We start from the raw sequence: 72,089 nt of genomic DNA, 5'->3' as shown, positions 1-72,089 counted from the left end.
GATTTCTTTCTTGGATAACCTTTTCTGATATCTTGAATGGCTTTTGCTTTAGGAGCAATTTGTCAGTCAGAGAGAATCACAACTGGTAAATGCCTTTTGCATAATGTCCACACTTCATAGTCCTTGTTCGGTACTACAGAGAATCCATGATTAACCTTGAGGTTATCTTTGCTTGCTTTATCCAAATAGGCTGACAAGAGTTGTCACAGCCCAAAATCTAACTAGTCGTGATGACATCTAACCCAACCCGCTAGGTAAATCAATTACCAACTATCCAATTCCAATAAAATTAATAAGGCAATTAATTAAAAGAAAATAGATAAAACCAATACATTTCCCCAAGAACTGGTAGTACAAATCATGAGCTTCTAAGAATAGAATTTACAAAACTGGTATGAAATAATACATCATCTGTTCGAAATATACATGAACATATTGTTATAAATATAAGGTTACCATGAACAAGAGGCAGCTACAACCGGAACGCAGGTACATCTTCAAATTCGGCAACCATCGAGCACAACAACAACAGCAGCCAACATCTGCACGCAATGTGCATAAGTGTAGTATAAGTACAACCGACCCCATGTACTGAGTAAGTAACAAACCTAATCTTAGGTTGAAAGCAGTGACAAGCTTTTACCAAGGTCGGGTTCAAATCAATAGTCCACAACAGTCCATAACAACGTAAAGCAAATAATACAAGTAGTAATTCAGAGATAAAATGTTCAGCCAAATCATGATTTCAAAATAATAGTTCTTCGTTTCAAGTACATCAGTGAAAACCCAAATCGTTTGCCGAAGTTGACAAAAATATGAATAAGTTTGAAAGCAATAATTTTCCCAAAATCCTTTCAATAATAAATGAGATGTTTCATTTTCTTTCCAGATAACTCGTGTAAAACAAATGCATCACTATGCCCATCTGTCAACATGTGTGCGAAATCATGAATGATGTGATACTGTACAGCATGAGAAAAAAAGGCATCTCTATGCATGTATGTCATGTGTGCATGTCAATGCAATGTATCTCAGAGATGAACTCATATACTCACACTCTCAGAGCACTCAATCTCACTACTTCTCACTTTCCACTCATCATGCTCAACCACTCGGTACTGTATATGGCCCATACGGCCCAAGGAAATCCATCCCAGAACATATACAACACTAACTATAAGTCACCCAGTACCAGGGAAAAAGGGCAATCCAACCCTGTGGAGAAATCCATCTCCAGGTAGTAAGTACTTCGGACAAATCCATGTCCAGGGAAATCCATCCCTCAATAGCATCATCCACGCTCACTGGGGTGTACAGACTCCGGAAGGGCTCCTTTATCCCAAGCATTATAACCTGCACGGACAACGCACGTGCTGCATGGACAACTCACGTGATATAATATCAATATCTGAATCTGCACGGACAACTCATGTGCTATAATAAAGCCTATAAGGCCTGTTGTAGGCGGGCAGCCCTAATCCACATAATAATCCTCACAATCAGGCCCTTGGCCTCACTCAGTTATCAATCTCTCCAGTGTCTCTCTCATGGTCTCACAATGTCATAAAAATAGCCCAAAATGATGATATGATTTATAAATAAATAATAACAGAGACTGAGATATGATATGTAATGACATGAATATGATTGAGTATGAATTTTTAATTTAAAATAAATAATTCACAGCAATATGACCTTTGTGGGTCCCAAAAATACTGGCACATAGCCTCAACATAATTTTTAATATGACTCTCAACTCAATTCCTTTAACACATAAACCTGCATGGAAAATGCCAAGATTATTTAACTATAAAATTCCACAGAAACAATTATGTCACAATTTCTATAGTGCACGCCCACATGCTCGTCACCTACCAACTATTCACATAATACATATATTCAGGGTTCATACCCTCAGCTCCAAGATTATAATAGTTACGTACCTCGGACAAGACGAATCCAATGTCGAGCAAGACAAACAATGCTCTAGAAATTCCATTTTGTGCCTATCAACTTTTGAACGGCTCGAATCTAGTCACAATAAATTTGATTCAGTCCACACAATTTATAGGAATTAATTACATATCAAAATACTAATATTTTCCACAAAATCCGAAATTACGCCCCAAAAATACTCGTGGGGCCCACATCTTGGAATCCGACGAAAAACACAAAATACTACAACCCATCCAATTACAAGTTCAACCATACTAATTTCACTCAAATCCGACTCTGAATCGATATTCAAACTCGAAAAATTCGTTTTGTGACATTATAGAAATTTCCTTCTATTTCTCTTGAAGATTCGATAATCTTACACCAAAAAATGAACATTCATTCCTGAAATATAATCACAAGGGAGTCAAGAACACTTACCCCAAGTTGTGTGGAAAAGTTCCTCACCAAAATCGCCCAAACCGAGCTCCAAAATTCGAAAATGGGTGAAAATGTCGAACCCTCGAACTTAAAGGATTCTATCCAGCACTTTCGCAGATGCAGACAAGAGGTCGCACCTGCGACCCTAGCTTCTGCGAGAATAACATTTCACAGCAACACCCGCACCTGCGAATACCAAATTCCGCTTCTGCGATGAGTTTCGCATTTGCGCTTCCAAATCTCGCATCTGCGCGCACGCGGGTGCGCTACAAAATCCGCTCCTGCGGTCTTCCTCACCCTGCCTCTTTTCGCTTATGCGACTCAACTAATGCTTCAGCGGCCATCGCACCTGCGAGCCCATTTTCGCATGTGTGAAGACACCAGCAACAGAAAAATTCCAGCCTTAGCCAAAACTTCTAAAATGCTCTGAACCTCGTCCGAAACTCACCCGAGTCCCTCGGGACCTCGTCCCGATATACCAACAAGTCCCATAACATAACATGGACCTACTCGAGGCCTCAAATCACCTAAAACAACCTCAAAACAATGAATCGCACCTCAAATCAAAATCAATGAACTTTGAACTTTCAAATTCTATATCTTGTGCCGAAACTCATCAAATCAATCCGGAATGACTTCAAATTTTGCACACAAGTCACATTTCACATTACGGACCGATTCCAATTTCTTGAATCAAATTCCGACCCCGATATCAAAAAGTCAACCTCCCAGTCAAACTTCCCAAAAATTCAACTTTTGGCATTTCAAATCTAATCCCACTACGCACCTCTAAATAATTTTCCGGGAACGCTTCTGAGTCCAAAATCACCATACGGAGCTATTGGAATCATCAAAATTCCATTCCGAGGTCGTTTACACATAAGTCGACATCCGGTTACTATTTAACTTAAGCTTTAAACCTTGGAACTAAGTGTTCCAATTCATTCCAAAACCTCACCAGACCCAAACCAATTACCCCGGCAATTCACACAGCAACTGTAAAGTACAATTTGAGCAGTAAATGGGGAAACATAGTTGTAATACTCAAAACGACCAGCCGGGTCGTTACAAGAGCCTTTTTGGGGGGAGGGGGAAGCCTTTGCATGAATCCTCAAGGCATGTAGACTGTAACAACTGAGTGTGCTGGCCAAATTAACTTCGTGCAACTGAAACGCTGGTAGCAAATTTTGAAATATTTTCTTTCTTGTTTTGATAAGGACTGACTCAGAGTGAAGGACACAATGATGCAAAGAAACAATATTAACAAGAAATGCCCTTGTCGAGAAGAACAAAATGAAGAGTTTTTTTTCTTTTTTCTTTTTATTTTGCGATAACTAGCCTTAATGAACATGACATGCATTTTGGACTTAATGGCCGATCTATCAAACTAATCCAATCTTTCCTTTTACCATTCTTATGACCTTTGAAGTCGGGCTTGTTTGTGCCAATTCTTTGCATCAGCTTCATGACTCACTTTCGACTAGTGGTACCTCGAGGGGTTTTTACCAAAAAGTCTCTCTCATTTATTTATCTCTACTTACCGTTGCCTTAAAGTGACCGTGAGGGTTTTAACCAGTAAGACTCTCATTTTTCTTTCTTTTTTTTTCCCTTTTTTGGCTTTCTTTTGTGAGCAACTTGACAGTGTTCTATGTCGTATGACAATTGTTGCTCATTGCATGCGTCTCTTGGCATTCTTGAAGGCATATCGGGAGGTCTTTATTTGAAAGGTTTTTGGATAGGGTTGGAAAGAAGGGTCGACATGAAGGCTCAAAGTAGACTCAAAATGAGGGGTTGTAGACTTACAACTCTTGGAATTGACTCTTTCAAAAGCGAAATAAAATATTTTTCCCAGTTTCAAATACTGAGGATTTTTTATTTTTATTTTTGAATTCTTATTTGGTTAGACCGAACCGTGTAAGGCTGCCTACATATCCTTTTTTAAAGGAATCAGGTCAAACGTATATCAAACATCTGATCTAACTATATTTTTTTTCAAATTTCTTTCTTTTTGTTTGTGTTTTTTTTCCTTTTGTTTTCAAACAAATTGCCCCAACTTCTATTTTCTGGGGCATAGACCTTTGACTGTTCTTTCTTTTTTTATTTATTTATTATTATTTGAACTTTCTAAGAGTTTTTCCAGTTTGTACTCTTGGGGCATGGACCTTTTTTTTTTATTTCATTTTTTTTGTACTTTTGACTCTAAACTTGATTCCAAAAGAGGGTGGTCAAAGGAAATAACACAAGCTAGAAAAAGATAACAAAGGGTATAAAGTGTTTGGATAGCACAAAAAGGGCCTCCCAGCCTCGAGAACGCCAATCATAGTATCCTTTCGTGATCACGGCATTGATGAGCATGTCTGTTTTATTGGTGTGTCGTGGTCGAAGACACTTTCCATCCATTAATCTCAAACTTTCCACCAAACTTCAATAGGTTCTTCCTCAAATTCGATCTTCACAATGATTTGAAGGTGAATTGTACTCGAGCTTAATTCCAAAGTGTTTCGACTCTTTATTCATCCTCAAAAATATTTTTTTTCTTAGTTATCCAATTCAAGATTAAATTAATTTTCTAAGATCTGGCCAAACATTCTGTATGCATGTCATGTCACTAGAACTAGCGGTGCAAGAACTAAGCATAGAATGACTCAAAAGGACAAATTGTATTTCATTGAGTAAAGGATGGAAGGGTTTAACAATAAGACAAATGACCTAAAATCCGAATTACAACCCTAAAATAACCTGGATAATGAAAATAGCAACAAAACAGACAGACAAGACTCACACAAATAGAATAGAGGGATAGAAGGGTTTGACTCGATAAAACATAAAAATCTGGATCACACCCCTGAAATAACCCAGATAATAGAAAAATATCAAAACAAGCTACCAAGATTCCTTCCTAGTTAGGAGGGAATGACTTTTCAATTGCTAAGCTTGACATTTAGCCATAAAATTGCTCATCAGAGTCACCAGGGCCTTCTCCTATGTCAATATCATTAACTTCAATCAGCAAGTTCACGCGATGATACTCATACTCCCTGTCACGACGCGTGTATCATCTTGTGCAGGTAAAGGATTCTGCGCGATATTCTGGGTGTCACTGTCTTGGATCACAATCAGTTTTTCCTGGATATCCTTTCTATTTCTCTTTTCAAATCTCGACAACTTTCAACATTGTGCCCCTGGGCATTGGAATGGTATTCACACATTTTAGAAGGGTCAAAGATTCTTGCACGTGGGTCCACATAATTTGGAGGAATAGGTGCAATCATGCCATAATGCTTTAATTTCTCAAACAGGCTTGCATAGGACTCTCCTATTGGTGCAAAATTATCTTTCAGCCTTTGTTCCCCTCTATACCCCTGGCTTGGATAAGGGTTATAGGGCACTTGAAAATTTTGTGGAGGTTGGTGGAGATTTTGCGGTGCTGGTGCTCACCTTCTGGGATGTCTTGGTGGATGGACAACATACTGACTGGAGCAATAGAGTATTGTGGGTTCCGAGGTGGGTAGTAGTGCTCAGGGAAATCGTCGAAAACCAGACAAGGTTGGTCATACCTTCGAGATGTTCTCCTAGGACCTCTTCTCGACCCTGATGACATCATGGTTTCTTCATCATTCTCATTCGTGTTACTAAAATTAACATATTCAATCTGGAAGCCTAAGTTGCGGGTTTGAGAACTGCTTGACTTATAATTCTGCCTGTCTTAAGGCCGTTCTTAATCATTTCCCCAATTTTGATTGCTTCAGAGAAGGATTTTCCCACTGTGGACATCATGTTTTGAAAATAATCTGGCTCTTGAGTATGAAGGAAGACAATATTAGCCCATGGTCATCCATGGGTAGCTTAACTCTAGCTGCTTGCTCTCTCCATTTAATGGCATATTCCCGAAAACTTTCAGTTGGTTTCTTCTTCAGGATGGAAAGGGAATTGCGATCTAGGTGATGTTGATGTTGTATTGGAACCGTTTGACAAAGGCCTGGGCCATGTCATCACAGACATACCAGCGAGATGTGTCTTGATCCATAAACCATTCGGAGGCTACTCCCATACGGATTTCCCCAAAATAAGTCATCAGTAATTCTTTCTTTCCTCCTGCACCTCTTAGTTGATTGCAATACCTTTTCAGGTGGGCTATGGGGTCTCCATGTCCATCACACTTTTCAAATTTGGGAGTCTTGAAACCAAGTGGAAAACGAACATCAGGGAACATACATAGTTCCTTGAAGGTAATACTCTTCTGACCTGCCAACCCTTGCATATTTTTCAACTATTGTTCTAAGCTTTTCATTTTTTGGGTCAGTTCTTCCTGTACCATCTTTCGGGCAGGCTTCTCAATCTTTACAGGAAGATCAAATAGATACGAGTGGTATTCAGGAGATTAGTATTGTTCTTGTTGGGTAGCAAATTGTGACTCATGAGTTTTCCTCTGCACCACAGTCGGCTGTGGGAAGGTGAAGACGGGCATAACATTAGTAGATGTGTGATTGGTTGTCAATGGCACACTTTGGGAGCGCGCAACACAAGTTCCAACGGTAGTCATACAATTGGGATAAAGACTGAACCCAGGTGGATAAGATTGATCAGGCAATGAGACCAGAATATTAGTAGTCGAAATGGATGTGAACTATGGGAAACCATGAATAGAAAAAGGCGGTCCTTGGCCATTGGCCCATGCTTGACACATTTCAGTCATTTGCTGCTTCAGTGCGCTATTTTCCTCAATCACAGTAGACTCTTGTTGAACCCTCTAACCCTGAGCTTCTTGAGCACTCGTAACAATTTCGATGTCAGTTGTCATATTTCCTTGGATCTTGTATTGTCAGCTTACCATAAACCGACCACCTCAACCTTTCTTTACAATTCAAAACAAGAGACACGTTAGAATGGACTCAGTCGGTCCGTATTATTATCACCATCATTTTATATTTTATTTTTAACACTTTTTTTAAAATGGTCGATCGAGCCTGATGTGGGCTGCCTACGTATCGTGTGGGAACATGAATCAGATCTTGCGTAGTTTGGAAAGATCAGAAACAAAGGAAATAAACTAACTTTTTTTTTTTGGATTTTGAATTTTTTTTTTTAATTTCCGAAAGAAAGACTTATAAAGAAGAAAGAAAATATTTTTGGATTTCGATTTATTTTTTTTTAAGAATTATTGAAAAGAAAGACTTCTAAAGAAGAAAGAAAATATTTTTCTTTTTTTTAATTTCTACTCTTTTTTCTGAAATTTCGAATAAAAAAACTTCAAAAGAAGAAAGGAAATATTTTTGGATTTTTGGATTTTTATTTTTAGTTTATGAAAGAAATACATCTAAAGAAAAAAGAAAATATTTTTTAATCTTGAATTTTCTTTTCAATTTTCGAAAGAAGAATGAAAATATTTTTGGATTTTGAGAAGAAATTAATAAAAAATATTTTTGTATTTTTTTTAAAATTGGGGCCTAAAAGAAAGACTTTCTAAAGAAGGAAGTAAAGGAAACTATTTTTGATTTTTTTTTAAAATTGTGAGCCAGAACCGATGAGGTTTGCCTACGTATCTTACATCCGGTGAGAATCAGACCCGCGTAGTTCTGTCAGTTTTGACGGAACATGGGAAAATGACGTTTTGAAAACATTGACATATTTCCTTTCTCTCTTTTTTTTCAAAATTTCGGCAAAATTTCGAAATTTTTCAAATACCTACCTCTCACTCTTGGTTTTTTTTTAATTTTATTTTCTTTCCCTATTCTAGAAGCCAGTCAACATGCAAGTCGAAACAAACAAATGCGCAAGTAGCACGTAAGATGCATCAGGATGGTCTTTTAATTTGGGTGCACCTGTCGTAGACGGACCCAACCACGGTGTTGAGTCCCCAAAATCAAATGCACGTGATGCAAACAAACGTTCCTACTAGGGATCCGACATTAGGCTATGTTATTCTAGGTTTAAACTTGGGGGTGTGTTCTAGGCATGGCTTACCCAAGCGGACAACTCGAGCCGAGGTGGGCGCAATGTACCGGGAACACGGAAGTCTACCTGGCCTAGTTGCTGATCCAGCCTCGTTCTATTTGGTACGACCTCTAACAGAAAAGTGGGCCACGCGTACGTGTGCACCATATTTTTAGAAGACTCAGATTGGAGGCGTAAGACGACAGTTTTAATATAGTTCAAATAATATCAAAGCGGTAAATGAGCATCAATTAGCACATTAGACCCACAAATACAGTAATATCAACAATCAAGAAACCCAAGTATAGATCACATTAATAAGCTCGAATTCTTAACCCTGAACCAGAGATTCTGGGTTCTTTTCCCCAGCAGAGTCGCCAGAGCTGTCACACCTCTTTTTTTCGGAGGGGATAGGGAGTTTTTCCAATTAAAGTGACGTTAATCGAAATGGGATTATTTATTCAATTTCAAAGTCGCCACTTGGAATAATTTTATGGTGTCCCAAGTCACCGGCTTATTTTAAATCCCAAATCGAGGAAGTTTGACTCTGTTTTAAAATTCGCAAAACCATAAGACCGGATAAGAAATTCTGTTAATCCGGGAGAAGGTGTAAGGCATTCCCAGATTCCGTGGTTTTAGCACGGTCGTTTTACAATCCACACTTGGCTTAGTAATTGATTATTACGTATTTTAAAAGTTATGTGCATTTACCTTTTTACCGTTTTTAATTGCTTGATTATCCGTGATTATGGAAGTATCTTGAAATGAGTCACGCGCACGTGTACTCTTTTTGTTTGGTGTGTCCAAAATCATGTCACGCATATGTGTACACAATTAATAACACTTTATTATTATTAAGATTATTTTGCCAAAGTCGCGCGAACGTGTATCTTGCTTAATTTTGGGAATCGTAATTATGTCACACGAACGTGTACACAATCACGATAATTTAATCAATACGTGCCTAAAGCACACTAACGTATTTATGAGTTATTTTCCTAAAGATAAAATATTATGTGAAGGTGTTGATAGTTATGAAAATCGATTGTGGATAAAGAGGAAGATTAGCCATTAGATTTATTTGCAAGTTCAATTATCTGACTAAGCTAGAAGGATTCGGATGATCCATTAATTTATAAAAAATAAAATGGGCCGGCTTTACTCATTTCTTCACAACCCAACTATTGAACCCAAAAGCATGAAAATCATCTGACGGCCAACACTATTCATTCGTGCCCATTTAATTCCCATTGAGGCGTTGACCTTAGCCCAATGCTTAGGTCCAAATTTTCTTATCCGATTTGAAATTCTTATCCAACAGTGCGACCCAATTATTTTCCTAATCTTCAACTAAACCCAGAACACAAGATCAATTAATAAATAGATTTATTATTTTACCAACAATTCAACCACCACAGAAACTAATTGAAACCGGTAATTGAGAAGGATTAAACATGAAAGAAAATATAAATATCATCTAAGCAAGTGGACAGATTGTTTCAAACACATAGCAACAGGATATTCATTCAACAATTTTGTAAACACAAACTAAAGCATTACTAAAAGAACTGAAAAAGAAGATGAACCTCAAGTGATGATTTCTTTCTCTTTTTGTAGCTCGATCAAGCAGACAACATTGGTTCCAAAGTTTTCAAAAGAGAAACCAATGAAGAACCTTAGACCGAAGCTCGATAGCGACCTCGACTTTGACTCCAAAACCTTGACATGACTCGGCAACTTTAAATGGGTTTGGTGTCGATTTTTATGGTGAAGGACACAAGGATTGAAGTGATAATTTTAAAGGAAGGAGGAGATCACAAACAGGACTGTCTAGGGACTGGTTTTACTCCAGTTTTCATGGAGAGAAGTTGCTGGAATTTTGTTGGAGAAGAAGTCTTGTGCAGCTTTTTCTTCCCTTAAGCTCCTATGGTTCTCCCTGAGATAAAGCTTATATGTAGGGTGTGAAAGTTAATATGTACCATTGGATTGTTAAGGATGGAAGGTTAAGATTAAAAGGGTCTGGTGGGTTGGGTTGATAGGTCTTGGGTTGTCCGAAATTTGGGCCTCAATTTGGGCTAAAAAGATCAAAACTTGGACAATTTTTGGACTATGACTCAAGAATTCTAAAAATAATAAAATACTACTACTATTAATTCATGCTAATTAAATAAAATTATTCTAATTGCAAAAATACTAAAATTATACATTGAGGTAAAAATAAGACTATTTTTGTGTTTTTCTTTCTTTTTTTTCATAGAAATTATGTTAAGACAAAGATAGAGATAAATATGTTAAACCATAATAGATTTGAAATAATACTAATGACTTTAAGAAAAAATAAAAATGCATAATAGGATGAAGCTATTTTTGTAGTTTTCAATTTTTATGCTTTAAAAACTAGAATTAAAATTAATAATAGAATGAAATCCTATAGATATAAACTCAAAGAAATATTCTAAAAATACCAAAACTACTAAAGATAATTCTAACGTGCGGGTCAAAAATTACGTGCTTACATCCCACACTTTCATAGTATGGATAAGCAGCTTGATACCCCGATAGTTATTGTAATTTTGGCTATCAACCTTGTTCTTGTATACAGGAACTATCGTGCTCCACCTCCACTCTTCGGGCATCTTTTTCGTTCTAAAAATAATATTAAATAATCTAGTAAGCCACTCCAAGCCTGCCTTGCCCGCACTCTTCCAAAACTCCACCGCGATTTCAGACCCGGTCACTTTGCCTCTACTCATCTTACGCATAGCCCCCTCAACTTTATCAACTCTAATTCGCCTATAATACCTAAAGTCACAATAACTCCCAGAGAGTTCCAAATCACCCAGAACAATGCTCCTGTCCCCCTCCTCGTTCAAGAGACTATGGAAGTAGGTCTGCCATCTCCGAAGGATAAGCCCCTCATCTAACAAAACTCTATCTTCTTCATTCTTGATGCACTTCACTTGGTCCAAGTCACGCGCCTTTCTTTCTCGTGCCTTGGCTAACCTGAACAACCTTTTATCCCCACCTCGGCCCTCGCGTTCCTCATATAAATGACTAAAAGTTGTAGTCTTGGCCGCCGTAACTGCTAGCTTTGCCTCCTTCTTGGCCAACTTATAATGCTCCATATTCTCCCTCTTCTCCTCCTCTTCTACACTTTTCACTAGCTTCAAATATACTGCTTTCTTGGTTTTCACTTTTCCTTGCACCTCTTTATTCCACCACCAGTCTCCCTTGTGACCACCAGAGTAACACTTTGAGACTCCTAAAACCTCGCTCGCAGCTTCCCTAATGTACTGGGCAGTCGTGATCCACATAGCGCTTGTGTTCCCACTACTCCTAAAAGCCTCTATAGTCACCAGCTTGACCCCCAACTCCTGCGCTTTAGCTTCCGTCAAGGCTCCCCACTTGATCATATATTGGCTATACATCGCCCTCTTCCTCCTCTTCCTCATGATCTCAAGGTCCATGACCAGGAGCCTGTGAAGGGTCGAGAGGTTCTCACTCGGGATGACCTTGCAATCCGTGCAAAGACATCTATCAAACTTCATGCTGAGTAAATAATCAATTCGAGTCTCGGCCACCGAACTCCAAAAGGTGACCAAGTGCTCCCTCTTTTTCGGAAAACTCGAGTTTGCTATCACCAAATCCAATGCTCTAGAAATGTCCAGAAGAGACGTTCCTCCTCTGTTTCTATCTCCAAAATCAAAGCCACCATGTACATCACCATGCCCCCCCCCCCCCCCAGACGTCGCTTCAATGTGTCCGTTGAAATACCCTCCTATGAAAAGCTTCTCGTCATGCAGGATACCACGCACCATCTCATCCAAATTCTCCCAGAAACGCTTCTTGACTTCCTCATCCAAGCTTGCTTGGGGTGCGTACGCACTGATTATGTTCAGAGTAAAACCTCCAACAACTAGCTTAATAATCATCAGCCTGTCATTCACCCTCCTAACCTCCACCATCAGTTCCCGGAGATCCTTATCAACCAAGATACCTACCCCGTTCCTGCCCCCCACCCTCCTAGAATACCAAAGTTTGAAACTGCCCACATCCCGCGGCCTTATATCCTACCCACCTAGTCTCCTGTACACAAGCTATATTGATTCATTCATTATATTTACTTAAATGTCATTTATTGTTATTCATTGATATTGAATGCTGCACTATTGCCTTTGATTTCTTTGGATATTTATTGCATGTTACCGCTATTGTCCGACTATATCTATATAGTGTTTGTTGTTTTTTCAAGAACTCCATCTTAGGGATATTATTGTTAGCTAAGATTAACCCTCTTTTATATAAATTAAATTATTTGAACAAAAATCTATATTTTAGATCAAACAAATAGTTATATGTATATATATAAATTATTCGAACGGATATTATAAATTTTGAAACTAAGAAGATAGAAGTTATGACTATTATATTTTTAAAATTTAAATTAAAGGTTTAATTAGTTTTATTTTCAAAGATTAAGCAATTACTTCAAAACTAATGGCCGTCGAACACGAATTATATTAGGTTTTGTGAATTGATATATCAGTCATATGTTTGACCACTTAAATGTATATTATGAAGAGTGATTTCCAACGAAAGGCATGACAATTATTATTGAGTGTGCAAACACGAAATGAAACGACATTAAGGCTACTTTAACACAAAGATCGAAAGGTGACATGACACTTGAAGATATTTAAACATCAAAAGAAAATGACACCATGACTACTTCAGCATAAAATAAAAACGTTAGCAATTCTTGAGAATACAACTTAATACATTCTCAACATATGTGGAGAATTTATATTCTCCCCAATAATTGTCAAGAACTAAAATTGGATGGCTAACAAATTTGGCATTCGTTGAGCGAATTCTTATATCGTCACAACACTATTAACCATAAAGCATATGTTACATGCAAATGAGACACCGAACATTCTCATACCATCATGCAACATTTATCTAAAACATAGATAACTATTACAAGAGCCCAAAGGCATCAAATATCCCAAAAATTATATACATCTTGATGGGAACAAACTCTTTACAAATAAAGGGTGAAATTCAAAAGAAAGAAAACAAAAAGTGAAAAAGGCAAAAACTTAGACAAATGATAATTTTGCAATGTCTATAAAGAAAAAGAAAAAGATAATGTGCAGCTTACTAGACGAGAGAATTCATCTATGAATTTCAATATTATGAATCTATGACATACATGATTACATCAACAAGGCATTTTGAAATCTATAAATAAGTTTTTGCCCTCATTTGTAAATTATTTCATCATAATTTCATCTTTTTTCACTTCAACAATAAAATTATTCTCTATGTGATCGTGAAATAGGAAAATATTGTGGAACCACGTAAATATTCTCATGTGAAGTATATTAATTTAATTAGCATGGCTTCCCAACAACTAGTATCAGAGCCCAAACAATGTAATTTTGGTAGACAAAGGATATTGTTGCAGTGTACTATTTAGAAGAAAAGTGCAAAACTAATGTTAATCAATACTAACACTATCAAAATAAGGGAAAGTATTGTTTAATAGTGAAAATATTATTTATTAATAGTAAAAGTATTATTCACCAATAGTGAGTGTTGATTATCTTATATGGTTGGGATATTGTTCATACATACAGTATTATTCATGGTTACTATTCACATAAGAGAATTCATTTTATGAAATGACGTCAAAAGAAGGAAAGTTTAAAATTGACAAGTTCAATGACAAATATTTTGGATTCTAGAACATGTAGATAGAGGACTACATGTATTAGAAAAAGTTGCATAGATAAAGGACTACATGTACTAGAAAAAATTGCACAGAGCCCTAACTGGGGTAAAATCTGAGAATATGACCAAAGAGGATTGATGTCTATTAGATGGTTAATCTCTTGGTGTGATTCGGTTGATGCTGACACGAAATGCAACATACAACATTATTAACGAGAAGACCATCATGGACCTGATTATGGAATTATCAAATATGTGTGAAAAGCCATATGCTTTAAATAAAGTCTAATAATGCGCCAATTGTTCAACTTGAAGATGACAGAATATGGACATTATACAAAACATATTAATGGATTTAATGTGATTTTAACACAGTTGAATTCTATTGACATAATATTCAATGATGAATTCATGTCGCTTATTCTACTACCCTACCGGAGAGTTGGTCTTCAACAATAATTGCTGCAATTCATCAAGAAATACCAAACTCAAAGTGCTCTGTGACAACATCAGAGCAATATGTCTTGGTCAAAATCCTATCTTCCACAACAGGATGCAACACGTTGCAATAGACTTCCATTTAGTTCAAGATCAAGTTGAAAGAAATCAAGTTTTTGCAAACCAATCCACAATCAATCAGGTTGCAGATGCCTTCACAAAGTCACTTCCAAAAAGGTTGTGTACCGTCTTTGTTTTCAAGATTGGTCTCAAGCCAATCGAGCCGATCTTGCAAAGGGCATATGGTAGTTTAAGGACAACCAAGATATGATAATTAAGGTTTAAATTTGAAATAACCGTGTATACAGTATATCTCTTCTGCTTTCATGTACTCATACTCCTAACTCTCAAGAGTAACTCTTGTATTATAAATTCAACTCTTATGCAATCTCTTAAGCAGCTATAAGTGTGAAATTAACAAACACTTCATTGAACTTTTAAACTTCAGGACACGGACGCCTTTCAGATGCATGGTAATGGGATATTTAGGTGGATCGTTTGCTGATCAAAGTTTCCAAGTATTTCTCCACATAGTCCAGCCCACAAGTTGTCTTCACAACAGGCAATATGGCAGGAACGTCTAGATAGAATTCTGAATCGGACTCGTCAAGCTTGCCCCAACTTTTCAGCTGTTTTCTGGCTTCTCTAATGGCTGCTCTTGTTGCGCAATGGACTGTAGCTGCTAGAAGTAATGGTGGTTCACCAGAAGCTGAAAAAAGTGATCATGTTAGGTTCAACAATCCATATAATTGGAACTGTTTCATGCCATGCTATCAAGAAATTCTTCAAGTTGATTAAGTTTCTTAAAATCCAGGAAATTTTCTAGTGTCTCAAGTCCTTATGAAATTTCTTCTAACTCTAATCATCAGCATTTACATACTCATCCACCTAATATTTAGAAATTATATGTTGGCTGTTGCAATGTTGATTTGGACCAAAATCCACAAAATAGTTGATACTGCACTTTTTTATACTTGAAATATTTCTCCATAAGGTACTTTCTCTGCTAAAACAAGTGGAGAATGAGTTGAAGAAATCTCTCTCAAGAATTGTACCTTTAGATGAGAGGATACGATTTTTGTGATCTCCGCTGTTTAGCACACGAACGTTGAGACTTTCTGGTATGGTGTCAATTGTTGGGATATGGTATGTCCATGTGCTATTTGAAACCATCAATCCATCTTCATTTGTAAGATATTCTTCAAGCATAAAATATCCAATTCCTTTTACAAAAGCCCCTTCAACCTGCAAAAATAAAAAAAATAAGAGAGAGAAGAAAGTAGTATTTGTGTTACATTAGAATGTTAATTCTACGCACATAGTCTGGCAAGAAGGAATAAGACCATACATATTATTTCATTATTAGCAAATATACTTAAGTTCAGTATTTGCAAAAACGGTTTGGCCATCAGTACTGGTGAAACATTGAATTTTTTGTTTGAGAAATGTTTCAAATGAAATTAGTGGTTTTCACTCTCAAAAACTTTGTCCACGTGACATTCATGCCCAAGCACAACTTTCCAAGTACTCTTTTGCAACTGCAACATTCAAAAAGTACCTGTTTTTTTCAACTTAAACCAAATTAGGGGTGGCAATTTAAGCTCAAACTCATTCAACCCGCCCAAGGTTGGGCCCCTCATTGACCTGCCCGTTGTTGAACTCAACCCACTTGATCCAGCCCATCTTAGCCATCTAAAGTTGGGCTGATTTTTAGCCCAAATTGATCCATGAGCAACTTTGCTAAAATATCTTTACAATAATTATTTTTTGTTTAATATGTTATATGTGACCATAACAAATGAAAAAAAGTATTATTTTGGTAATTAAACAATTCATAAGAAAGCAACACACATTAATTAAAGCTTGGTGGGCTATGACCCAAATTTTAGTCCATCTCAGCCCAAGTAACTTTTGGGCGGGTTAATATTGACAGTCCATTTTGACCCGCCCAAAATCAGGCCAACCCGCCCATTTGACACCCCTGAACCAAATATTATCCTAAGAATATGAAATCTAGAGAAAAACAGCTAAAAGCATATAACATCACCCTTCATTCATTACAAATGCTAATATCTAGAGAAAAAGTAGAATAATCTTGCAAGAGATGAACCTGTCCCAAGTCAATAGCTGGATTCAAGCTCTGACCACAGTCATATATAATATCTGACTGCAATATTCTATGTTGTCCTGTCAAAACATCTATCTCAACCTGCAAGAAATCAGCACCTTTATTGTTAGTTTGCCATAAGTAAGTGCTACAGCTGGTTACTTGGTTGCTAAAAGCTCCAAGAGGTGAAATGTCCTGCCATTCTTTTAAACTCATGAATATTGAGAACAAATGTAATCCTTGAAGCAGACCTGAAGCAGTGAATCATGCCAACACATTGATAAGAAAAATAAGTAAAGAAACAAGCTTTACCTCGCTAACAGCAGCACCATAGTTTAAATATTGCCCAGAACTTGATCCTGGAACAAAATATTCATTTGCTTGTAGATTTATTGGTTGAGCTTCTGCCTGCAAAGAAGGACACCCGCCAAAAGGGGGTTTTAAGAATTTGAACCATTAAAATATTCGACATTTGCAAGATGATGTATAACAAATAGTTCCCAAGCTACTCATTGAGTAATTCCCTTTAACCAATTCATCATGGTTTTCAAAAGTAGCATACAACAGACAAATATTCCAAGAGTGACAGACAGGACCAGAATTGAGCTGGTCTATTCCAGAAATTATTACTGTTTAAAGTTTTCATCATCTTTAGAACCTGGAATTTTAATTAGAAAGAGAAGAAAAACCTGGCGAATCAGTGTGGTCCAATCAACAGAACCATTTTGTTCTTGCAGCTTTTTCTTTAGAGGGGTCAGTCTTTCAACCAGGATATTACAGCAAAGTCTAGCCGCTTCACAGCTTGATTCAGATTTAGTGCTTTCAGCAGTATACCCTGTTTGCACTAACCTTAAGGTGTTTATTTCTATGATTCGTACCTTCTCCACAAGTTCTTCGCTCCAACTGCTCTCAAGTAGACCAAGAGAATAGGCAATCACCTGTTTAACCTTTGTCCATAGCCCTTGGCCGATTTCAACTCCTCCAACTTCACAAACTATTGATCCATCCCGCAGAATGCTTACTTTTGCTGGGGTTTCATGTTGCCGAACTTCATGCACAATTGGCAATCGAGAAATACCTCTTTTCTTCCACGTGTTTTTCTGGTTAAATTCATCTATCATCTTTCTTCTATCGACATATCTTGAGGACGTGGCCACTTGATCCATGATACTAGGCAAGGTATATTCTCCTGATTCGCCTGCACTATCCTCATAGAATAATTTAAGGCTTTCATAAGTATGAATATTTTTGCTACTGACAGAGCCCACCTCCATTTCCAGTACACTTGCTACATGTTCCATTATAGCGTCTGCAATATATGATCCTTGGACATCACCAAGTGCCCGCATAGATGATTTGCTGGTAAGGTTCGTCTTGCAATTCTTTATGTCAAATGAAAAGGCACCCCAATTGTATTTCTTAAGTGCTGCAATTATATGTGATGCTATGATAGGGGTTATATCTTCTGAAATCCCTCCATTTACCAAGATATCAGCATGTAAGGCTGTGACCTTCCCATTTGACTTGAATCCAATACTGTATGTCACTTTCAGGGGGTGTCTTCCTCCTGTTATTACCATGTCGGTATTTCTGTTGACGTATATCTTGACAGGGCGTCGTAACTTGTATGCTGCAAGTGCACAGGCTGCGGAAACCTAAAGTATCACACAAAATGCAAAATATAATCAGAACATTGTAGTAGCAAGAAAAAGCAAGAAGGGCACTCTTTCAATCTGCTATTACAATTCTAAGGCTAATCAATGGCATTTCATTAAACATGTGTGACGGAAAAACATATTAAAAATTAATAATTATAATCGGCATTAAGAGAAGTAAAAAGGAAATAGTCAGAAAAGGAAGATGAACAACTTTGGTGAAGCAATTCTATGAAAGATGGAAACGGAATAATGAAAAAGCAAATTGGGAGTGAACTTTCTTAGAACAATGAACTCATGACCCCTTTTAGTAATACTTGGCAAAAATGGGTCTCTGGTTCTGAGTAAATTACTTCCTCGTTCGTTCTACAAATCACTGCTACGTTTTATGACATTCCATTCAAAAGAATAACATATCTGTGGGAATAATATCAAACAATTTTTTATAAAAAACTTGTCGTTACCTGCAATTAAAAATAGTCTTTTCCCTATAGAACTCTCTTTATCCTTTTAGCAAAGAATTAAGGAACACAATACTACTTAAGGAAAAACCATTGCTAATGTTTCAAGACTTATTTAGGCATAGAACCAAGCTTCAGTTCTTTTTCGTTTATTAACAGATACTCACTGGCATTGATCTTATTGCCTTGCCGCCGAAGCCACCTCCTGCCCTTCTTGTTTTCACGCTGATGTTATGCTCAGGAACACCAAGACAACGAGCAATCACACTATGCGTATACTCAGGGAACTGAGTTGAAGCATAAACAACCATGGTATTGTCCTCATCCGGAACTGCTAAGCTAGTCTGTGGCTCCATATAAAAATAGTACTCTGATGGAAGTCTCAACTGGGAATGATTATTACCAAATAATTATACTTTTGAACTGTTAGCATGCATTAACAAATTGAATATACTATATTCAAACATGCAGGAATCAATATTCAGGAAGACAAATGTAGAAGTGGATAACTAATCAAAGTACCTCAGCAGAGAGAATCTTGTGGTCAGCTCCAGCCATTCCTTTCGAGAAATCACCAACCGGCTTTGTGTTCAGAAACACGGGTCCTTGAAGATAACTTGAATTCTCAACAGCCTCCTCAACAGTTAAAATCGGGGAACCTACATTTTCTTGGTCATATTCAACAATGGCTTTTCTTGCAGCCACATCAGCAGACCTCTGGCTGTTAGCAATCTGGCATTCCATCATGCAACCGAACATGCTTAATAAACTAGTTCAAAGTTTTCCGTACCAAGTATATGAATAATTAACACTGCGTAAAATCAATCCTGCGGACAGAACCTTGAAATGATGGCTTACCACAACAGCAATTCGGTCGCCAGCATATTGGACACGATCCTCTGCAAATAGATGTTCAGTACCAAACTGGCTAAGAACTCCTATATTTTCCCCGTCGCTTGGGATATCTTTAAATGTAATAATGGCAATAACTCCATCTGCTAATGAATTAGACTCAAGCTGGAGACTAATGCTCTTTACCCTTGCTAGTGATTTTGTACTATAGATAAATGCTCCATGTAGGCAGTTTGGTGGTGATGGAATGTCATCTACATAAACAGCTTCACCTGAAAAGAACAATGTTAGCCAACAAAAGCAACGTTATGTCTAAGACAAAATTCAACTGAAAAATATACAAATCACATATCAATCATCGGCTAACTTGTTGGGTTCAGATATATAAATCCTCTAGATTCATTACTACTCTCGTCGGGGTAACTTCATTCCAATACTAGATAAGTTTTCCTCCAAAGCATACTAAGGTCTCTATGATCTCTAGATTTCACATGTATCCCTGTACTGACCTACAAGTCTCTAATCTGACTAAAAGACTCGTGGTAAAAATTGGACCTAAGTAGGTGTAATAAACAACTAAGTCTCTAAATTTTACAAAAAACCAAGCCATATACTAATAAAAGAATGTAAAAGGAGAGCAATGCAGAAGGGACAGCAGAAAAAGAGAGAAACAATGAGAACAACTGCTGATCAAGAAAATAACAACCATCTCGAAAGCAAAATAGTTTAAGCTTTGTTTCCAAAATGAAAGTAAATGAAGGAAAGAGGAGTGATGACATTGATAACCAGAATGCAAGTTCTGATGAATACGCATTAATACCAAAGAATGGACTCAAGCAGCATTATAGTTGTACCCAAGGTTTCGTAATGAATCCTAACATTAACTAACAAAATTTCTTGCATATACTGGAGACATAATAAGATATTTCCTCTATCTTTTCGAAGAGATACTTTGAACAAGTACCTCTAGTTTACTCTCTTATTATGTATATGTCTATACATAATAAGATAGTAAAAGATCCAAATATGGAGACTATGATAAGTGTTCAATCATCTAATGCATGGTTGAACTTAATTAACTCGAAAATCTAATAATTTTAATACTCCTAGGCCTATGTCAATAACTACTATATCTCCAAAAGCAAGCATTGTCAAAGCCAGGAAGTAAGCACATAGAATAAAACCAAATTGGGCTTAACATGCACAAGATGAAAGAAATACAAAGAGAGAGAGAGAGAGAGAGAGAGAGAGAGAACAAACCAGAAGCTTGCATGGCAGCTCCATACTTTTTCATCGGTTCACCCACTGGATAGTACTTGGTACTTGATTCCACAACCTGCTCAGAAGATGATAGTATTGTCTGTGTTTTTCCTTGACTAGTATCACCATCATCATTAATACTTTTGGAACCCTCCTCTACAAAAGCTCCACCAGTTCCCTCGAACAAACCGCTGGAAACTGCAGAATCAACATCCGTCAAGGGATACAGAAACTTGAATAGAAAACTGACAGCCAAGCTTGACCTGTATTCAGGGTATGAAGTCCCAGGTTCAGGGACAACATCTAGCTTGACTAATTTAATTGCTTCATATAGATTTTTTATGTTCAATATTTTCCCAGTTAGATATTTCTCCACTGTTTTGGCCCTTATTGCATGTCTTGTGCCAAAAGCACCAAAAGCCAACCTGAGAGAATGTATCACAACCCCGTTCCTGCGTGGAGAAACATCAGCTAAGAAAGCAGCATTTACATATGCCAATGCACTTCCAAGAGGCCGCGGTGCAGCTCTATAGGTTTCAAACAAATGCTTTGAAAAATTTTGAAGAAAATTTCCATTCTTTTTAAATGGGATCCATACACTTAAAAGCACAGTCCTTGAGTCTAGTGCTGGCCTCGCTAAGAGCTCCTCCCATTTAAGTTTTTCTTGTCCACGAACATTCAATATACTAACTGTGGCATCCATTCCTAGAAATAATGTAGAGATATCAGAAGGAAATCCATATTTCTGTGCCATAACCAAATTTCCCCCCACACTAGCAGTGTTTCTAACAAACGGGTTAGCAACCTTTTCCAAGTGTTGAGCCAACTTTTGGGACACCATCTTTCCATATGAACCCAAATTGACTTTGGTTCCCTCATTCAGGAATGAAATAAGTTTAGAGATGGTCACAATTGCTCCAATTTCAATTCCTTTGCGATCCCTATTGAGGATAGAAAGTTCACGAATATACCTCAGATTGATATATTGGTCATATCGCTGTGTTTCCTTGTAATAACCAGTGCCAGTATTGCCAACAACTATTTTAACACTCCCAACATTTTCAGCCACGCTGAATTTCAACAAGCTCTGTAGATCCTCTAAAGAAACTGGACTAAACCAAGAATACCTTGTGGAGTCCAAATGTGTGATCGATTCACTTTTCAAGAATTCTGGATATGTAATAAGATTCTTACTTGGATCATAGGGAGGCAATTTACTTACTTTTGTTTCCCTGGAATCTCCATTTTGCCAAAAGGTATTGAGTCCTAAATCCTCTATATCAACATCAGAAGCAAAACTCTTACATACGTCAGCAATGGGCCGGTATCCAGTGCAGCGACAAAGGTTCCCTTGTATGGACTTTTCAGCTTCAAATGAAGTTAGGTTAGAGAATCCTTGTGGAGAATCTTGATGGTTCCCTTTATCAGCATTGACAAGAGCTGAGAATAATGACATGCACATTCCAGGAGTGCAAAAGCCACATTGAGAAGCATGGAAACCAGCAAATCTTTGGTGAATTGGGTGAAACCCATCTTTGGTGTTACCAAGGCCATCACTTGTAGTAATTGCACAACCATTTAAACTACAAAGAAGTGTAAGGCATGAACTCGCACTAAAATCTTCAACTCTGCTTAGCTTGGGATCATACTTTGAGACTAGAACAACACAAGCTCCACAACCACCTGCAATCACAAAAATTAGAAGCTTGTTGAGGCTTATCCTGACCGAAATCTCAATTTGTCACACAAACAACTACTCTTCAATTTCAAGAAAGTTAGGGTCGGCTATACTAATCCTCTATGACCATGACTCTCCATTTAAGCTCATTGAAATCCAATATCATACGAAATAAAAATAAATATAAGAATCACAATTTGTGATACACACATTTAATTAGATTACCAAAGCTTGAAGTTGACTTGAAGAAGCAAAAAAAGGAGCTTCATCTATCTAAAGTAACTGAAAGGAGGAACCAAGTATCTTAGTGTGCCAAAAAAGTAAATGGTACATTCTACACTAAAAAATGCAGAAGTTAACCAAATGTGTCAATAATCCATATAATGGAAAGCTTCATTCACTATATCCTTTTCATTCCCATAAAACATAAGGAATAAGAAAGAAGGGCAGCCTAGTGCACTAAGCTCCCGCTATGCTGGGGATCCAGGGAAGGGCCGGACCACAAGGGTCTATTATACGCAGCCTTACCCTTCATTTCTGCAAGAGGCTGTTTCCACGGCTTGAATCCGTGACCTCCTGGTCGCATGGCAGCAACTTTACCAGTTAAGCCAACTTTACCATAAGGAATAAGAAAGAAATCAAACAAAAATAGTACTCCACTAGTAGGTAAGTATTTTCCTCCTATCTACATTCCAAGAACATTATGAACCCATTTAGAAAGCTAAAACGCAAATAATAAGTTTTATCCTCCTTCTGTTACCTATAGTTAAATGTGATTCCATGAGCTTCTCTTTAGTGCGAATACTTCAAGCTCTAACTTTAAAAAAAAAAAATAACAATAATAATTATTATTATTATCAGTACTTCTATTCCAGATTTCTTTAAAAATTTTGACGTATGATTATGAAGCCTACCTTTTAGGGAACTGACTTTTGGTCTAGGTATCAAAATGGTAACACGGAAAAAACTTACCTACACCTGTTTGCATCAAACCACATTGATTTATTATGTAGGAACAAACATTAATTCATCATAAGTGACAACAATCTATACAAAGGCAAAAATCATGCATTTATTGAATTGATGCAAACACTAAGTGCGACTAAGTTCTTAATGTGCACGAGCTATGAAATGATATTTTCTTTATTTCACGTCTGCTATTCATTTTAGGAGTCCATACAAGTTTTCATAAATTTTGAAAACTTTAAATTCATTTAACTATTCAAAATGTGGTTTTTTCTTTATCAAAGAAGTCATTTAATTATTAGGTTAGTATTTTCTTCCAAGACTGGAATAAACATTAAAATCTAAATTAGGACGGTGTTTAAAAACTCAATTACTGTATATGAATAGAAAGAGAAAAAAGATAAAACCTTGCGACTCCACATTTTAACAGATTTTCAAACCCATTAACTCAAAGTCACCTGTTTTCAATCCCCAGCCTTGTGTCCTATTCAAGGAACTTCAAATCCCAGGCATCTCTTTCCCCCGCCACCTCCGACAAATGGATAATGGGGGAACTTTCTATGTGTTCGCATTCGTCGCAAAAGTTTATAGCAGCAGCAGAAATTGAAATGGCAAAAGTGATTGTGCATTTTTGTTGCCAATGACGAAGAGCAAAAGTAAACAATAGTTCGAGGGGAGTATACTCTCTGTTTGTGTCCTGTACCTGTTTTTTAAAATTATTGATTTGGTAACTATGTAACAAAAAAAATCCTAATAATATTATGATTACACTTGTCACAAAAGATATAAATCGATCTACTCTTCTTCTCTCAATAACTTTATAAAAAAATAAAAAACTTATCCAGATTCATCTTCAGAATCACACTTGCACGAACTTGTTTCACCTTGAAACTAAAACTTCATGCTAATATAGCGTGAAATTGCTTCATGTTGAAACTAAAACTTCATGCTAATTGTGATAACCCAAAAAGGTCATCTTATGATTTAGAACTCGAATTTGCGCTCTTAAGCCTTAAAAATCTCTTTTTTTTACCCTCCTCGATTTGCATGCGCAGTCCGGACGGGTTTTCGGAAAGCTTTTATGTTGAAAACTAATGAAAATAAGAATTTTTGCATTAAAAGTTAATTTTAGTTGATTTCGATTAATATTTTTGATAAACGGGTCCGGATCCGTATTTTGACGGACCCGGTGGGTCCGTATCGAATTATGGAATCCCTAGCTTGAGTTATGAATTTTTGATGAAAATTAAAAGTTTGAAAATTATTTATTTTTAAGAATTGATTTATATTTGGCATTGTTAGTATCGAGTCCGTATTTTGATTCCGGAGCCCGGTACAAGTTCATTATGATATTTAAGACATGTCTGTGAAATTTGGTGAGAAACGGAGTTGATTTGACGTGATTCGGACGTCCAGTTGAGAAAATAGAAATTTTAAAGTATTCTTGAGAATTTCATTTGATTTGGTGCTAAATTTAGAGTTCTAGGTGTTATTTTGGCGATTTAATAGCGCGAGCAGGTCCGTATGATATTTTTAGACTTGTGTGTATGTTTGGTTTGGAGCCCTGAGGGCTCGGGTGAGTTTCGGATAGGCCACGGGATGTTTTGGACTTAGAAAATCTGAGATTTTAGCTGCAGCAGCTATTCTGGTGTGCCCTTCTTCGCGTTCGCGTAGGTTGTGTCGCGAATGTGAAAGGTAAAATGGGGGCACGGGAATTTTCTTCTTCACGAACGCGATGGACTGGTCGCGAACGCGAAGCGTTGGGGGTGGTACCCTTCGCGAACGTGATCTGTCTCACGCAAACGCGATAGTCTAAGGGGACTGGGGGAGGGGAGTCATGTTCTTCTACGCGAACGCGTCCACAGGGTCGCGGACGCGAAGGCTTGGGGGAGCTGCCTTACGCGAACGCGAAGGCCTTAGGCCGTTGTGCATCGCGATCGTGACAGGCCTCTCGGAACGCGATGAAGGCCTGTCCAGTGACTTAAAACAGACTCCAAACACGGGTTTAAGCCATTTCTTCAACATTTTTCAAGAACCAAACGGGTAGAGGCGATTTTCAAGAGTCATTTTCTTCCCCAAAGTGTTGGTAAGTGATTCTAAACTATTTTCTTTCAATTACCCATTACATTTCTTGAATTTTCAACCTAAAATCTAGAGTTTACATGGTAGAATTAGGGGTTAGGGTAGAAACTAGGAATTTCGGGAATTTGGGGATTTAGACCTCAATTTGAGGTCGAATTCCAAAACCAATTATATATTCGGGCTCGGGGATGAGTGGGTAAATGGATTTTGGTCTGAACCTCGGGTTTTGACCAAGCGGGCCTGGGGTCGATTTTTTGACTTTTTGGATGAAAATTTGGAAAATTTAATTTATGCAATATAATTGATTCCTTTAGCAATATTTGATATTATTAAGTCATTTTTGAATAGATACGAGTGGTTTGGAGGTGAATTCCAAAGGAAAAGCTGTGATTGAGAATTAAGTGGCATTCGGAGCGAGGTAAGTGTTGTGTCTAACCCTGGCTTGAGGGAATTAGGAACCTTAGATTACTGCTAAGTGAAATCCATGTGAGCGAGGTATATGTGAGATCACGAGTACTTATGCGCCGCCAAATTTACCTGTTTTTCCATGTTTCTCTGTTTTTCTTATATTGTCATTTCCTATGTCAAATTGCTACGTGTTATGCTAGTATTGTTCAATTTATCGTTCTTATCATGTTTACGGATTTTCTAGTGATAATTGAATTTTTATTTCGAAAGTTAGATTGATATTATGGAACCAAAAATTGAAGTAAAATTTGTACTTATTATTCTATCTCCCTGTTGTTATTTATGCATTGCATTATGGTAAGGGAGAATGTTAATGCATGAAGGGTGATGACGTGCCATATTGTGAGTGTTAATGCACGAAGGGTGATGTCGTGCCATATTGTAAGTGTTAATGCACGAAGGGTGATGTTGTGTCATATTGTGAGTGTTAATGCATGAAGGGTGATGCCGTGTCATATTGTGAGTGTTAATGCACGAAGGGTGATGCCGTGCCATATTGTGAGTGTTAATGCACGAAGGGTGATGTTGTGCCATAATATGAGAGTAAAAGCACGAAGGGTGATGCCGTGCCATTTCTATTAATTTTATGGTGAGATTGAGAGTAAAAGCACGAAGGGTGATGCCGTGCATTTTTTCTTACTGTATTCACTATTCCTGTTGATTCATGGTATATTGACTGCTCCGATGATCATTATGTTGTAGTTCTTTATCTTGTATTTCCCCTCAGTATGTTTTCCCTGCCGATATTTTCTGTTTAGTTCTTCATTTCTGTTATTTGCATATACACTGTTAAATTGTACAGGTTGATTTGTAGGTTCCTTGCCTTAGCCTCGTCACTACTTCGTCAAGTTTAGGCTCGACACTTACCAGTACATGGGGTCGGTTGTACTGATGCTGCACTCTGCACTTTCTGTACAGATTTTGATACCGGCTCAGGTTGATCGAGATTTGCTACTGGTCCGCTATCCGAAGACTCAAAGTAGACCTGTTGGCGTTCACAGACCTTGAAGTCCCCGTCTATCTTTTATGGTCCTGCTGTTTTCCTTTCATTCAGACAGTTGTATTTCTTTCAGACTATTACTTGTAGTAAATTCTAGAATGCTCGTGAATTGTGACTCCAGATCCGGGTGGTAGTAATTAATACAGTTATGATATTCTGCACTTATTATACTTTATTTTAGTTAATTATTGTTATTTACTGAATGGAAATAAGGAATTGGTTTAATGATTCTCTAACGTTGGCTTGCCTGGCAAGTGAAATGTTAGGCGCCATCACGGTCCCGTCGGTGAGAAATTTTGGGTCGTGACAGTTGGTATCAGAGCACTAGGTTGCTTAGGTCTCACGATTCACGAGCAAGCTTAGTAGAGTATGGAGGATCGGCACGGAGACGTCTGTGTTTATCTTCTAGAGGCTAAGAAGTTTAGGAACAAGTTTCACTCATTTTCTTCTCTGTCGTGCGATTTTGCTTTCTCAATACTGATTGAACTCTTCTACTCTTATTCTCTCGCAGATGGCGAGAACACGTACCGCTTCCTCAGCTGAGCAGCAGCCAAAGCCTCCAGTGACAGCTCCTACGCGGGGCAGAGGTCGAGGCTGAGGCCATGCTAGAGGCCGAGGCAGGGGCAGGGCTCAGCCTAGTGCCCGAGCAACAGCCCCAGCAGTGGAGCCTCAGATAGATCTTGACGAGGAGGTTCCAGCCCAAACTGTTCCTGCCGGACAAGCTATGGTTCCGGAGGGGTTCATTGCTACTCCAGTACTTCAGGACGCTTTGGTCCGTTTGGTGGGCCTTATGGAGAGTGTGGCCCAGACTGGCGCATTTCCCATGGCACCATCAGTCTCTCAGGATGGAGGAGGAGCCCAAACTCCTACCACTCCCGCTCTGGAGCAGATAGCTCCCCAGTATCAGGCTCCAGCAGCTCAGCCAGTTGGATTAGTTCAGCTGGTTATTGCGGCACAGGTCGGAGATGGGCCAGCCAAGTCTTCTGAGGCTTTATGGAGATTGGACAGGTTTACCAAGCTCTTTCATGTTCACTTCAGTGGTGCTTCTTCAGACGATCCCCAGGAGTATCTTGACAGTTGTCACGAGGTTCTATAGAACATGGGTATAGTGGAGACCAATGAGGTCGATTTTGCTGCATTTCAGATGACTGGTTCCGCCAAGAAATGGTGGAGAGATTACTTGTTGACCAGGCCAGCTGGGTCGCATGCTCTTACTTGGGACCAGTTCTCTCAGCTCTTCATAGAGAAGTTTCTGCATATCACATTGAGAGAGAAGCGTCGCCGTCAGTTTGAGCATCTCCAGTAGGGCAGTATGATTGTTACTCAGTATGAGACCCGTTTTGTGAATTTGGCCCGTCATGCCATTCTTCTGCTTCCCACCGAGAGAGAGAGGGTGAGGAGGTTTATCGATGGACTTGCTCAGCCTGTCAGATTGCAAATGGCTAAGGAGACTGGGAGTGAGATTTCTTTTCAGGTGGCTGCTAATGTCACCAGACGAGTCGAGATGGTTCATACTCAGGGAGGTCAGGGGTCTGACAAGCGGCCTCGTCATTCCGGTGAGTTCAGCGGTGCCTCATCTAGAGGTAGGGGTACTTTTGGTAGAGGCCATCCTCCCAGGCCGTTTCATTCAGCGCTCCAGGCATCCCATAGTGCCTCAGGTGGTCGTGGCCCTCAGATGCATTATTCTGACTAGCTAGCCTACAGTGCACCACCAACTCTTATCAGTGCACCTCCACTCTAGAGTTATCAGGGTAGTTATTCAGGTCTACAAGGTCAGTTTCAGGGTCAGCAGTCACAGCAACCGAGGTTATGTTATACTTATGGTGATCCGAGGCACATTGCTAGATTTTGCCCTCGGGCAACGGGCAGCTCACAACATCAGAGTTCTCGTGCCATGGTTCCGGCACCAATTGCTGCACCACCTGCTCAGCCAGCCAGAGGCATGGGTCAGGCAGCCAGAGGTAGGGGCCAAACAGTTAGAGGTGGAGGTCAGGCCGTTAGAGGTGGAGACCAGCCAGCTAGAGGCCATCCCAGGGACGTAGTTCAGGGTGGTGGGGCCCAGCCCCGGTGTTATGCTTTCCCAGCCATGCCTGAGGCTGAGTCATCTGACGCTGTTATCACAGGTACTGTTTCAGTTTGCAGTAGAGATGCTTCAGTTCTATTTGATCCGGGATCTACTTACTCCTATGTGTCATCCTATTTTGCTTCCTATTTGGTTGTGCCCCGTGATTCTTTGAGTGCTCATGTATATGTGTCCATACCAATGGGAGATGCTATTGTTGTAGATCGTGTTTATCGTTCGTGTGTGGTCACCATCGGGTGTCTTGAGACTCGTGTAGATCTTCTACTTCTTGACATGGTTGATTTTGATGTCATACTAGGTGTGGATTGGCTGTCACCTTATCATGATATATTAGATTGTAATGCCAAGACGGTGACCTTAGCCTTGCAGAGGTTGCCTCGATTAGAGTGGAGAGGGAATCTTGGCCATTCTGCCAGCAGGGTTATCTCTTATGTGAAGGCTCGGCATATGGTCGAGAAGGGGTGTCTAGCTTATTTGGCTTATGTCCGCGATTCTAGTGCGGAGGTTCCTTCCATAGATTCAGTGCCGGTTGTTCGTGAGTTTCCAGAGGTGTTTCCTGCAGACCTGCCGGGGATGCCACCCGACAGGGATATTGATTTCTGCATTGATTTGGCTCCGGGCACTCAGCCTATTTCCATTCTGCCATATCGCATGGCCCCACCAGAGTTGAAAGAATTAAAGGAGCAGTTGCAAGATTTGCTTGATAAGGGCTTCATTAGACCTAGTGTGTTGCCTTGGGGTGCACCTGTGTTATTTGTGAAGAAGAAAGATGGATCGATGAGGATGTGTATAGATTATCGGCAGTTGAACAAAGTCACCACCAAGAAAAAATATCCATTGCCGAGAATTGATGATTTATTTGATCAGCTTCAGGGTGCCAAGGTGTTTTCAAATATTGATTTGAGATCTGGCTACCATCAGTTGAGGATTAGGACATCCGATGTTCCTAAGACAGCTTTTCGGACTCGGTATGGGCATTATGAGTTTCTAGTGATGTCATTTGGGCTGACAAATGCCCCAGCAGCATTCGTAGATTTGATAAACTTCCTTTGTGGTTGTGTTTATTGATGATATCTTGATCTACTCCCACAGTCGAGAGGAGCATGAGCAGCACCTTCAGATCGTTCTTCAGACTCTAAAAGACAACCAGTTATATGCTAAGTTCTCAAAATGCGAGTTTTGGTTGAGTTCAGTTGCTTTCTTGGGTCACGTTGTATCAGCGGAGGGTATTCAAGTGGATCCTAAGAAGATTGAGGCAGTCCAGAACTGGCCTAGACCTATATCAGCTACAGAGATCCGTAGTTTCCTGGGTCTGGCGGGATATTACCGTCGATTTGTGGAGGGGTTTTCATCCATAGCAGCCCCATTGACCAGATTGACCCAGAAGGGTGCCCCGTTCAGGTGGTCAGATGAGTGTGAAGCGAGCTTTCAGAAGCTCAAGACAACTTTGACTACGACACCGGTATTGGTGTTACCCACAGGTTCAGGATCTTATGCACTATATTGTGACGCATCTAGTATTGGTCTGGGTGTGGTATTGATGTAGGTGGCAAGGTTATTGCATATGCTTCATGGCAGCTGAAGGTTCACGAGAAGAATAACCCTGTTCATGATCTAGAGCTGGCAACCATTGTTCACGCGCTGAAGATTTAGAGACACTATCTTTACGGCGTGCCATGTGAGGTATTCACTGATCATCGGAGCTTGCAGTATTTGTTCAAGCAGAAGGAACTCAATTTGAGGTAGAGGAGGTGGCTGGAGCTATTGAAAGAGTATGATATCACCATATTGTATCATCTCGGGAAGGCCAATGTGGTGGTCGATATTTTGAGTAGAAAGTCAGTCAGTATGGGTAGCCTTGCATATATTCCAGTTGGTGAGAGACCGCTTGCATTGGATGTTCAGGCCTTGGCCAACCAGCTTGTGAGGTTAGATGTTTCTGAGCCCAGCCATGTTCTAGCTTGTACAGTTGCTCGGTCTTCTTTATTTGAGCGCATCATAGATCGGCAGGATGGCAATCCTCATTTACTTGTCCTTAGAGATACAGTGCGGCACGGTGGTGCCAAGCAGGTTACTGTTGGAGATGACGGAGTTTTGAGGATGCAAGATCGTATTTGTGTGCCTAATGTGGATGGATTTCGTGAGTTGATCCTTGAGGAGTCCCACAGTTCCCGATATTCTATTCATCCGAGCGCTGCCAAGATATATCAGGACTTGAGGCAGCATTATTGGTGGAGGCGAATGAAGAAGGACATAGTTGCCTATGTAGCTCGGTGCCTAAATTGCCAGCAGGTAAAGTGTGAGCATTAGAGACCTGGTGGTTTACTTCAGAGGTTAGATATTCCTGAGTGGAAGTGGGAGAGTATCACTATGGACTTTGTTGTTGGACTCCCACGGACTCAGAGGAAGTTCGATGCAGTTTGGGTCATTGTGGACAGGCTGACTAAGTTAGCGCATTTTATTCCTATGGCAGTTACCTATTTCTCAAAGCGGTTGGTAGAGATTTATATTCGTGAGATCGTCTGTCTTCACGGTTATGCCCGTCTCTATCATTTCTGATCGAGGTACGCACTTTACCTCATACTTTTGGAGGGCAGTTCAGCGTGAGTTGGGTATGCGGGTTGAGTTGAGCACAGCATTTCATCCTCAGACGGACGGACGGGCAGTCCTAGCATACTATTCAGATCTTGGTGGATATGCTCCGCACCTGTGTTATTGACTTTGGAGGTTCTTGGGATCAGTTTTTGCCGTTAGCGGAGTTTGCCTACAATAACAGCTACCAGTCGAGCATTCAGATGGCTCCCTATGAGGCATTATATGGTAGACAGTGTAGGTCGCCAGTTGGGTGGTTCGAGCCGGGGGAGACTCGGTTATTGGGTACAGATTTAGTTGAGGAGGCCTTGGACAAGGTCAAGATTATACAGGATTGACTTTGTACAGCTCAGTCCAGGCAAAAGAGTTACGCTGACCGCAAAGTTCGTGATATTGCATTCATGGTTGGAGAAAGAATATTGCTTCGGGTATCGCCCATAAAGGGTGTCATGAGATTTGGGAAGAAGGGCAAGTTGAGCCCTAGGTATATTGGGCCATTTGAGATCCTTGAGAGAGTAGGGGAGGTAGCTTATAGACTTGCGTTGCCTCCAGGGTTATCCTCAGTTCATCCAGTATTCCATGTGTCTATGCTCCTGAAATATCATGGTGACCCGTCCCGCGTGTTAGTTTTCAGCTCTGTCCAGTTGGACAAGGATTTAACTTACGAGGAGGAGCCGGTGGCCATTCTAGACCGGCAGGTTCGTTAGTTGAGGTCAAAGAGTTACCCTTCAGTTCGAGTGCAGTGGAGAGGTCAGCCTATTGAGGCAGCTACTTGGGAGTTCGAGTTCGATATGCGGAGTAGATATCCCCACCTTTTCACCAGCCCAGGTACTTTTCTATGTTCGTTCGAGGATGAACGGTTGTTTTAGAGGTGGAGATTGTGATAACCCAAAAGGTCATCTTATGATTTAGAACTCAAATCTGTACTCTTAAGCCTTAAAAATCTTATTTTTACCCTCCTTGAATTGCGTGTGCACTCCGGCGGGTTTTCAGAAAGCTTTTATATTGAAAACTAATGAAAATAAGAATTTTTGCCTTAAAGGTTGATTTTTGTTGACTTCGGTCAACATTTATGGTAAACGGTCCCGGAACCATATTTTGATGGACCTGGTGGGCCCGTATCGAATTATGGGACCTGAGCGTATGCCCGGAATCGAATTTGGAGGTCCCTAGCTTGAGTTATGAATTTTTGATGAAAATTAAAAGTTTAAAAATTATTTGTTTTTAAGAATTGATTTATATTTGGCATTTCGGGTCCGTATTTTAGTTCCGGAGCCCGGTACAGGTTTATTATGATATTTAAGACATGTCTGTGAAATTTGGTGAGAAATGGAGTTGATTTGACGTGATTCAGACGACCAGTTGAGAAAATAGAAATTTTAGAGTGTTCTTGAGAATTTCATTCGATTTGGTGCTAAATTTAGAGTTCTAGGTGTTATTTTGGCGATTTGATCGCGCGAGCAAGTCCGTATGATATTTTTAGACTTGTGTGTATATTTGGTTTGGAGCCCCGAGGGCTCGGGTGAGTTTCGGATAGGCCATGGGATGTTTTGGACTTAGAAAATCTGAGATTTTAGCTGCAGCAACTGTTCTGGTCTGCCCTTCTTCGCTTCCGCGTATGTAGTGTTGCGAACATGAAAGGTAAAATGGGGGCAGAGAAATTTTCTTCTTCACGAACGCGATGGACTGATCACGAACGTGAAGCATTGGGGGTGTTACCCTTCGCGAACGCGATCTGTCTCACGCGAACGTGATAGTCTAAGGGGCCTGGGGGAGGGGAGTCATGTTTTTCTACGCGAACACGTCCACAGGGTCGCGAACGTGAAGGCTTGGGGGGAGATACCTTACGTGAACGCGTAGAAAGACTCGCGAATGTGAAGGCCTTAGGCCGATGTGCATCGCGATCGTGACAGGCCTCTCGCGAACACGATGAAGGCCTGTCTAGTGACTTAAAATAGACTCCAAACACGAGTTTAAGCCATTTCTTCAACATTTTTCAAGAACCAAACGGGTAGAGGCGATTTTCAAGAGTCATTTTCTCCCCCAAAGTATTGGTAAGTGATTCTAAACTATTTTCTTTCAATTACCCATTACATTTCTTAAATTTTCAACCTAAAATCTAGAGTTTACATGGTAGAATTAGGGGTTAGGGTAGAAACTAGGGATTTCGGGAATTTGGGAATTTAGACCTCAATTTGAGGTCGAATTCCAAAACCAATTATATATTCGGGCTCGAAGATGAGTGGGTAAATGGATTTTGGTCTGAACCTCGGGTTTTGACCAAGCGGGCCCGGGATTGATTTTTCGACTTTTTGGAGGAAAATTTGGAAAATTTAATTTATGCAATATAATTGATTTCTTTAGCAATATTTGATATTATTGAGTCATTTTTGAATAGATACGAGTGGTTTGGAGGTGAATTCCAAAACAAAAACTGTGATTGAGAATTAAGTGGCATTCAGAGCGAGGTAAGTGTTGTGTCTAACCCTGACTTGAGGGAATTAGGAACCTTAGATTACTGCTAAGTGAAATCCATGTGAGCGAGGTATATGTGAGATCACGAGTACTTATGCGCCGCCAAATATACCTTTTTTATGTTTCTCTGTTTTTCTTATATTGTCATTTCCTATGTCAAATTGCTACGTGTTATGCTAGTATTATTCAATTTATCGTTCTTATCATGTTTACGGATTTTCTAGTGATAATTAAATTTTTATTTCGAAGTTGAGATTGATATTATGGAACCAAATATTGAAGTAAGGTTTGTACTTGTTATTCTATCTCCCTGTTGTTATTCATGCATTGCATTATGGTAAGGGAGAGTGTTAATGCACGAAGGGTGATGTTGTGTCATATTGTGAGTGTTAATGCACGAAGGGTGATGCCGTGTCATATTGTGAGTGTTAATGCACGAAGGGTGATGCCGTGCCATATTGTGAGTGTTAATGCACGAAGGGTGATGTCGTGCCATGATATGAGAGTAAAAGCACGAAGGGTGATGTCGTGCCGTTTCTATTAATTTTATGGTGAGATTGAGAGTAAAAGCACGAAGGGTGATGCCGTGCATTTTTCCTTACTATATTCACTATTCCTGTTGATTCATGGTATATTGACTGCTCCGGTGATCATTCTGTTGTAGTTCTTTATCTTGTATTTTCCCTCAGTATGTTTTCCCTCCCGACATTTTCTGTTTAGTTCTTCATTTCTGTTATTTGCATATACATTGTTAAATTGTACAGGTTGATTTGTAGGTGCCTTGCCTTAGCCTCGTCACTACTTCGTCGAGGTTAGGCTCGATACTTACCAGTACATGGGGTCGGTTGTACTGATGTTGCACTCTGCACTTTCTATACAGATTTTGATACCGGCTCAGGTTGATCGAGATTTGCTACTGGTCCGCTGTCCGGAGACTCAAGGTAGATCTTTCGGCGTTCACAGACCTTGAAGTCCTCGTCTATCTTTTATGTCCTACTGTTTTCCTTTCATTTAGAAAGTTGTATTTCTTTCAGACTATTACTTGTAGTAAATTTTAGAATGCTCGTGAATTGTGACTCCAGATTTGGGTGGTAGTAATTAATACAGTTTATGATATTTTACACTTATTATACTTTATTTTAGTTAATTATTGTTATTTACTGAATGGAAATAAGGAATTGGTTTAATGATTCTCTAACGTTGGCTTGCCTGGCAAGTGAAATGTTAGGCGCCATCACGGTCCCATCGGTGAAAATGTTTTGGTCGTGACACTAATATAGCATGGAGTTATTTTAGATTGAAGCTAAAATTTCATGCTAATACATGCTGAAGTTATTTATCCTATAGGCTACAGTATTGCCATGAATTTTATCCGAAACTTCAGACTAAATATGCTGAACTTATTTAGTTCATTTGCTAAAACTTCAGACTAAACATGCTTAAGTTATTTAGTTCATTTGCTAAAACTTCAGACTAAATATGCTTAAGTTATTTAGTTCATTTGCTAAAATTTTAGACTAAACATGCTTAAGTTATTTAGTTCATTTGTTAAAATTTCAGACTAAACATGCTTAAATTTTTTAGTTCATTTACTAAAACTTCACACTAAACATGCTTAAATTTTTGTCTTGTAGTATGTAATTTTCTAATGAGTTTTTGCTAATGCATGCTGAATTTATTTAGTTCATTTGCTAAAACTTCAGACAAAATATGCTTAAGTTATTTAGTTTATTTGCTAAAATTTCAGACTAAACATGCTGAAGTTTTTTAGTTCATTTGCTAAAACTTCAGACTAAACATGCTTAAGTTTTTGTCTTGCAGTATGTAATTTTCTAAAGAATTTTTGCTAATGGATGCTGAAGTTATTTAGTTCATTTGCTAAAATTTCATACCAAAACATGCTGAAATTTTGTAACGCAGTCTACAGTTTTGTCCTGAGTTTTATCCGAAATTTCAGTCTAAACAAGCTGAAGTTTTTTAGTTTATTTGCTAAAACTTCAGCCTAAACATGCTTAAGTTTTTATCCTGCAGTTTGTCAATAATCTTTTATTAAACAAGGGTAAAATCGTCTTTTTAAAATACTTTTAATAAAAAAAATGGGTACGGATACAAACGGAAAAACAAAACGATTATAAGTTAAAAAGGGGCTACCAAATAGGACGCCCCATGCAATTTTTATTAGTTTTGAGTCCATCAATTTGGACTTTTTCCATTGAACAAACACGGAAAGGGGACTGACCATGCCGCTATACTTTTTTTGATCAAGTAAACGGAAGAGAGAAGACCAACAACATAAACAAATAAGAGAAAATTATAGGAATAGGCACAAATAGACACGACTTACTAATATTTAGGGGTCGTTTGGTATGAGGTATAAGGTGGGATATAAGGTGGGATATAAGGTGGGATAAGATGTAGGATAAAATTTATACATTGTTTGGTTGGAGATAGGATAAATTTAAACCGCCAGGCGCCAACCAAACAAGGTATAAATTTAATCCCAGACTTAATCTATGATATCCTATCTTATCCCATCAAATATGGGATTATTTTATCCCATCTTTCATGTGGTATAAATTAGTACTGAAATTATAATCTCAGGATTATAATCCCCGGATAATTTAGTCCACATACCAAACGACCCCTTAGACATTAAGTCATGCTATCAAAAGCCATAAAAAGTTATTAATGCTATACAACATTCAAAAAAATTTAGGCAATTCTTTTAATGGGTATGATTGAAATTTATTGAAAACACATAAATAGGCAATACACAAATTACAAAATTTAAGAGAGATTGAGGTGATTTAAGCTGGGTTGGATCAAAATTCCTTATCAACGATATATAATATTTAAAAAAACCTAGGCAAAATTGTTTTTTGTCTCAATGAGTATAGTTGGAGTTTGTTGATAACACATATATAAATGAGTCAATATACAAACTTTGAGGAAGATCGGAGGTGATTTGGACTAGTTTGAAGTGTATTTAACATGTATCTCACATACAATTATACATGGATATACACCGAATACATAAATATGTGATACACGAGGGATACACATTTCATCTTCTTTCATTTTTATCTCTTACTTCGAATTTTCAATTAAAACCACCTCAAAACTTCACCAGATCATCCCAAAATTGAGATTCAAACTTCTTAAGATGTATCCAATTTATTCCAAAAACATCTGTTCGAAATAAATTCAATTTTAAAAACCCGAATTTTCGAGCTCAAACATAAGTTAATGAATTCTAATGGAATTTTAGCTCATTTTTTTCCAAAGCAATCAAATAGTGTTCTATGCGCGGAATTTGTGATACTTGTCAATTGTTAATAAAGGGGAGAGTGATACATGGCGTATTAAACACGTATTTATCATTCTTAGTAAATGATAACAAACCTAGGAAATTAAACTTGTAGAAAATGACACTAATGTACTAAAAAGTTCAGTAGTATAATACTGAAGATCTTTTTAACAAAAAAAATTAAGGATTGAATATTGTACTTAATAATAATAAGAAAATATTCAAGGTGACTGGAAAGCGACTGAAGGGCGAGAGTGACGAGAGTCACATAAGAGAAAGAAGCTGGTTAGCAGTAAAGTTGGTCCATCAAATGTCATAAATCGTAATTTCCTAGATTATGAATTCACTAGTATTGGTAGCATGTTTGCTCTAAAATAATTTTAGATTAGCTAAATAAAAAGGTTTTATCCAAAACAATGGAGCTTCAAATGTGTGTGTGTATATATATATATATATATATATATATATCTGATCGGATCGGGTTACAATTATACCAATTCGAATCCGATCTGAGTATCCGAAATTTTAATAAACACAATTCGAAATCTGATCAAAATATCCGAAATTAAGCAGATCGATTCGAATTTTAAATATCCGATCCAAATGAACACCCCTACCCCTAATGCCATGAGAAGCGAAAGTTATAAAGTAAGGGTCGAAAGACTATAAATGTGGAAAAGAAAGAAGACAAATTTTGTAATATAATTCAAGCAGAAAGAAGACAAAATTACTCTTTAATCAGTTTGGATTATAAAAGCAATTGACCAAACGTCCAAAGCGCAAAACAAGTATTCTCCTAATCTGCCAATCCATGACCAGTTGACCACTAAACACAAACAGAAGTATAAATTAAAAAGCAAAACATAGTTTTTTTTTATTTGCTTATGCATTTGCTTTAGCAATTTATCTCTCACGTAAATTGATCTGCATGAAGCCTTAAATTTGAGAGGATAAAATATATTTTAAAATTTAAATTTTTTCATCAATGGTATATATACAATCAGATCACTCAAAAGTCATTTTTAGATAAGACTTGCGGAATGCAGATTTAAACTTTATGGGTTTGGGATTCTAACTTGTTTAAGTTATTGAGTTTATATCTAACAATTTGTATATATTCAATAAATTTCTTAAGACAAATATAAGGTTTGGACCAAATCTTATACTAGCTCCGCCCCTACTTATTATGTATAGCATATCCGAGCCGGTACACTGTATTCGTAGAAAAACGTTAGCTTTGAACCCCGAAAAATTATACTTATTACAGAAAAATAGTGGAAACAAGTTTTATTAGCTTTCCAATGGTGTAAACAGGGCAACCCGATGCACAATGCATCCCGGGTTCATGCAGGGTCCGATGAAAGACTACAAACGAAAGCGTGTGATGTAGACAGATTACTCTAATGCAAGCAAGTAGTTGCTTCTACGACTCGAAACTGATGGTATAACAGTGTATACTAAAACTCTATTACTAATACACAAAGGTACGTAAGGGAAGGAAAATTACCTTCACCACACCCAAGCTTTGGACTCTTGAAACAAGCCTGATAGCGCAAATACTGAAGCAAAGTAGTAGAAGGATCAACACATGTTAACTCAATCCTCTCCCCATTAACTGCAAAAACCAAGTTCCCTTTTCTCTCTGATGAGCCTTCCATTAATATAAACTTATTACTATTATGCTTCACTTTGTTCCTAAGCAGAAACACCAATCTAAATTTAAATTGGATATTCAGTATTTCTGTCACAAATGCATGCACAATCTTGAGTTACTTTATAAAGTGTGATGAGACTTTAATTAGTTTCCGCTAGAGGAAAGCTATGAATTTCTTATAAGAGACTTGTACTGAGTAATCTTTTTCCCATAAGTTTGTTTATCCATACCTTTCTATTTCACTCTTTCTTGTACACGTTAAACACGGCTTTCTTTGTTAAGTTATTGGAAGTTTGACAAAAGAAAGAGTTTTTGGCTTACTAATTTGAAATTCCTAGAGAAAGGAGTAAACGTGTATATCAATTTTAGACTTGCTTGTTGTGACAGTCCAACTTAGAAAAAAGGGGGAATTGGGGACTCCCCAATTTATATGGAGTTTTTGAGATTTTGTACTATATATAAACAACGAGTAATATGAAGTTTTGGTTGACAAATGTATTTTTTGAGCATTGACTTCACGGTTTGAGAAAGTATAACTACGTTAAGTAATATGTTATTAGTAGGTGTTAGAATTGAAATTTTGAAATATTGGTGGAATTGTGGAACGTTGCTATATATTCATATGCTTTAGTTGTTTACGAAATCGTCATCCTTTATGAATTAAGGTTGTTTAAGGGTGTGTCTACTTTATTTTTCTTAATTTAGAAACTCTTTTTCGGTAAGATAGTAACTATCGGAAAAGCAAAATTTAAAAAGCGGAAGTGTTATAATATATATACTAATCACCCTAATTGCACAAAAAGAAAAGTTATGGAGAAGCATAGGGTAAAGCGTTAGCCTCAAGCATAGGGTTTCACCTAATAATTTTTAGAGAAATGTATATTTTTAGCTGTTCTAAAAAATTATAGCCGACAAATATCTATATCTATATCTATACTATATCAAAAGTACGAAAACTCATAGCAAAATATTTTTTGCCTTTTTTACCCTTCTAATGTAGAGTTCACACTAGACAAAATAGCCATTTTTTTAATATTTAGGAATAGTCATTTAATTAATTTTCTATTATTTAGGAATTATAATGTAATTATTCCTCTAATATTTATATCATTGATTTTTCAATTCCTTTATGTTCTAGAATTTCAATCATTTTCAATTCATATTAGGAAAGTTTCTTTCACTTTCAACTCCATCTATATTTAGGAGTCTTTACATTTCTTCCTTTTCGATGGGTTTCCTTTTAGTTAAAACAATTAATTTTTCTTTAATAGGAAAATCAATCGGTAAATTTATTTATTTCCAACCAAAAGACTATTCGATCGCATGTCCCAATTATCATTCTAAAGTTATGTTTAGTTGATCTTTAACAAAGTAAAAAATCAAAAAATATTATGTTGCGTTTATCATGACATTTTTGTTTAATAAGTATAAATATTCATTCAAGAATATTGATAAAACAAATAAAAAATAAAATAAACATCTTATTATTACTTTTTATGTGGCTTTTAAAAATTTTGTGCTCATGATTATAGGTACTTTCGTATATTATATACAGTAAAAAGTGCTAAAGTAATTAAAAAAATAGTTGACCTAAATCAGTGTTGAAGCATTGTGCTATTAAGATTTTTGTTTTCCATGCATAATATTAAAATTTTACAACTAATGTTATGTTCAAGTATTATAATTAGGATTCTTATGAGTTGATTGGAAGGTTTACTTATGAGTAGGTTGTTTCATGCAATAAAAGAATCACAAAAATCATATGTGATTCCACAAAGTTATTCTTTCGAACAAATTTTATTTTACAAAGATCTAATGATATTTTTAGTATGTACTCTTGGTAAAGAAGAATGTTAAATCTAAATTAATTATTTAATCAAACAAAAAAGTACTTGGACCTTAAAGACACCGGTTGGAAAAGCGCCGGGAATAGGAAAACTTTTAGGAATTTAAAATTTCATAAGATCTTATTACTTACATAAAGTATTTTCTTAATCACCGTAACTTTGAGATTTACTTATATAAATCATGTGAGTACTACTACAACAACAACAACAACAACAACAAGCCCAGTAATTTTTCACAAGTAAGGTCTTGGGAGGGTAAGATGTACGTTGTCTTACCCCTACCTTAGAAGGACAGAGAGGTTATTTTCGATAGACATTCGGCTGGAGAACGGATGAAAAAAGTAATGGCAATAAGTATGAATAACAACAAGATAAAAAAGATTGAAACCAAGAAAGCAATTAAACTTTAGAATAGCAATCTATGAATAAAAGGATATCATACCAACACTACTGCTAGCGAACTGGGTAAGACAAAGAGATACGCTCGACTACCTACTAGCCCTTTACCCTAATCATCGACCTCCACACCATTCTATCTAGGGTCATGTCCTCAGTCAACTCCAGTTGCGCCATGTCCCGCCTAATAACATCTCCCCAAGACTTCTTAGGCCTACATCTACCCCTCTTGATACCCACTGGGGCTAACCTCCTGCACCTTCTGCCTGGAAATTTTATATTTCTCCTCTTAACATGCTCGAATCATCTTAGCCTCGCCTCCCACATCTTTTTCTCCACATGGACCACTCCCACCTTATCCCGAATAACTTCATTCCTAATCTTATCCAACCTGGTATGCCCACACATCCACCTTAACATCCACATCTCAACTATTTTTATCTTCTGGACATGAGGGTTCTTGACAGGCCAACACTCTACTCCATACAGCATAATCGGTCTAATTACAACCTTGCAGAACTTATGTTTAAGTTTCAGCGGTATATTCTTATCACACAAGACATCAGAAGTGAGCATCCACTTCATCCATCCAGCTCCGATATGGTGTGTGACATCCTCATCAATCTCCTTGTTACCTTGTATTATAGATCCAATGTACTTGAAACTACCTTTTTTAGGGATGACTTGTGTATCAAGCCTCACCTTCATGTTCGCTTCTTGGGTAACGTTGTTGAACTTACACTCTAAGTATTCCGTCTTGGTTTTTCTTAACTTGAAACCCTTAGATTCTAGGGTCTGCCTCCAAACCTCCAGCCTCTCGTTAACACCACCCCGCATCTCGTCAATCAAAACTTTGTCATCAGCAAATACCATATAACATGGCACCTCTCCTTGAATGTATTGTGTTAATGCGTCCATCACCAAGAAAAATAGAAATGGGCTAAGAGTTGATCCCTGGTGCAACCCCAACACAACCGAAAAGTATTTCGAGTCCCCTTTCGTTGTCCTAATTCGAGTCTTAGCTCCATCATACATGTCCTTAATGTCACGACCCAAAATCTTGCCTTAGTCGTCGTGATGGCATATAGTCTCTAAGATTAGGTAAGCCGATTACTTACAACAGTTAAACCAGTTAAACATGATATTTTGAATCAAAATTTAATATAAATACCGAAATAAAAGTAACACAAGCCTATGCGGTAATAATCATAATAATCCTTCCTAGACTAAGTAGGACAGAGTCACAAACTCTAGATGAATATATAGAAGTCAAAATGGCCTTGGGGCCACCTGAAGTTGCACCCATTTTTCAATCCGGTAAATAAATTTTTAACTTTTCCATTTGAACACCTCAACTTAACTATTTTCACATACTGATGTGGTAATAATGCGTGTCAATCACACAAAAATGACATGTTATAATATTTTATTAAAAAAAGTTACTTAAATCAGAAATAATAATTAAAACATTCTTCTATCATCTCTCTCACGTCTCCCTTTTCCCTCTTCCCTTTTCTTTTTTTTCTCCACCCCTACCCTTCCCTTCTTTCCATCTTAGTATCCTAACACCTCTCTCTCCGGTTGCTTTTCCCCCTTCCCTTTAATATTCTTGCATTTCAAACGGCACCACCTTTCTTCCCTCCCCCGTCTCCCTTAACTTCTCACTTATACAAGATCTATTTTTTTCGGTTAAGTATTTACAATAATGGTGTTGGTTGCACTAATTAGTGTATATTGGGGTTAATATTTGGAGTAAACGAGATATGTTTAAGGGTTAGAGTATTTTATTAATTGAAATTAATATATCAAAATTTGCACTGGAGGAATTTTCAAGTTTTGCTCGCGCCGTAGAAATTGATTTGAAATTGAATTTTATTAGTTGGAATTAGTAAAATTTGTTGTGTTTGATTTGGTATTTTTTTCTTTTCTGGTGATCGGTTTAATAATTTATGGCTTGATCTTTTGGTGGTGGTAGACGAAGCTGGTGGATCTAACCTTCTGGTCGTACATGGGTTCACTAGTTTTGATAGTGTTGGAGAAGAAGAGAAAGACGAAGAATTTTAAATTTTGATAAAATAATTTTCTTAAAAGGGACTCGCTAATTACACATGTCAAATAACAAAAGACTTATCATATGATGTATCATCCTCGTCATCGCAATTGAGGATCACGTTCTAGTGGAGGTATTTAAAATATTTGTTTTAATCAAGTAGAAGTGTTCAAATAAAAAAATTATAAGTTTATTTATCGGGTTGAAAATGGGTGCAAGTTTATTTGGCTAGGAGGCCATTTTTTTTACATAGAAATATCTCAAAAACAAAATACAATACTGTTCGGATGACGAATTAACAGTACAATCAAAAGGAAAAGAACTCCAAGGGACTGCGACGACCAAGAAACTCTACCTTGAATCCTCACTATCAAGAAGTTAACTCTGCCTGAGTCCGTTATCTCCAATACCTAAATCTGCACAAAAATATACAGAAGTGTAGCATGAGAGTATATCACGGTCGGTACCCAGTAAGTATCAAGACTAACCTCGGTGGAGTAGTGACGAGATACAAGTCAAGACATCTACTAGTCATAATAGCATGTGCAGTATATAAGAATAAAGCTAATAATGAAAGCAAGAATCAGTAAATGGCAAGAAGGAATAAACAAGTAATATAAACAGTAAAGTAATCAGAACATCGTTAAAGTACCAGTGAAACCCAATAAGGAAAACAAATGACAACCAAATGATCAAGTCGTTCTAACTCAAGTTTCACAACAAAATTTCTCTGAGATACCTCATCTCATAATCACAAGTCAGGAGTCCCAAATCACCAATCATATGATCGTGGCACCTTGTGCATATATTATAAATCACAACCGCACAGACGACTCACGTGACAATACCTCAATCAGCTTGGCATGGTCACAGACTCAATATCACAATTCTCCTGGCGTGGTCACAGACTCAATATCACAATTCGCCCGGCGTGATCACAAGCTCAATATCACAATCCGCCCGGCGTGATCACATGCTCAATATCACAATCCGCCCAGTGTGGTCACATGTTCAATATCACCATGAAAGCAGATATACAAAAATACATGTGCGAGTTCAACAAATATCGAGTTTCATACTCCTTAACTAGTATAAGAGGCATGCTACGGTGTATGCATGTGCAAGTATGCTATTACAACCTAAGTCAACAAGTAATATCAAAGATATCGAGTTGCTCATTAGAAACAACGCAACAAGTCACACTAAGGTGCACGACACACACAAGAAAAATTACACCATCACATGAATATCATTAATATTATGCCCCCAGGCCGACACATATCATCCCTGACATCCACCCTTATCTCTCCATATTAACAATATTATAATAGTCACCTGTATCGCTCCACCCAGATATTTAATACAGTATCCACCTGTATCACTTCGCCCAGACAATATATCAATTGCTACCCGTATCACTTCGGCGCAGACAACATATCAATAGCCACTTGTATCACTCCGCACAATCAACAACAATGAGATGTCACCCTTATGCTCCGCATAGCGACAATCAATCCACACAACAAAACCATATGTGCTAACATTACAATAACACGACGTATCAATTCGTACCACAGGTTCCCACAGGCCACAACCTTTCCAAAACAACAATACAAATATCACCACAACACATAGCCCACGGCTCAACCACAATGTGTACAAAAATCTCAATAGCAACAAAATAAAATGGGAAAATAACTCAACAATGAAAGATACTCTATTAAACAACAACTTCAACAAAAACAGGTTAATAGATCTCAATAACTTCAACTTCAATTAATTGTTTAAGAATAAACTTAATAATGAGGGTATTTTCATGAAATAAAAACTTAAAATTCTATTGTATAACATAAGCTAATAATGAAAGATATGGCATGAAATAACAACTACGTCTAAATCCATGAGAATAATTCGACAACAAAGGGATGTCATGTAATAACAACTTCAAATAAGAATCATTCAACAATAAAAGAGATAACATAATAATAAAAGAGGTAACAACATCAAATAAGCATATAAGAGTAAACTTGACAAATAAAAGATAGAACATATGGTAACAACTTCAAACAAAGCATGTAAGAGTAAACTTAACATGGAGTATATAACATGATATGACAACTTTAATTATTGCATGAAAGAGGCCTAGGAGTCTAACCGGTCAAATATCATATATAAGCCCGAGTACGCACTCATCACCTCGCGTACACGTCTTTCACATAATTCAAATAATACAATCAACCCAATTCTTAAGGGATAGTTTTTCCCATACAAAGTCAGGCAAGATACTTACCTCAAAGAAGCTAAATCATTACTCTAAAAATACCTTCCCGTGTGAAACATCCTCCGGACGGTTCGAATCTAGCCAAAATATCTTAATATCATAAATAAAAGCCAAAGGAAATAATTTCGGATAATAAATCTTCGATCTTTAATGAAAACCAAAAAGTCAAGCCCGGGACCGCACCTCGAAACCCGACAAAACTCATAAAATTCGAACACTCATTCCGATACGAGTCCAACCATACAAAATTATCTAATTTTGACCTCAAATCGGCCTTCAAATTATCATTTTATGCTTTAGAAAGTTTTTACAAAAAATCTCAATTACTCCAATTCAAATCACTAATTTAATGATAAAAACAAAGATGGAATCATGAAATATAACCAAATCTGAGTCAAGAATACTTACCCCAATCTAAAATGTAAAACTCTCTTCTAAATATAAGTCTGCCCAGGTGTTCCTCTTCACGATCGCGGGACACTTTTCGCGATCGCGAAGAACAAAATGAAGGTTGCCAAAATTACTCATTCGCGAATGTGATCTTCAACATGCGAACGCGACCAATGCCTACCCTTGCCTTCATGAACGCGGAAGGCAAACACCTGGCTGCCCCGTCCAGCCCTCACACTTATGGGAATGCAAGAGAACAGGCGTGAAAGCAATGGACTCAGCCCCTTCAATGCTCCACGAACATGAACACATCATTGCGAACACAATGGCAAAAACATAAGACTCCCAAATAACCCTTTTCAATAGCGAACATACTTCTGCGAACGCGATGAACTGCAGACCTCAGAAAAACCAGCATATCCAAAAATGAAGAAACAACTCATAGCCCATTCGAAACACACCCAAGGCCCCCAATACCACGTCCGAACATATCAACAAGTTTCATAACATAATGCGGACCTGCTCGAGGCCTCAAATCACAACAAATAACATCAAAACTATGAATTAAGGGTGGGCATAATACCGACCGAACCGAAAAAACTGACCAAACCAAAAAATTTGATTTATTCAGTTTCGATTTTTTAGTTTATTCGGTCGGTTTGCGGTTTATAGTTTTAAAAAGTTCGGTGTTCAGTTTTAATGGTTCGATTTTCAGTTAAACCAAAAAATCAAATTTCGGACCTCTGCAATAAGTAGCTGACAGTGAGAAATCCAAAAGAAAAATATAAGTAGTAAAAAAACTAGAGGCATTTCACGTTGATTCCTCAGGGGACTGCATTATACGAAGATAAAGCTAACATTATAATGAAGAAATGATTGGTTCATTATTTTGTAGTAATAATTAAACAAATAAAAAAATGTCCAGTTCTCACTTATATGTAACAAATCATGTGCAAGTTGCTTTTGTTCATTATTTATGCATCTATTTGCGTGCTTTTATGCTATAGCAGCCCTTAATTTTTAAATACTTGTGTCGAATTGACTTAAGAATAATTGGCAAATTACTAATGGAAATAGTCATTTTCACTTTAATATATATATACTACATGTTTTTCTTTCTCTATTTGAAATAGAGTGAATGGGCAGTTTGTTGTTCTACCCAATTTTTCTAGCTATGTTTTTCACTATTGACTGTAGAAGCACTTGCATCGGCTGCAAAAAGTAATCTATTTTTGTTGTTTCGTACTATGTTTTCCATGGCTTGAAACCGAAAACCGAACCGATTAAACCGAACCGAATATGAATAAACCAAACAGAAGTTATTATGGTTCGGTTTTGGTTATTAAAATCACAAACCGAAAGCCGAATTAACCGAACTAAAATTCAACAAAACCGAACCGAACCGGCCGATGCGCACCTCTACTATGAATCGCACCTCAATTCAAGCCTAATGAATTTTCAACTCCTATAACTCGCGCTGAATCATATCAAATCAACTCGGAATGACCCCAAATTTTTCATGCAAGTCCCAAATGACACAACATACCTATACCAACTCCCAGAATCACAATCAGAACCCGATATTAATAAAGTCAACTCTCGGTCAAACCTCTCAACCTTCCAAACCTTTAACTTTCCAACTTTCGCCAAAAAGCATCAAATCAACCTACGTACCTCCAAATCCAAATTCGGGCGTATGTATAATTACAAAACTATCATAAGAAGCTATTGGAGTCATCAAAATACCATATCGGAGTCGTCTCCACAAAAGTCAAGCTTCGGTCAACTCTTACCACTTAAGCTTCTAAACAAGAATCATTCTTCAAAATCAATCTCGAACCACTCAGAAATCGAAACCAACCATACATACAAATCATAATACATCATATGAAGCTACTCAAGATCTCAAGCCACTGAACGGAATGCTAGATCTCAAAATGATCGGTCGGGTCATTACATCTAATCACTCTAATATAGGTTACTGGGACATCTTTAGCTTCCAAGCATCTCCAAAGCACCTCTCTCGGGACCTTGTCATAAGTTTTTTCTAGGTCAATGAACACTATATGCATGTATTTCTTCATCTTCCTATACCGCTCCACCAATTTCCTTACAAGGTGAATGGCTTCCATAGTCGAACGCCCTGGCATGAAACCGAACTAGTTCTCAGAAATGGATACACTGCTTCTCACCCTCACTTCAACCACCCTCTCCCAAACTTCCATCGTATGGCTAAGCAACTTAGCCCCCTATAATTAGTGCAACTTTGGATATTGCCCTTGTTCTTTTACAATGGAATCATCGTACTTCAGCTACATTTTTCGGGTATCTTCTTCGTCCTAAAAATAATGTTGAACAACGTAATGAGCCACCCCAAACCTGCTCTACCTTCATTCTTCCAAAATTTTACAGGAATTTCGTCTGGCCCGGTTGCTCTATCCCTGTGCATCTTGCGCATATCCCCTCGACCTCCTCTACTCTTATGCACATACAATACCCGAAATACCAGCGAATCTCGGAGTGCTCCGAATCGCCCAACACAATATTCTTATTACCCTCTTTATTCAGGAGTTTATAGAAGTATGCATGCCATCTACGTCTAATTTAATCCTCTACCATGAAAACTCTACCTTCCTCATCTTTGATGCATCTAACTTGATCTAGATCACGAGTCTTCCTCTCTCTCACCTTGGCTAACCTGTATAACTTCTTTGCACCTTTGGCCCCAAGCTCTTCATACAGATGCCCAAACATCGTAGTCTTACCCGTAGTAACCGGTAACTTCGCCTCCTTCTTAGCCCTCCTATACCCCCTCCATGTTCATCCTTTTTGCCTCCTCATTCATGTTCTCCGTAAGCTTCAAGTACGCCTCTTTCTTGGCTTTCACTTTCTCTTGTACCTCCTCACTCCACCACCAGTCACTTTTGTGGCCGCTAGAGATTCCCTTAGAGACCCCTAACACCTCTCTCGTAGCTACTCTAATACACTCCGTAGTCGTGGTTCGCAGACGGTTCGCATCCCTACTGCTCCTCCAGGCTCCCATAGCCAGCAACCCCTCCCCCCCCCCCCAACTCCTACACTTTGACATAAGTCAAGGTACCCACCTAATCCTAGTTTGACCATACACAACCCTCTTCTTCATCTTCCTCTTCCTCATGATCTCTAAGTCCATCACCAATAACATATGCTGAGTTGTGAGATTCTCCCTTGGTATAACCTTACAATCCATGCACAGACCCCTATCACACTTTCGGAGGAGTAGATAATCAATTTGAGTCTTGGCCAATAAACTCTGGAAGGTGACCAAGTACTTTTCCCTCTTCGCAAAACATGAGTTAGCAATCACCAAATCAAAGGTTTTAGCACCGTCCAACAACAAAGTACCATCTCCGTTCCTAACTCCAAAGCCAAAGCCGCCATGCACATCGTCATAATCCCTAGAGGTTGCCCCAATGTGACCATTAAAATCTCCTCCTATGAATAACTTCTCGGTGTGCGGAATGCCATGGACCAACCTGTTAAGGTCTTCCCATAAACGCCTCTTAATTTCCTTGTCCAAACCCACTTGAGGCGCGTAAATATTAATCATGTTTAAAGTAGACCCTCCCACAACCAGCTTAAGCCATCGGCCTATCATTCACCCTCCTAAATTCTATCACTAGCTCCCTAAGTTCTCTGTCAACCAAGATACCTACCTCGTTCTTACCCCTCTCGCGTCTTGAGTACCATAATTTAAACCCATCAACATCTCGAACCCTAGAACCCACCCATCTAGTACAAATAAATTAAATACAATACACCTAATATTAATTAACTGATCTCTTCATAGTAAAGCTCATAGAATTTAAATGTGTATTATTTGCAGTGAGTACAGGATTTGATAATTGAAAATAAAACATGATAACTTGTGAAATTGATTTGATGCAATTATAAAATTAGAATTTTTCTTGAGTTGAGTATAATAACTAATGACTGAGGAGTTTCTTATTATAGTTTTTTTCCTTATTGAGTTAACTATATGTGATAAATACATATTATTTTTAGGAATTTATACTTTCATTTTGTAACTATTTTAATTTTTTAATAGAGTATTTATTGATTTTTGAAAAAAATAATTATACTTATTGCGATGGGATATTACCCTTTAAAATTAAATTTTACATTGGATAAAATTATAATTTAGTTATTTTCCTAATATTTAAGACTTTAAAATCAACTAAAATTTTGGTTAGCAAGTCTTTTCTTATTTGAACTAAAGTCCTAGTATTTAGGCTTTTAAAGTTAATTAAAATTTTACCTTATAAAAATTCTTTCCTTACGTAACTCCACCTTACGTGAAATATCTCTCAAATATACAACTCCACCTTACATAAAAGCTTTCATAAGTATCTTTCGATAAAATTTATAACATTTGATAAACTATTAATATATTTTAAGCAAATTAGTACTCTAAAGTTTCCTAATGTATCTAAGTGATACGCTTAATAGAAATAGTGTGTTTTGTGTTGTATTTCAAATACACTTTTTACATTTTGTTATACTTTTAGAACTTCCAAAGTAAGGTATGACATGTGTTTTCTTATTAAGTATGGAAATGAAATCCGAAAAACAGAAATTCATTTACTTCTCCAGTTTAATAGGTTTTCTTCACCAAAAGAAAATTAGAAAGATGAAAAATGAAAAATGAAACAAAAATAAAATACAATTAATTCTTTGCAAATTCACGTTAGGAAAGTTTCAAATACTTTGTACTCTTTTTAGGTTTAGAAGTATTTTTTTAGTTAATAAAATGTGAAAATTCAAGCACGTTTTAACGCTTTCATCAAATGAGTAAAATATGAGTAAAGAACTTTTAATTAATGGTAAATCATATATCAGACGCAAATTTTGTAATAACAAATATGTTCACGTAAAGTTTTTTTTAGCGTTCAATTAAACACTACCCCTATGATATTTTTATGATATAATATATACATAAAATATATTTCATGTCAAATATACATAAAATATATTTAGATTACACCCAAAATACATAAATGATACATTAAATATGTGCATGTGCTTACAAATTATATATGCAGTAATGTATAAATATACAAAGAAGAAGTAGAGTGAATTGCAGAAAAAAAACTAGAATAGCAAAAATAAATAAGGGATGAGATCCCCTCCAAGTGACTTTTTGTCCAGTTTTGCTCAATGGTAGTGCAGATTAATTGCATGTGGCAATCCTACTATTCTAAATATGATAAAACAATGTTGAATAAAATATAATAAAAATTTTAAAGGTCACTGACGGAACCGTTTAATGCAACGGCATACCCCTTGAAAGTCAAGTCTTTAAAGCTGTGGGGGCCACCAATTTGAGCAACAAAACAATAAACAAATTGCTGGAATAATTTTACTATATGAATAGTAACACCTATTACTAGAGCTCGACTTCATAATACGAATTATATCAATCAGGTATAATACATCTTTGTTTATCCGAAAAACGGATAGAGTTGAATTTATATGTAGTTTTAAGGATACGTGATACAATTTGACACAAATCGGAAAGTAAATAGAAATATACTAGGTATTGACTGTATGAAGAATGAAATACCAACCAAATTGAAATAGAAAACTATTTTATGAACAAACAAGATGAATCAATGTATAAAACTCACAAAAGGATAATCTCAATATAAATATCAGTCTCTCTGTGAATATCAATAATATGAGAGTGTATCAATGCCTTAATCTGCCCTTTCCAGAAATAATAATTATCCCTTTTATAGTGGAAGGATCCTACTTTAGATATAATTAAAAATACATAGTGGGGATCCCATGCTAGATTAGCTTTTCCCTAATTTCCGCCGAGATTCTCTCCCTTAGTGCGGCTGTAACGGCTCTTGTCTCTTGGCTCGATCTTGATCGGACTTGGTATTGGTCAATTTCCAGGTTTAAAGCTCGATATTGGCTCGAGGCCCGGTATTGACTTTGGCTTGGTATTGGTCGGTCTCTGGCTTTTAAGCTCGATAACACCGCCTCACATCATAGTTCGATTTAGAATCGAGCTCAGTATTGACTTCGAGCTCGGTACTTAATTGGTCCCCGAAACTTGAGCTTAGTAACCTGGCTTCGGATCTCATAGCCGATATTATGAAGACGACCTTCGATCCATTATGTTCCAATCTTGACTAATCACACGAAGGTCGAAAACGATTTTGACCGTATACAGATAGTCCCCTCGTTTCTCGGTAAGAATGTGGCGAGAAACGACATGATTTTCAAGCGGTATGACTCGATATACACTGACGTTCGCATCGAGCCCGACCATGACGTACATGGTAGATGTCCCGTCGGTTCAATAACCAAGGCATTAAATGCATGGCAGACGATGGTTGGCCATTGCTGACATTGAACCGTAATTGCCAACCCTATAAATAGCTCCTCTTTTTATCATTTTTTACTTTTACATTTTCAATTTTCAAATCTTCTAAGTTCTTTCTTGCGTCTTCTGAGTTCTTCATCTATAAATCTGTGATTTTTACTGCAAAATCTCTCTTTAAAACACCAAACCTTCGTCATCTCCTTCTATCTTCAATCTTCAAATCCCAATGGCGAAAACGTCAAAAATCGTTCCTCAAAAAGAAAAAAGCTTCTTCTTCGTGGCCCGCCGGCGACAAAACACAGGTGGAGCCACGAACCGATGAGTGTATTCCCGGGGTGTGTGTCCTTACCTCCAATTTTAAGATCGACAAAGCTTCACCGGTTCCCGGTCGATGCGAGCCAGTATCGAGGTATATGTGCTCGATAACCGAGAGCCATCTTAAACAGTTAAGGAAAGATTGCAATTGGGAGGACAAAGAAGTGATAATCCCGGCTCCCGAAGAAGATATTACTACCCATGTGAAAGGGTTTTTAAGTGTGTATACTTAACCTTTCACATTGGGCCCCTTCGACCTTGTTGTCATCGATTTTTGCCGCCAATATCGAGTAACCCTGGGCCAAATCCATCCATCTTTTTGGCGGATCATTATTTTGATCCGCTTCTTCGTGAACAAAGTCGAGGGGATGCCTTTCACCCTCGACTACCTCATTAGGTTGTACAGCCCCCGCCTCTATCGAGGTGGGTTAATAAAACTCCAGCGCCGGGCTACCAAAGTGATGTTCTCGAGCATAGACGAGGACAAGGACCGGGGCTGGATGGGCAGGTTCATTCAAGTGAAGACTTCGGACCTAATCCCGGTCGAGAAGATGTCATTTCCCGAGGAATGGAACATGAAGCGTAAGTATAATTCTACTGTTAGCTCCTATTGTTTTGCTCTTTTGTTTCTTACCGATATCTTATTTCGTGATGTAGTGGTTGCTTGGATGCCCGGTGCTATTCCTAACCTTAAGAGCTGGGTACGGGACCTGGCTTCGACCTCCTCATATGCCGAGAGCTCGTGGCGTGACTTATCAAAGGGCCAATGGGAGGCTAAAAATCATGGTTAGCCTCTTCCCCATGCCTTCGATGATTCGAACGAAATGACTTTCTTATACTTAAACTAATTTTCTTGTATGTAGGCCTGGGCAAAGATGCGGTCATGAGGCCCTCGTCTGGCGAGGAATAGACTTCGGCCCCAGTTCCAAAATCGGCGAAGGACAACAAAAGAAAAAGGGCCTCTACCTCCGAGGGTCTAACACTTAAGATAAAGACGACTCGTAAACCGAGGAAGAACACCATTCCTTTGACCGAAGAATCAGTTCGGCGTCTAAGGGATGAAGAGGAAGAGGAAGAAGAAAACGACGGGTCCATACTGGTGGCCCGAGTGAAGAAAACCATCGATGCCCCAAAGGCAGCAGGGTCGATGGCGTTTGATGAGGCCCCATCTCGAGCTGAGGGGATGTTGGAGAAGGACTCGGGCAAAGTCCCCGAGTCGTTGGAGATCGAGGATGCCTCCCACCGAAGTCAACAAATGGTGGGTATATCTGAAGGGGCCGGCCCTGAAGCTCTTCGAACTGAGGAGAACGCCCCAAGCGACTTGCTTGGGGCAATAGTAATCGGAGACTCGCCTACTCTCCCTGATTTTTTGGAAGGGGCGATTCGGGAAGCCCGAGCTTTGGGGACCCTCGAGGTAGTCGGGGCCCATGAGGAAGAGGATCCCTTTCGCGATTTGTTTACCGGTATTTAGGATGCTTCCGGCCCAAGTGATGCGTCGGGTCTTTTCTTCGAGGTTCAACAAACCCTGAATCGGGTAAGTTTCGATTCCCTTTGTCGATGTCATATTTTTCCATTTTCTGCCTAATTTTTTCTCCTTTTTGTATAGGATTTAGCTCTTCATCAAGAGGAGTTTTCCAAGTCTCGAACCAAACTGAGCCGACGTGAGGCCGACTTCCGAGGGCTTTTGGAAGAGATAAATGCCCTCAAACTTCTTAATGGGCAGAAAGAGGAAGAGATCAAAGATCTCCGAGCCGAGTTGGCCAAGGCTTACCAAGATCAGACCGACCTGACCGAGCAAGTAATGATAATCATAAAAACTCATGGGCTTGATTTGGGAATGGTGGCTAATATTAGCAGAAGCTTGAGGTGATCGGGTTGCTTCGTGAGGAGGTCGATACGATAAGGGCGGAGATTTTGGGGTGGAAAGAAGGCATGGACCGCCTTGCTATAGAAAAAGAGACTGCTCGAGCCCAATTATCATCGACCGAAAGTCAACTTCAAGGCATGAAGGAGAAGAGCTCGGTTCAAGCAAGAAATATAGAGGAGCTCGAGGCTCGGTTCACTTCCGTACTTGCCAAGGCCAAATCTGAAGCCAAAAAAGAAAAGGCCGAGGCGGATGCATTCGTGGCCGTCTATTGGGCCGATGCTGAAGCCGCTCAAGTACAAGCAAAAAAGGCAGTCGAGACCGCCCAAAACCGAGCATATTGGGTTGCTGAACTTGCCAAATGCCAATCTCAGAGGGAAACCCTCGAGGATATCCATGCTCGAGGTTTTGATCTTACCGAAGAGATAAAAAAGGCTAAAGAGCTTGAAGCCGATGACGAAGCCTTGGCTTCCGATGATGATGATGATGATGATGATGGGAGAAAGAGTGGGTCTGAGAGTGGGGAGGAGCCCGATGGAGAAGAGACTGGCCCCGGAGATAACCAGAAAACTTAGGGTTTTTTCCATTTTGAATTTTTGTGTAGGGTCCTAATCGGACGTTGTAAATACTCTTCTATATATATAAAGATCTTTTCCTTTCCTGACTTGTCTCTGTTTTATTCTCTGCCTTGTGAAGATTTTGTTTCATTCATGCCTTATGAAAGTTTTCATAAGTTCGAGGCCTTAGGCAATTTGATCGAAGTTGGACCTTGTAGTCTTTATAACCGAGTGAGTGTTAGCTCGAGCTCAAAGTAAGAGTAGCCCTTAGTGTTAATAGTCGAGCGATTGCTTATTCGAACTCGAAGTAATGTAGCCCGTAGGCTTAGTAGTCGAGTGAGTGTTTACTCGAACTCAAAATAAGATAGCCCTTGGGCTTGTAGATATTCCCCGAGTGAGAATGGTTGCTCGAACTCGAGTTGAGGTAGCCCTTAGGCTTTATAGTCGAGTGAGTATTGCTCATACTCGAAGTGATATAGCCCATGGGCTTTATGGTCGAGTGAGTGATTGCTCGAACTCAAAATAAGATTATCCCTTAGGCTTAGTAGTCGAGAGAGTGTTTGCTCGAACTCGAAGTGTTGTAGCCCGTAGGCTTTATGGTCAGGTGAGTGATTGCTCGAACTCGAAATAAGATTATCCCTTAGGCTTAGTAGTCGAGTGAGTGCTTGCTCGAACTCGAAGTAAGAGTAGCCCTTAGGCTTAATAGTCGAGCGATTGCTTATTCGAACTCGAAGTAATGTAGCCCGTAGGCTTAGTAGTCAAGTGAGTGTTTACTCGAACTCGAAATAAGATAGCCCTTGGGCTTGTAGATAGTCCCCGAGTGAAAATGGTTGCTCGAACCCGAGTTGAGGTAGCCCTTAGGCTTTATAGTCGAGTGAGTGTTGCTCAAACTCAAAGTGATGTAGCCCATGGGCTTTATGGTCAAGTGAGTGATTGCTCGAACTAAAAATAAGATTAGCCCTTAGGCTTAGTAGTCGAGTAAGTGTTTGCTCGAACTCGAAGAGTTATAGCCCGTAGGCTTTATGGTCGAGTGAGTGATTGCTCGAACTCGAAATAAGATTATCCCTTAGGCTTAGTAGTCGAGCGAGTGCTTGCTCGAACTCAATATAAGAGTAGCCCTTAGGCTTAATAGTCGAGCAATTGCTTATTCGAACTCGAAGTAATGTAGCCCGTAGGCTTAGTAGTTGAGTGAGTGTTTACTCGAACTCGAAATAATATAGCCCTTGGGCTTGTAGATATTCCCCGAGTGAGAATGGTTGCTCGAACCCGAGATGAGGTAGCCCTTAGGCTTTATAGTCGAGTGAGTATTGCTCGAACTCGGACTGATGTAGCCTGTGGGCTTTATGGTCGAGTGAGTGATTTCTCGAACTCAAAATAAGATTAGCCCTTAGGCTTAGTAGTCGAGTGAGTGTTTGCTCGAACTCGAAGTGTTGTAGCCCGTAGGCTTTATGGTCGGGTGAGTGATTTCTCGAACTCGAAATAAGATTAGCCCTTAGGCTTAGTAGTCGAGCGAGTGCTTGCACGGACTCGATGTAAGAGTAGCCCTCAAGCTTAATAGTCGAGCGATTGCTTATTCGAACACGAAGTAATGTAGCCCGTAGGCTTAGTAGTCGAGTGAGTATTTACTCGAACTCAAAATAAGATAGCCCTTGGGCCTGTAGACAGTCCCCGAGCGTGGATGGTGCTCGAACCCGAGTTGAGGTAGCCCTTAGGCTTTATAGTCGAGTGAGTGTTGCTCGAACTCGAAGTGATGTAGCCCGTGGGCTTTATGGTCGAGTGATTGATTGATCGAACTCAAAATAAGATTAGCCCTTAGGCTTAGTAGTCGAGTGAGTGTTTGCTCGAACTCGAAGTGTTATAGCCCGTAGGCTTTATGGTCGAGTGAGTGATTGCTCGAACTCGAAATAAGATTAGCCATTAGGCTTAGTAGTCGAGTGAGTGCTTGCTTGAACTCGATGTAAGAGTAGCCCTTAGGCTTAATAGTCGAGTGATTGCTTATTCGAACTCGAAGTAATGTAGCTCGTAGGCTTAGTAGTCGAGTGAGTCTTTACTCGAACTTGAAATAAGATAGCCCTTGGGCTTGTAGATATTCCCCGAGTGAGAATGGTTGCCCGAACCCGAGTTGAGGTAGCCCTTAGGCTTTATAGTCGAGTGAGTGTTGCTCGAACTCGAAGTGATGTAGCCCGTGGGATTTATGGTCGAGTGAGTGATTGCTCGAACTCAAAATAAGATTAGCCCTTAGGCTTAGTAGTCGAGTGAGTGTTTGCTCGAACTCGAAGTGTTGTAGCCCGTAGGCTTTATGGTCGGGTGAGTGATTGCTCGAACTCGAAATAAGATTAGCCCTTAGGCTTAGTAGTCGAGTGAGTGCTTGCTCGAACTCGATGTAAGAGTAGCCCTTAGGCTTAATAGTCGAGCGATTGCTTATTCGAACTCGAAGTAATGTAGCTCGTAGGCTTAGTAGTCGAGTGAGTCTTTACTCGAACTCGAAATAAGATAGCCCTTGGGCCTGTAGATAGTGCCCGAGTGAGAATGGTTGCTCGAACCCGAGTTGACGTACTTAGGCTTTATAGTCGAGTGAGTGTTGCTCGAACTCGAAGTGATGTAGACCGTGGGCTTTATGGTCGAGTGAGTGATTGCTCGAACTCAAAATATGATTATCCCTTAGGCTTAGTAGTCGAGTGAGTGTTTGCTTGAACTTGAAGTGTTATAGCCCGTAGGCTTTATGGTCGAGTAAGTTATTGCTCGAACTCGAAATTTAGCCATTAGGCTTAGTAGTCGAGTGAGTGCTTGCTCGAACTCGATGTAAGAGTAGCCCTTAGGCTTAATAGTCGAGCGATTGCTTATTCGAACTCGAAGTAATGTAGCCCGTAGGCTTAGTAGTCGAGTGAGTCTTTACTCGAACTCGAAATAAGATAGCCCTTGGGCTTGTAGATATTACCCGAGTAAGAATGGTTGCTCGAACCCGAGTTGAATATAGTCGAGTGAGTGTTGCTCGAACTCGAAGTGATGTAGCCCGTGGGCTTTATGGTCGAGTGAGTGATTGCTCGAACTCAAAATAAGATTAGCCCTTAGGCTTAGTAGTCGAGTGAGTATTTGCTCGAACTCGAAGTGTTGTAGCCCATAGGCTTTATGGTCGAGTGAGTGATTGCTCGAACTCGAATTATCCCTTAGGCTTAGTAGTCGAGCGAGTGCTTGCTAGAATTCGACGTAAGAGTAGCCCTTAGGCTTAATAGTCAAGCGATTGCTTATTCGAACTCGAATTAATGTAGCCCGTAGGCTTAGTAGTCGAGTGAGTGTTTACTTGAACTCGAAATAAGATAACCCTTGGGCTTGTAGATAGTCCCCGAGTGAGAATGGTTGCTCGAACTCGAGTTGAGGTAGCCTTTAGGCTTTATAGTCGAGTGAGTGTTGCTCGAACTCAAAGTGATGTAGACCGTGGGCTTTATGGTCGAGTGAGTGATTGCTCGAACTCAAAATAATATTAGCCCTTAGGCTTAGTAGTCGAGTGAGTGTTTGCTCGAACTCGAAGTGTTATAGCCCGTAGGCTTTATGGTCGAGTGAGTGATTGCTCGAACTCGAAATAAGATTACCCCTTAGGCTTAGTAGTCGAATGAGTGCTTGCTCGAACTCGATGTAAGAGTATCCCTTAGGCTTAATAGTCGAGTGAGTGTTTTCTCAAACTCGAAGTAATGTAGCCCGTAGGCTTAGTAGTCGAGTGAGTGCTTGCTCGAACTCGAAGTAAGAGTATACCTTAGGCTTAATAGTCGAGTGAGTGATTGCTCGAACTTGAAGTAAGAGTAGCCTGCAGGCTTTTATGGTCGAGTGAGAGATTGCTCGAACTCAAATTAAGAGTAGCCCTTAGGCTTGTGTGGGACTTGATCTCGTTGATTTTTCGGTTGGCAGTCCCCGATTTATGGGGTAATGATCGGCCCTTAAGCATGTTTGCATAATAAACCACAAAGTAGAGGATGGATCTTGAGATATGAGATATCGGTAAAGAAGAAATTTCTCTTTGTCATTATACATGTGTTCATGTTTTGTACCAGGGATCGAGCAAACTACACGAGCATAGTTCATTTTGACCATTTGGCTCTTACAATTTTTCCTATTGAAACCATGTTGAGTAACTTTCTTGCATCGAACTTGATATATTCGAGGGTAATGCCCCCCAGTATCCGAGGTTAATTATAAAGAGGCCTCAGATGCTGTTGAATTGTTCTAAGTTAGCACGATCAATGGTTGCCTAATTAAAAACCTTGTCGAAAAACCCATTTGGGACAAAACCGGTCTAAAGGAAAAAGAGTACAACGCGTGCTTTCAGGTCTAAAGGCTTCGAGTTGGATAATCCATCCTTGTTTCTGATCGAACACCTGCAAGAGTTAATTTCGAAATATAAATGAACATAGAAGGGTCGTACCTTAACATTAGTATCGTTTTAGGTGCAACACGTTCCAATTTCTTGGTAGTTGTTTGTCGTTTATTACACCGAGCTTGTAGGATCCTTTTCCGACGATTTCGAGAACCTGATACGGTCCTTCCCAGTTCGGATCCAGTTTTCCTTCATTTGGATTTCGGGTGTTAAGGGTGACTTTCCTTAGCACTAAGTTCCCGATTTTAAAATATCGAAGATTGGTTCTTCGATTATAATACCTTTCGATCCGCTGTTTTTGGGCGGCTAATCGGACGAGAGCTATTTCTCGTTTTTCGTCCAATAATTCTAGGCTCGTGTTCATTGTCTCGTTATTCGACTCATTAGTTGCATATCGAAACCTGATGTTAGGTTCTCCGACCTCTACCGGGATAAGAGCTTCTATGCCGTAAACCAGCGAGAACGGTGTTGCTCTGGTACTGGATTTCAATGTTGTGCGGTATGCCCATAGGACTTCAGGTAATATTTCTCTCCATTTTTCTTTAGCGTTGGTTAATCTTTTCTTAAGATTTTGGATGATGGTTTTGTGGTCGATTCGGCCTGTCCATTCCCGCTGGGATGATAAGGTGTTGATAGGATCCTTTTGATTTTGTGGTCTTCGAGAAATTTAGTTACTTTGCTGCCGATGAATTGCTTTTCATTGTCACATACAATCTCGGATGTCATCCCGAACTGACATATGATGTGGTCCCAAATGAAGTCTATTACTTCCTTTTCTCTCACTTTCTCGAAAGCTTGTGCTTCAACCCATTTAGACAAATAATCAGTCATAAACAAAATAAACTGAGCCTTACCTGGGGCCGATGGGAGGGGGCCGACGATGTCCATTCCCCATTTCATGAAAGACCATAGAGACAGGACTGAGTGGAGGAGTTCCTCGGGTTGATGAATCATGGGATGCGTCTTTGACATTTGTCGCATTTTCGAACGAACTCTCTTACATCTTTGTCCATATAGATCCAATAATATCCTGCTCTGATCCAAAATATTTCGGTACGGTTCGATATTTCTTATTTTAGTTCGGTATGGTTCGGTTTAAACCAAATTTTCACTATCTCCCTCACTCCATTAACTAATAGGAAGCAAACAACTGAAATATCTTGTTTATTTCTTCTGCCATGGATCAACTAATTCTCCACAATCTATTCCTAATTTCTCGCATGAATGACTTCCACCAAACGTAGTTTTTAGTATATTACATATTTAATAAGCAACATTTAATATTATAAAAGGTATAATAATGAAATAATTTCATTTTATATTTATGGAATAATGATAGTATATTGCATATTTAATTATATAAATGGTATAAGATACATACATACTTAGAAATAAATATTTACAGAATAATATCGGTATAAATATTATATATTCAGAATTCCGCCAAAATATTGATATAAAAATTCTGGAGTGTATTATATGTTATAATTCAGTTTGTGGTATATTTATCGTATAAATATTACTATATGTTTGGACTATGTTATATAGTTGTATGCATTTCACTTTGTATAATATAGTATTATTATATACAACACATATAAATGACATAATGTACATATATAAACAGGTATGTTCCATATAGTGATAGATATATACGTATAATATATCTAACATAAACCATCAAAATCCTACAGAATAATGGCACGCATGAAACACCATAGGATGCATTTCAATGTTGGATATTGCCGGATCAAGGAAGTATGTCAAAAGTTCTTTAAGATGGTAGAGAATATCCCATGATTATGCATCTTGTCTGGTCATTAATTATTTGCTTAACCTTTATAATATGCCATTAGTGTAAAAAAAATCTTTCATTTATGTAATAAATAAAGAATATTATTATTTTCTTAAATAATTTTTAAAAAGTGCTCACCCATGTCGATTCCTCTTTGGAATTTGGGGTGTGGGCTTAAGGTTATTGGGCTAAAAATTAAAAATAAAGTTGGGCTTGGACTAAACTATTTCGGTATTTCAGTATACCGAAATATTAAAAACCCAATACCGTATACCGAATTGAATTACCGAAATACCGAAATTTTTGTACTAAAATAAACCGAAATACCGAAAAAACCGAAACCGAAATACCAAATTAATTCGGTTTGGTTCGAAATTCAATTTTTCGGATTTTATGCCCACCCCTAGCAATCACGGCCTCATACTCGGCCTCATTGTTAGTCAATTTTGTAGTTTTAATAGACTGTCTAACTACATTACCTGTGGGATATTTCAGTACGATGCCCAATCCGGACCCCTTTGCGTTCGAGGCACAGTCCGTAAAGAGGGTCCAGACTCCCGAAGAGGTACCCAATTTTTTCAGTAATTCTTTTTCAATCTCGGATACGAAGGCCGACGTAAAGTTATCCATGAAGTCCGCTAAGATTTGAGATTTGATAGCGGTTCGAGGTCGATACTCGATGTCGTACCCACCGATCTCTATGGCTCATTTGGCCAATCGACCTGAAAGCTCAGGTTTGTGTAAAATATTTCATAGAGGATAAGTTGTTACAACATGTATCAGATGGCACTGGAAATATGGTTTTAGTTTCCTAGAGGCACTTATTAAAGCAAGCGCTAATTTTTCTAAGTGTGGATATCTAGTTTAGGCCTCACCTAAAGTTCGACTGACATAATAAATAGGGAATTGCATACCTCGCTCTTCTCGAATTAGGAATCTACTTACCGCTACCTCCGAGACAGCTAGATACAGATAAAGTTGTTCGTCTGCCTACGGGGTATGAAGCAACAGAAGGCTCGATAGATATCGTTTTAGCTCTTCCAAAGCCTGGTGACATTTCAGAGTCCATGAAAACTTGTTTTTCTTTATAAGCAAAGAGAAAAATCGGTGGCTCCTATCCGAGGATCTCGAAGTGAATCGTCCCAGGGCGGCGATCCGTCTTGTTAGTCTTTTCACGACCTTTACATTATCTACCATTGTGATGTCTTTGATTGCTTTGATTTTATCGGGATTAATCTCGATTCCTCGATTGGACACCATGAAACCGAGAAACTTGCTCGAGCCAACCCCGAAAGCATATTTTTCGGGATTGAGCTTCATATTGTACTCCCTTAGTATGTCGAAAGTTTCTTGCAAATGCTTTAATAGTCCTCTGCTCGTAGGGATTTAACCAACATGTCGTCAATATAAACTTCCATTGATTTTCCTATTTACTTTTCGAACATTCTGTTTACTAGGCATTGGTAAGTTGCACCAACATATTTTAGGCCAAATGGCATTACATTATAATAGTAGGTCCCGTACTTACTGATAAATGAGGTCTTTTCCTGATCCTCCAGGTTCATCTGTATTTGGTTGTACCCGGAATAGGCATCGAGAAAATAGAGAGTCTCGTGGCTGACTGTGGCATCGATTATACGATCGATATTAGGCAAAGGAAAAGAGTCCTTAGGGAATGCTTTATTCAGGTCTTTATAATCTATACACATTCTAAGTTTGTTCCCCTTTTTAGGGACTACCACCATATTTTCTAGCCATTCGGGGTACTTTACTTCCCGAATGGACCCTATTTAAAGAAGTTTGGTTACCTCGTCTTTGATGAAGGCGTATTTGACCTCGGACTGGGGCCTCCTTTTTTGTTTTACCGGGTGGAATTTTGGGTCCAAGCTTAGCTTATGAGTGGTGATTCCCGGTGGGATCCCTATCATGTCAAGATGGGACCAAGCTAAACAGTCTATGTTAGCTATAAGAAATTGAATAAGCTTTCTCCTGAGCTCGGGATCTAACCCCGTGCCCAGGTATACCTTTTGTTCGGGCAGATATTCGATTAGTATGACTTGCTCCAGTTCTTCGATTGTTGATTGGGTGACGGCAAAATCATCGGGAACCACAAAATATCGAGGGATCCTATGTTCATCATCTTCGTCAGTCTTCTGATTCTCTAATTGGGTCGAAGCTGACGTTTGTAATTGCTATTTGGTATTTCGTTCCTTCTTCGAATCCGATCCTTTTACTGATGATAATGATGGCATCGGAATCACTTCATCGATGGCAAACATTTCTTTTGTAGCCGGTTGCTCCCCGTAGACCGTTTTGATTCCCTTCGATGTTGGGAACTTCGAAACCTGGTGGAGGGTCGAGGGTACAACCCTCATATTGTGGATCCACGGCCTTCCGAACAGAGCGTTGTATCTCATATCGCCTTCGATCACGTGGAACTTCGTTTCTTGGATGGTTCCGGCCACGTTAACTGGCAAGATTATTTTGCCCTTGCCATATTGAATCCGTTTAGTACCAAGGTCGCGGGCATGACCTGGTCCTATAGACCGAGTTGCTCTATGACCCCCGATCGAATGATGTTGGCTGAACTACCTGGATCAATTAACACACATTTAACTTGAGTTTTATTCATAAGTACAGATATTACCAGTGCACCGTTATGTGGTTGCATGATTCCTTCCGCATCTTCGTTGTTAAAGGACAAGGTTCCTTCAGGGGTGTAATCCTGAGTCCGGGATTGCTTTTCTATTACAACCGAACATCTTAGTGCATTTAAGGACCGGCCTCTGGGGGCATCGATCTCACCAATGATCATATGGATGATGTGTTGTGGCTCTTCTTGTTCGTTTTGTCTATTGAAATTCCTATTTTTAAAATGGTTTTTGGCCCTGTCACTTAAAAATTCTCGAAAGTGCCCTTTGTTGAATAACCGAGCTACCTCCTCTCTTAGCTGCTTGCAATCTTCTATTCTATGGCCATGAGTGCCATGAAATTTGCACATTTGATTGGGATTCCTCTGGGCAGGATCGGTCTGCATATGTCGAGGCCATTTAGTATCTTGGATGCGTCCGATAGCTGATACGATATCGGATGCATCGATGCTGAAGTTATACTCTGATAACTGATGTGCTTCTTTAGGTCCGGTATGCCTGTCGAACCCATTCATGTTCATCAAACCCCGAGACCCTTGGCCTCGATCATTTATCTTTTCGCCTCGTACGGGGTTGCATGAAAGTTCGCTACCCCTACGATCTTCGTTATACGGCCGGTATCGATCCTTGTTTGACCTTGGTTCTCGGTCGATATCCCTTTTAATATCGGACCCAGAACCCAACTGGTCGTCTTCGACTCTTATTTTGGATTGATACCGATTGTGCACATCGGCCCAAGTAATAGCTGGGTACTCGATCAGGTTATGCTTCAGCCGCCGTGAAGCCATTGAGCTTCGTTCGTTTAGACCTTGAGTAAAAGCTTGAACATCCCAATCGTCTGTGACTGGTGGTAGATCCATTCGCTCCATTTGGAAACAAGATACGAATTCTCTTAGCATCTCGTTATCCTTTTTATCTTGAATAGGTCCGACTTCCTAGTTTCGACCTTTATGGCCCCAGCATGTGCTTTTACGAAAGAATATGCAAGCATAGCAAAAGAATCAATAGAGTTAGACGGTAAATTATGATACCATATCATTGCTCCCTTTGACAGGTTTCACCGTTTTTTTCAATAATACAGATTCGATCTCATCGTCCTCTAGATCGTTCCCTTTGATGGCACATGTGTAAGAGGTGACATGTTCGTTGGGGTCGGTCGTTCCATTATATTTAGGAATCTCGGGCACATGAAACTTCTTTGGGATCGGTTTAGGATCCGCGCTCGGGGGGAAAGGCTTTTGTATGAATTTTTTGGAATCTAAGCCCTTAAATATCGGTGGTGCCTCCAGGATCTGATCAACCCTGGAGTTATATGTTTCCATTTTTTTGTCATTTACTTCGATTTTCCTTTTTCCTGACTCTATTCGTTTTGTCAGTTCGTCGAGCATCTTAACGATTTCGGGATTAGTCCCCGATTCTTGATCATTTGACCTTACTATAGCTGGCCTCGTTTTGTAGGTGACTTCTTGGGGTGGACTGGGCTCGAGTCTGGTCGGTGCCTGGGTTTGGCTCTGTAACTGAACTATTACTACTTGTTGAGCTTGCAACATCTCGAAAATCATATGCAAGCTGATTCCGTTTTCCTCAGCGTTTTGGGTATTTTGAGCTGCAGACCGAGTTCCACCATGAATGATGTTTTCAGGGTTGGAACATTGGTTCGCCTCGATGGCCGCATATGAATTGACATCTATTGGCTCTTCGACCCGAGCTCCAACGGGATCAATGAGTGGCCTTCCACCCCCGGGGGTTAAGTTGTTGTTCTCATCTTGAAGGCCAGCTCTGTTGTCGATAGGTAGGGCCATTAATTGAGAATTCGTCATTTTCAACCTGAAATCAAAGATACTTCCAAGAGCAAGTGTAAAATGGTGTATTTTATAGAGATTCATACCAAACAACCACTATTATCCTTAGCCCTACGGTGGGCGCCAAACTGTTTACCCGAAAAATAGATAGAGTTGAATTTATACGTAGTTCTAAGGATACGTGGTACAACTTGACATAAATCGGAAAGTAAGTAGAAATATACTGGATATTGACTGTATGAAGAATGAAATACCAACCAAAATTGAAATAGAAATCTATTTTATGAATAAGCAAGATGAATCAATGTATAAAGCTCACAAGAGTATAATCTCAATATAAATATCAGTCTGTTTTTCTCTGTGAATATCAATAATATGAGAGTGTATCAATGCCTTAATCTGCCCTTTCCAGAAATAATAACTATCACTCTTATAGTGGAGGGATCCTAGTTTAGATATAATTAAAAATACATAGTGGAGATCCCATGATAGATTAACTTTTCTCTAATTTCCGTCGAGATTCTCTCCCTTAGTGCGGTTGTAACGGCTCTTGTCTCTTGGCTCGATCTAGATCGGACTTGGTATTGGTCGATTTTCAGGTTTAGAACTCGATATTGGCTCGAGCTCGATATTGGCTCGGGGCCCGGTATTGACTTTGGCTTAGTATTGGTCGGTCTGTGGCTTTTAAGCTGATAACACCGCCTCACATCATAGTTCGATTTGGAATTGAGCTCGGTATTGACTTCGAGCTCGGTACTTAATTGGTCCCCGAAAGTTGAGCTTGGTAACCTGGCTTCGGATCTCATACCCGATATTATGAAGACGACCTTCGATCCATTATGTTCCAATCTTGACTAATCACACGAAGGTCGAAATCGGTTTTGACCGTATACGATTTTTCTTTTCAATTCATGATTAAAATATTTCACATATCGTTCTAATGTTAACAATTGCATCATTTCTTTTATTTATTTGCATGATTCAGTGGTAAAGGAAATGTTTTTAATAGTTTTGAATTAAGTGCTTCTCAAAACATGACTTGTATAGTTGTATGTGCTTATCCCAACATATTTTTTTTCTTTCAAGAACATCTCCTAGATTTACTCAGATGTTGACGGTAATATTAAAACACTTTTTATTATAATTCTTTTAACAAGTTTGTAATTTTTATTATTTGCATAGGAATCTTTTAGTTTTAATACTTGTGCAAATGCATGAAACTCATATTCTCTACCTCATGATCAGGTTTGTATTAAATAATTTTTTTAATTTATATATTTATATATTAGCATATATATATATATATATATATATATTAAAAATTTGCAAATCTTTTCGAAAGTCAAGGATCACCGTCACAGTTTTAATTATGATTTATGTCAATTTAGTTTTAGTTAATTTTATTATTATATTTGAGATATTCGAACTAAAAAATAATGGTATCATAATAAGATGTATAGTGCTATATCTTTTGAATACATTTATGAATCTCATTATTAATGTAGTGATACTTGTTAGATTACTTTTGAAAAGGTTAAATAGTACCGATTCCAAATTATTTGTGATTTGTACTATCACATTTTGCATTTGGGTGAGAGGGGTTAGCTTTCAAACTGGCAGAGTCGTTGCACTAAACGGTTCCGTCAGTGGCCTTTAAAACTTGTAATATATTTTATTCAACATTATTTTATCATATTTAGAATAGTAGATCTCACCCATAGAATAATGGGATTGCCACATGTAATTAATCTGCACTACCATTGAGCAAAACTGGACCCAAAGTCATTGGAGGGGATCTCATCCCCAAAAATAAAGAGGTAAAGTTTTAGGTGAGATTTGAAAAGAATTTATGGAGATTCAAAAATGATCCACCAAAACCAAACCTAACGTGAGATAGAAAAAATCAGTGATAATGTTTTAAAAATGCTCAGCCATGTAAAAAAACTCTACTTTTATGTAATGCAGCAAGTAGAACTGTTGTGGTGAATCAAATCCCAAAATATGATTAACACAATTATTATTTTAATTATTTATTTATTCTCAACATACAATTATCATTTAGAACTTGTAAAAAAATTTAATTTTTATATAGAATGTAAACACATCTTTTGAATATATTTATGTTTTTTCAAAAAGTTTGTTCTCATTAATACTAGCGACATGCACAATGCACGTACACTAAGACTAATATTATATATGTGTATTATACATATAATATACATATTTTATAGTACACTTTTTGGAAATGATAGGAAGGTGACAGATAAACAACTGGAAAAAAATATTGCATTTTAATCAATAACTTTGAGGATGTTTCGTGTAAATTTTTCAATTTCAATAGTTTTATATGTCAAAATCCAAAACTGAAGGAGGTAATTCGTACTTTACTCAAAGAAAAATAAGAGTTTTACTGATTTAAACGTATTTTGAGTCTAGTGAGAAGAGATGTCAATTAAATGAGTAATCCTGTTATTTAAATTAGAAGCTTTTCTTTACGCAAAAGAACTAGCCCCACAACTTTCTAATTTAAGCTTACAGTCTCAGAATGGAAAAGGAGAAAAATTACATTCTTAATTTTGCATTCTGTCTTTTGAATTAAGATTAAGATTTATATCCTACTAGGTGAGCCTTGCGTAACTTGTAAAGTTGTTGTCATGTGACCAGCAGGTCACGAGTTCGAGCTGTGAAAATAGCCTCTTGTAGAAATGCAGGGTAAGACTGCGTACCATATATCCTTATAATCCGACCTTTCCCGGACCCCACACATAACGAGAGTTTAGTACATCGGACTATCCTTTTTATGTCATACTGTCAATATAGTAATGTAGAAGGAAAAGAAGATAAGAAATGAAAGAAAATGCTTGTATTATTTAGGGGAAAAGGAGAAAAAATGTAATCCGACCCTTCCCGGATCCCGCGCATAACGGGAGTGATGTCTAGCTATAATTATATATTTTTAGTGCATTAATTACCTTACATTTTAGTATTCTAATGCTAAATTGTACTATGTTTGTGCTTAATTGAGTTTATTTTATATGTAGGTACTTTGGAGGTGAAATTGGGAGCAAAATAGAGATTTTATTTGTATTTTATACATTACAAGAATGAATTCATGATTATTTAATTATTGGATATATAATGATTAAAGTTTAATATTACAAAAGAAGACAAAAGAAACAATTGCAAAGAAATGAAAAGTTTAGTAGAAGAATGAGAAACGAAGCAGATTGAAAAGTTAGGCAATTAAAAGATTTGAATTGATTAAAGTTTGCTGGTAAGGAGTTCAAAATTACATACACGTTTTGGAGAAAATGGAGGCATGGACACTTGGAGAACATGAAAGACGTGAGATATGCAGCTGAAAAGAATAGTTAGGCAAGCATCAAATTGACTTAACCAGCAAATTGGAAAATCTAGCGACGCAATGGAATTCCTTCGCGTTACACGGTACGACGCTTCATCCATCGCGGGGTTCTGCCTCGCGTTATAAGCTGCGACCCACCTTTCCGAGTTCGACGCAATTTTGAATCCTTTTTGCTTTGGCCCACGACTTTTGTACGCAATATATAAGCTAAAAACGCCTCTTTTAGGATATAAAACATATTGGGAAGAGGGAAAAAGCCACGACAAAGCTGTGGAGGCCGGAATTCATCAAGTTTCTTCTTTCTCCCACCAAACTTAGTAATTTTTATGTTTCTTTATATGATTTGTTGTTTGGCTACCATGTCTATGTGGAGCTAAACTTCACGTTCTAGGGTTGTGGTTCTTTCATGACTATTGTTATTCGGATATTGATTTTGACTTCTTGATTTATCATATTAGTTTATTTATTCAATCTTGCACTTAATTATTTAATTGCTTGATCACCAATTGAATATTATCTACGAATCTAGAATTGAACTCGAAAGTGGAAATTCTATATTGCATATAGGATTGAGTAGGGCAAGTTCTTGAACTCGGGCATCGGGGAACAGATTCGTGGTTAGGATAGACATATACCTAATTGCCTTGCTTGATTGATTTACAGCAATTATAAATGCGTTCTTGTTGATTCTAACTCCATAGACATATAGGCGTTAGGTTAGCTTGAACAGGCGAGTAAGAACTCGACAGATTCTTATGAGCAATATTAACCCTGTCAACCAATAAACTAGATAAATTAGTCGGTCAATTCAATTTAAGAATACAATATGATTGTTAGATAGCCCATAACCCTAGATCGTTTTCATTACATTGATATCATAAAAATCTGCTCTTTCTCTGTTCAAAGTTCATTATTTATATTTTTTATTTAATTAGTTTAGAATCAAATATTTTTAGGTTTAATTCTTATTTAGATAATTAGGATAGTCTAATTTAGTTAATAGCTAATCACAAGTCCTCGTGGGTTCGACATCCGACTTTTAGTCACTTTATTACTTGACGACTGCATATACTTGCGTGTGCGTTTAGCTGTAACAAGTTTTTGGCGCCGTTGCCGGAGACTTAGAAATTAACTATTTTTCTACATTAGGCTTTTACTTTTATCTTTACAAGTTTTTTTTTCTTCTCTTTTGTAAATATTTTATTTTTATAACTATTTGATTTTTCTCTTAGTGTGTTTCTAGTTCTTTCACCATGACATCTGGGGATGAAATATATGGAGGTAAGGTTATTGATGAAGACTCTTGGTTGACGGAAGACTTATATGGCTCGTCATTTTGGGCTTGTCATGACCTGAACTCTTGAAAATCCGAATTTGAATATGAGAGTAAGGGTTGGTATTGGGACGAATATTCTCGATTAAGGGAATATGCGAAACGACGTTGTCTTCTGACAACGTTGGTGAATAATTGGTCTAAGGAGAGAGATAATCTTGCACATAAAATTGATAATTTTAGCTTGGTTGTGCATAACTTGGATGCAAATTTGAATGAAAAGGTTGTTGGCCATTACACGCATCAACCTTTTCATTCAAATTTACATCCAAGTTATGCACAACCAAGCTAAAATTATCAATTTTATGTGCAAGATTATCTCTCTCCTTAGACCAATTATTCACCAACGTTATCAGAAGACAACATCGTTTCGCATATTCCCTTAATCGAGAATATTCGTCCCAATACCAACCCTTACTCCCATATTCAAATTCAGATTTCGAAGAGTTCAGGTCATGACAAGCCCAAAATGACGAGCCATATAAGTCTTCCGTCAACCAAGAGTCTTCATCAATAACCTTACCTCCATATATTTCATCCCCAGATGTCATGGTGAAAGAACTAGAAACACACTAAGAGAAAAATCAAATAGTTATAAAAATAAAATATTTACAAAAAGAGAAGGAAAAAAAAAACTTGTAAAGATAAAAGTAAAAGCCTAATGTAGAAAAATAGTTAATTTCTAAGTCTCCGGCAACGGCGCCAAAAACTTGTTGCAGCTAAACGCACACGCAAGTATATGCAGTCGTCAAGTAATAAAGTGACTAAAAGTCGGATGTCGAACCCACGAGGACTTGTGATTAGCTATTAACTAAATTAGACTATCCTAATTATCTAAATAAGAATTAAACCTAAAAATATTTGATTCTAAACTAATTAAATAAAAAAATATAAATAATGAACTTTGAACAGAGAAAGAGCAGATTTTTATGATATCAATGTAATGAAAACGATCTAGGGTTATGGGCTATCTAACAATCATATTGTATTCTTAAATTGAATTGACCGACTAATTTATCTAGTTTATTGGTTGACAGGGTTAATATTGCTCATAAGAATCTGTCGAGTTCTTACTCGCCTGTTCAAGCTAACCTAACGCCTATATGTCTATGGAGTTAGAATCAACAAGAACGCATTTATAATTGCTGTAAATCAACCAAGCAAGGCAATTAGGTATATGTCTATCCTAACCACGAATCTGTTCCCCGATGCCCGAGTTCAAGAACTTGCCCTACTCAATCCTATATGCAATATAGAATTTTTACTTTCGAGTTCAATTCTAGATTCGTAGATAATATTCAATTGGTGATCAAGCAATTAAATAATTAAGTGCAAGATTGAATAAATAAACTAATATGATAAATCAAGAAGTCAAAATTAATATCCGAATAACAATAGTCATGAAAGAATCACAACCCTAGAACGTGAAATTTAGCTCCACATAGACATGATAGCAAAACAACAAATCATACAAAGAAACATAAAAAATACTAAGTTTGGTGGAAGAAAAGATGAAAC

The 72,089-nt window shown here is 38.2% G+C and overlaps 3 protein-coding genes across 4 annotated transcripts; all 3 read right to left on the bottom strand.

The window, feature by feature from the left end:
• Positions 1–10,814: 10,814 nt before the first annotated feature.
• Positions 10,815–12,275, bottom strand: LOC138901885 (uncharacterized). Its single transcript, XM_070189682.1, has one exon. It carries the CDS (start codon positions 12,273–12,275, stop codon positions 10,815–10,817), a length of 1,461 nt encoding a protein of 486 aa, XP_070045783.1.
• A 2,537-nt stretch (positions 12,276–14,812) lies between these two features.
• Positions 14,813–39,357, bottom strand: LOC104115110 (aldehyde oxidase 4-like). Of its 2 annotated transcripts, none has more exons than XM_070188173.1 (10): positions 39,038–39,357; positions 20,880–22,562; positions 19,626–19,891; positions 19,290–19,499; positions 18,935–19,153; positions 17,341–18,306; positions 16,964–17,059; positions 16,655–16,753; positions 15,600–15,789; positions 14,813–15,253 (listed from the first exon to the last, which is right to left on the bottom strand). In XM_070188173.1, the coding sequence occupies exons 1-10, from the start codon at positions 39,186–39,188 to the stop codon at positions 15,030–15,032; spliced, it is 4,104 nt and encodes a 1,367-aa protein (XP_070044274.1). In that variant the 5' UTR covers positions 39,189–39,357; the 3' UTR covers positions 14,813–15,029. The 2 variants fall into 2 exon arrangements, with proteins under 2 accessions (XP_070044274.1, XP_009623975.2); XM_009625680.4 differs by lacking the exon at positions 39,038–39,357 and adding an exon at positions 23,982–24,212.
• A 9,882-nt stretch (positions 39,358–49,239) lies between these two features.
• LOC104085319 (uncharacterized) lies at positions 49,240–49,737 on the bottom strand. The gene has a single exon (XM_009589321.1). The coding sequence runs from the start codon at positions 49,735–49,737 to the stop codon at positions 49,240–49,242; it is 498 nt and encodes a 165-aa protein (XP_009587616.1).
• Between the last annotated feature and the right edge of the window lie 22,352 nt (positions 49,738–72,089).

Source organism: Nicotiana tomentosiformis, chromosome 11, assembly GCF_000390325.3.
Source record: "Nicotiana tomentosiformis chromosome 11, ASM39032v3, whole genome shotgun sequence".
Classification (NCBI taxonomy): domain Eukaryota; kingdom Viridiplantae; phylum Streptophyta; class Magnoliopsida; order Solanales; family Solanaceae; genus Nicotiana; species Nicotiana tomentosiformis.
The sequence above is the reverse complement of the archived record's forward strand: the minus strand, read 5'-3'. Positions and strand labels throughout refer to the sequence as shown.

Coding starts and splice junctions, on each gene's coding strand:
- LOC138901885 (XM_070189682.1), bottom strand. CDS start 12,275: ATGGTGGAGGTTAGGAGGGTGAATGACAGGCTGATGATTATTAAGCTA.
- LOC104115110 (XM_070188173.1), bottom strand. CDS start 39,188: ATGGAAGGCTCATCAGAGAGAAAAGGGAACTTGGTTTTTGCAGTTAAT. Junction 17,060..17,340: donor GGACCACACTGATTCGCCAG/GTTTTTCTTCTC, acceptor CCTTCTTTGCAG/GCAGAAGCTCAACCAATAAA. Junction 15,790..16,654: donor CAGCTATTGACTTGGGACAG/GTTCATCTCTTG, acceptor TTATTTTTGCAG/GTTGAAGGGGCTTTTGTAAA.
- LOC104085319 (XM_009589321.1), bottom strand. CDS start 49,737: ATGATTAATATTTACGCGCCTCAAGTGGGTTTGGACAAGGAAATTAAG.